Here is a 71,936-nt window from a genome sequence, read left to right as displayed (position 1 = left end):
TCCCTACTGGGGACTATGAGAGGTGTCAGACTGTCCGTTACTACACACAGATACCTGTTAGCCTGGAGCTCAGGGCCCCACACAATGCCTTCCAGTGGTTCTGTGAGTTCTGTGAAGTCCTGGCCCTCCATCCTTTGGTTAAAAAAAAAAAAAGTTCACTTGAGATCCTTGTGTCAGGGGCCTGTGGTGAGCCCAGGGGCTTTCAGGGACCAGCTCTGATGTCACCTCTGAAGAATGAAAATGAAGCATTGAACTTCACATATGCATGGAGTACCATGATTGGTCAATGGCAGTCTATGCCCTTTGTCTACTATACTGATTAATAAGCCAAAGCATCTGCGATAGAAACCCATTTCTAATGTTCCTTATGGGATTGGAGGTGTGTCTCACGTGGTAGAGGGCTTGCCTAGGAAGTGCCAAGGCTATGAGTTCAAACTCAACTATTGCCAGAAAAATCAAATAAGAACTCTAACATTTGCTATGTGGATTAGCAAGCTTCTGGGTGTTGGGTGGGCACAAAAATAGAGGAAGAGGTCCAGTACCATGTCTGGGGTGGGGTCTTTTGAGTTTAGTTGTGACTCACCAGCTCAGAGGGGGCAGATGAACCAAGGTGCCTGGTACCTCCTGTTAATGTCCACTGGCACCCCTCCCTTGTTTAGATCGCTTGGTGTTCTGGACATATTGTAAGTTATAAAGATGATGAAAACATTGTAAGTAGTACTGCTTTTGCTGAAAAGCACTGACTCCTTACTTGTGCCCCTGACTTAACTAAAAGCAAGGGAAAAGCTTGGCATCCCTGTCTCCATTTTGTACCTATTGCCCTTTGCCCTGAGCCATTCTCTCCTGCACGAAACTTGGAATCAAGGAAGAACAGGAATAATTGATAACACCTTCATGACAAGGGACTGAAACTTCCCCCAAGGAACAGCAGAGACTTGCAGGACAGACCACCACTCCAAATGAGGACAACCACCTTTACTGATGAGGCTGCACCCTGGAGCAGTAGCAATCGTGTCTTGGGAACTAGATTGCTCCTCTCACGTGATGACAGCAATAACATCTTTTCTGGAACCTTCGGAATGGTCAACCAGAACACACCTGTGACTGGGACTGTTTAACTATGCATGCCTTTGTCCCCTGCCACTAGTTCCTTTTGTCCACTTACCCCTATTACTCATGTCTGTACCCTGAAGATGGCTGAAGATGGACTAAGTGGTTACTCTGCCTCTTCCCAAGCAGGTCCCTAGCCGGGTAATAACCTCCTTTCTCTGCCTTCGTGCCTCTTTATTTGCTGTGTAGGGGTGAGTGGCTGGGCCCGGCATGTGAATTCCAGGAGTTTGGGCCCAGGATCCAAAACTCTGGTTTCAACATTTGTACAATTAGAAGGCAATCTGAAAAAACAGAAAAAGTTCTGAACCTGGAATAGTAATAATAATAGATACCACTTACTGACTCTTTGCCTGAGGCGATGAATTAAGTTCTTTTTTGGGGGGGGGGTAGGGGTGAATGGAGTCACACTGTGTAGCCCAGGTTGGCCTTGAACTCAATATCCTCCTGCCTTTGTCAACGGAGTGCTGGAATTACAGATATTTGCCACCACTCCCAGTCTAAATTCTTTACATAAAATTTCACTTAATTGCCATGACAAGCCTGTGAGTTAATCAGCAACATCTTCATGTTATGCCTGAGAAAATGGAGTCTCGGAGTGACATGCTTAAAGGCACCTGGCTGTGTGTGGGCAAGAGCTGACTTTGAACTTGGCCCTCGGTGATTCCACAGCCTATGTTGTAACCGCTCAAGCAAATGTTGCTTGACTTCATGATTTGGGCTTGACCCTTGACCTTGGACCAATTCTAATTTTTCTATGCCTCAGTTTCCGCATCTATAAAATAAAGGAGGGTGCTAATGATGAGTCATTGCGTTTGTGGGAGTCTCACAGGCTGGGAAAAAGCCCTATGTCCAGTGTCACTGTTTGCATGACCCGAACCTCTTCTGGGTCCCTCATTTGAGAGCCCACATGTCGTCTCTGGTGACAGGAGCCATGGCTGGAGATGTTTCGTGCTAGGTCAAGTACATCCAGGACTCTGTCTTCCCTGGGCTGGTCTGTAGCCCGGGCTTGAGTAAGTACAGCATTCCAGAGCCTGTGGCATTTTCTTGAAGTTTGTTGCACAAACCATAGTCCTTCTCTGTCTCAGGAATGACCTCAGGGTGTCCCCCAGAGACAAGTTTGCATCTGCGGACAGGTGTGCAGCTGTGGTCTCCTTACTGGCTGGTTCCAGACCCCTGTGGGAAAATGTGTGTGTGAGGTCCTGAGCAGGCTAGTGGATGGGGAAAGAGGGATTCAAATCTTTGTGCATTCATTTACTCATTCATTCAACACACGAGAGCCAGCATCGGCAACAGGTGGGGAGGGTTTGATGATGACGAAGCAGGTCCAACCCCAACTCACGGAGCTGATGGCCTGTCAGGGGAGAAAGACAAACGCTTCACAACAAGCTAATGCAATGAAGCGAGCCAAGAACACAGCGAGTACATGGGAAACTGACTTTACACAATATCTGGGAAGTCAGGAAAGCTTCCTGGAGGAAGGGACATTTAATCTGAAAGAATTTCCCAGATGAGGGGGTAGGGAGCTGCAAGATTTGTTTGTGGTTGCTTCTGGGCGAGTTTCAGATTTTGGAAATTATTTACACCCTCACCGTGAGGGGGTGTCACGTGCAGTGGATGGCTGCTGCATTTGCTGCATGTGCACCATTGTCCAGCCACCTGCTTCTTGGTCAAGAGGCAGAACGAGGAGCACCTGTTTTCCAGTGGCTTGGCCCTGCCAGGTTTGGGGCAGCTCTAACTCTAACACTTGAAACTATAGCAACCAAAGCGCTGTGTTCCTGGAGCCCACGGACCTGAAAGTGGCTTCCTCAGTGCTGCCTGGCAGTGGTGGCTCCCAGGGGGACTGGGTCTGCATTGTGGTTCCAGGCACTATGCCCAGGGGCCTGATCATAGCCTATTGCTCTAGCCCTTTCAACATTTTCTGTAAATTCTCAATTCCCTGGATTAAATCTTTCTGCTTAAAATAGTTGGACTGGTGTCTGTTTTCTGCTAACTTACCCTTAACCGTACACCCATGAGTCACTTAACGATGGGATATGTTCTGACAAAGTATGTTAGGCGATTGTGTCATTGTGTGAACATCAGAGAGTGTGCTCACCCAAACCCAAACAGCCACAGCACTAGGAGAGATAACCTTTTTGGTGTGTGTACTAGGATTTGAACTCATGGCCTGGTGTGTGCTCTACCACTAAGCCACACCCCCAGCCTACATGATCTAATCTACAGGACCACTATTGCATACTGGGTCTGTAACTGACCAAAATGTCGTATATGATACATTCCTATGCCACTAAAGTGCAGATGAGTTCACTACGTAGTCAGCGAATCCCAAGCACCTCGGATGTGCCTGGCACAAGTTTTAGGCCCTGGGAATACAGCTACGAATGATGAAGGTCATCTCACCTTTGTGATATTGTCATGGAGGACATTCTTGATCAGAGCTATGCAATAGAAATGCAATGCAAGCTACGTATGAAGTTTAACACGTTTTAGTATCCATATTCAAAAAAACAAAGTGAAATTAATCTTAATATATTCTATTTAACAATGTATCCAAAATATTATCATTTCACCATGTGCTTTATATAATTATGAATGAGATGATTTATATACTTTTTTATCTCAAGTTTGGGAATTTCAGTGTTTCGACTTTACATATAGCCTGTCCTGATTCAAGAATTTTTACTGAAATGCTTTATTAGTATCACATTTCATGAAACTTATGGTTGAGAAAGGTGACTCACATACCTAAGATGTACCAAATGAAGAAAAGGAACAAGAATAATTTGTTGTTGTTTTGTGGTGGTAGTGGGTTTTGAACCCAGAGCATCATGCTTTCAAGGCAGGCACTCTACAACTTGAGACACTCTGCCAGCCCTTTTGGTGTTAGGTATTTTTGACAAGGCTGCAAACTTTTTGACAAGGCTGGCTTCAAACCACGATCCTCCTGATCTCTGCCTCCTGAGTAACTAAGATTACAGGCATGAGCCACCGGCACCCAGCAAGAATAACTTTTCTTTAATATTTACATCACATGTACAAAACTTGTTCATCTTTCTAGAGGAGTTAATTCACCTTTGGAACGAAGGTGTGTCAGTTTCAGTGCTAGCTCTGTCTATGTTAAGTGACTTCATTAATGCTTGGGTCAATTCAGGAGCTTAATGTAAATTGGAAAAGCAACTTAAGCTGGTGGAATAGCTCGAGTGGTAGAGCTCTTCCCTAGAAAGTGTGAGGCCCTGAGTTCAAGCCCAAGCACTGCAGAAAAAAAAAAAAACTCGAAAAAAAAAGCAACTTAAAATTTGCCAAAGACAATGAAGTATCTATCCTTCATTAACCCGTTAATTAACTCCTGCTAATTACAAATAAAATAATTTGCATATTGATTCCTGTTAGAAAAAGTGTGAAGTCATTATAATTTGTGTTTAAAATGTTTGTTTTAATATAAGTTCTGAAACCTGTATAGCTATCGCATAAATAAGTTTTTCCTCACTTTGGAGTTTTGAATTCAGCCCATTCATATGTAGTCTGAAGGTAGCATGGGTGTATAAGTTTATACTGTCATTTTTCTGTCTTTGATTATTAAATATTTGGCAAGCATTACCTTTGTTTCAATAAAAAATCTTGATTTGGGGTTAAAAATAGAGTAAGTGTTTGTAAAACTGTTCTGTGGCTCAAAGAATAAAAAAAACAATTAAACCCATTGCCTTTATTTCTCCAACAGTTCCTGGAGATGATCCATTGTATCTGAATGTGTAAATGAGTAGTTTTAGAAACTATATCCACAATGCTTTTCGTAGAGTCTGCTGCAGAAAACGATACATAATTATCTTCAAAACGTATTATACATTGGAATAAATAACAGAGAAAATATCAGCCCTTACTTGACAGTTTTCAAAAGTCCCAATGTTTTGGTAGTATTGAGGTTTGAACTCAGGGTCTTGTGCTTTGACAGGCAGTCACTCTACCACTTTAGCCATGCCCCCAGCCCCATAAAGTCCAAATTTTTGACCTAGCATAGTAGAACTAACATTTGTGGTGGAAGGAACTAACTTTTTCTTATCTGGTTGGAATACTTCTTTGATGGCTATAAAAGGTTAAGAAAAGTCTAGGTCATGTGTTAGATTGTTTCCAGGCCACTAACTGACACTTCTTAAACTGGAAGTCTTTTGAGACAAAATGTACCCAAAGTATTAATTGGGCAGTGCCTGTTAGATTGCTTGGCTCTCCAAACCTAAGGAAAAATACTCGTGATTTCTCAAGCTTATTGATTAGTCTTTGCTTTTGTTAGAAAAGTCTTTGTATTTTTTGGACAATCATTTGCTGGCTGAATTGAAGGGTTTTCACTTTTTGTAAAATATATTTTTGGTCATTTCCTCACAATTTTATAACAATGCTTCCATTACTGAAAAAATACCCCTTCTCCCTTTCTTTTGACCATTCTTTATCTAAAAGTGTTTTTCTTTTGTGCAAGAATTGCAGCTCTTTCGTGTTTTGGGTTTTCTACCTATCCCCATACCTCCCGTATGTGCTCTCCCCTTGTCATGCGATCCAAGTCCAACCACATTGCTGTATTTGCCCTAGATGAGGAACTAATACAAAAACCTTAAAGCGACAGAGGTCAACATGAGAAGGGGATCAGGAACCAGTGTAAAGATCAGTTAGAGATGAATCACCTTGGGTTGTATCACATTTGTACATGGAAGCAACGCTAGGAATCTCTCTGTATAGCTATCCTTAACTCAACGAGCAAAATTAGAGATAAGGGCAGAACAGGTTCTGCCTGGAAGTGAGAGAGGAGGGGGGAGAAGTGACCCAAACAATGTACGCACATGTGAATAAATGAATTAAAAAAAAGAAAAAGCTAATCGCAGAATGTACGCGCATGTGAATAAATGAATTAAAAAAAAGAAAAAGAAACTGGCCAAATTTATAAGTGCAGATTCTGTTTAAATTATTTAAAAATTCAATCTACAGATTCAATGCAACCCCTATAAAAATTCCATTGTCATTCTTCACAGAATAGAAAATGCAATCCAAAAGTTCATATGGACGAATTAAAGACCCCAAATAATCATGAGCAAAAAGAGCAACGCTGGAGGTATCACAACACCAGACTTCAAATTATACTACAGAGCCATAGTTACAAAAACAGTATGGTACTGGCACAAAAACAGACACACAGACCAATGGAATAGAATAGAAGACCCCGAAATAAACCCACACAGCTACAGCCATGAGTGTTTTGGCCAAGGTGTTCAAAACATAGATTGGGGGAAAAGACAGCTTCTTTGACAAATGGTGTTGAGAAAAGTGGCTGTCCACATGTAAAAGACTGAAACTAGACCCCTATCTGTCACCCTGTACAAAAATCAACCCCAAATGGACCAAAGATCTAAATGTAAGAAATAAAGCTTTGAAACTACTACAGGAAAACAGGGAAAGCACCTGAGGATACAGGCATAGCCAATTACTTTCTGAACAGGACTCCAATTGCTCAGGAGATAAGAGCAGGAATTGACAAATGGGACTGCAAACAATTAAAAAGTTCTTCTCATCAAAGGAATTACCAGAATCTGAGATAACCCAAAGAATGGGAGAAAAACTTTACAAGCTGTTCATTGGACTAAGGATTAATATCCAGAATATACAAAGAGCTCAAAAAAATTAAACACCAAAATAATCCAATCAATGGATGAATTGAAAAGACAGTTCTCAAAAGAAGTACAAATGACTAAGAAATACATGAAGAAATGCAAATCAAAATGTGCTAAGATTCCATCTCAGCTGGTCAGAATGACTGTCGCCAAGAAAATAAGCAGCAACAAGTGCTGGCGTGAATGTGGGGGGAATGTAAGTTAGTGCAGCACCCATGGAAATCAGTGTGGAGTTCCTCAAGAAACTTAAAACAGAACTGCCATATGACCCTGCTACATCACTCCTGGGCATGCATCTAAAGGAATGTAAGGGAATGCACACTAGAGATACTTGCATGCCCATGTTAATAGCAGAACTCTCTCTCTCTCTCTCTCTCTCCCTCTCTTTGCAGCACTGGTGTTTGAACTCAGGGCCTCATGCTTGCTAAGGAGGCATTCTACCACTTGAGCCACTCTGCCAGCCCTGTTACAATAGCCAAGCTCCAGTATCAGTCTAGGTGATCAAAACTGATGACTAGACAAAGACAATGTGAAAAAAAGAGGAATAAAATGATACTGTTTTCAGGGAAATGGATGGAACCGAATAAGCCAAGAAGAGAGAAGCTAAGCTCAGAAAGTTGAATACGTTTCTGCTCATATACTAAATCTAGATCTAAAAAACCACAATGTGACTATAGAAGGGGCAGTTTTGGGAGGTAGGGGACTAGGGTGAGGGGAAAGATGGGAAGGCTGAGGATGATGGGTGAATAGGACCAAAGTTATATCATATATACATATATACAAGAAAACAGTATTGTGAAATCCAGTAAAAACTGTCAAAAAGGAGGGGGGAGTGGGTGAAGTGGTAGAGCGCCTGTCTAGCAAGTGTGAGCAGCTGAGTTCAAATCCCAGTGCTGCTCCCCCACTCCAAAAAAAGGAGGGGGGAGGAGGGAAGGCAGAGTGAATTTGATCAAAGTACATTATATATATATAAGTAAATATCAAAGTGAAACTCCCATGTACAATTAATTTATGCTAACATTAAATTTAATTTTTAACCAACTTTTTAAAATTTGTTTTTGAATATCGAAAGAAGCTTTTAATCAAATCTACTAGACATATTCTGACAATGTCTCAGAATAAAACATTATCTACTTTATCATCTTAAAATATGTATTTATTTATTTACTTATATGTGTACACACACATATATTCGTGTATTTATTTTTACAGTGCTGGTGTTGAGCTCAGGGCCTGCACAAACAAGAATGTTATCAGGACAGTAAGGTCTCAGGCGAGTTTTTTTTTGCTTTTTGCAGCACTGGTGGTGGAACCCAGGGTCTTGAGCATAGTAGACAAGTGCTCTACCACTGAGCAAATAGCTTTCCAGAGGGCTCGAACCAATTTATACCGATTGCTTTACATCCTCAGGGATAAATGCATTGAATCTGTCATTTCCCCTATTTGGCAAAGCAGGAAACTGAGGCACAAGAGTGCTAAAACCCACTTGAGATGACACAGCTGGTGAGAAGTGGCCCTTCAGTTGATCCTTCTATATTGCTGTAAAGTTAGTGCTGCAGACACCGTGGTGCACACAAGGCTGCTTGTAAACGGTGTAGACCATGTGGGTTCAGAAAATTCAGAGCAAGTAAGATCAATGTTAGGCTCCTCCTCAGAGATGGAACTTGGCCTTGGTTTTAAGACTGCGTAGCACACCGCGAATGGTGGGAAGAGGCTGAGAACATTCTGCACGGAAGGAAGACTTGGCTACAGGCAGGGGAAGAAGTGTGTGGTGTGAAGCTCCCTCTCTCACTTGAGAACTACTGGTCTTGTGTTCCCATCTTAGTGACTTCGAACTAGTGTTCTAAGTGACATCCTTGGGCCCCTTGATTGCGGGCATGGTTCTAGCATCCATTCCTTGTTCAACGTAGAAACTTCCTTTTGCAGAGAAAGCTGAGGCTTAGCTGAGCCCCATCCTCTACCTCCTCCTTTACTTTTGGCTGCAGTCAAGATTTGGTTCCTGTCAAGCACTAAATTCCTGGTTGGAGAAGGAAGCCTTCTGTTGTACCTTCTCCTGGTGGGGTAGGGGGAGAGATGTCATCCTTAGAAGATCCTATCACCAGGACCCCTCCCTCATGACCACATATGAACCTAAGACCCTGTCTTGGAATGCCACACACTGGGGTTTAGGGCTGCATCGTGTGGATTATGGAGGAAGTAAACATGCAGTCCATAGTCCTCACTGTCTGCTCTGTTTCTTATTCATGTTTATTTATTTATTTTTATTTTGGCAGGTGCTAAAGTTTGAACCCAGGGCCTCACGCTTGCTAGGCAGGCACTCTATCACTTGAGCCACTATACCAGCCCTTTTTCTGTGACATGTTTTCTGAGATAGGGTCTCAAAGAACTATTTGCCTGGGCTGGCTTTGAACCGAGATCCTCTTTATCTCTGCCTCCTAAGTAATTAGGATTACAGGTGTGAGCTACCAGCGCCTGGCACATTTACTCTCTTTTCAGTTCAGGAAAGCAAATCTAGTCTTTTCCAATCCCCCTAAGAGCAGGGCAGGCAGGGGCTCAGTAATAGAGACTCAGTGGCTACCCAAGTGGCCCATGGGTTGATGAAGTCACTGCTGCTTTCAGCACACCCAGAAGGTCTGAGTTCTTCCTCACAAGTCTGCTATTGCAAGCTCGTGGCTTCTAAGATCCCTGCAATGAGACACTTAGCTGCCATTGAGAGTCCTGAAATGCATCATCTCGGTACAATAAAATGTTCCTATCCTTCATCACTGTTTGTCCTAGTTCAGGATAGTTGGGACAACTCAGGAAATTAATGCTGGTTAACTGTAATTAACCAGGAAATTAGCTGGTTAGCTACACACAGGAAATCGTGTATAGCTGAAATGTGTTAAACCCCGCGTTCAATTTCACCTCAACTCCTAGTTCCTCAGCTCTGCTGTGTGCACCTGTTACCATCTCCCTCATTCATAGCCCTGAACTTCCATTTGTTTACTGGTGGGACCGGGATTTGAACTCAGGGCTTCACTTGCAAAGCAGATACTCTATCACTTGAGCCACACTCCCTGCCTGAGAGTTTTAAAACAGTATCTAGTTTGTTCATTGTTGTATCCCCAGCTCACTGCCATCCTAGTCCATTTTCTGTTGCTCAGGTTAAAAAAACAAGTCTAGGGAATTTATCCAGAATTTGGCTCATGGTTCTGGAGGCCAGGGGGCCCAAGAGTGGGGTGGGAGTATCTTCTTGGTATCTGGTAAGGGAGGGCCTCGGGCTGCAGCAGAACAAGGCAGAGGGCGTCATGCGGCCAGAGAGGACAATTGTGTGGATTGGCAGAGAGGCTCAAGTGGTGGAGTGCCTGCTTAGTGAGCAGGAGGCCCTGAGTTCAAACCCCAGTACCGCCAAAAAAAAAAAAAAAAAAGAAAGAAAGACAATGCTGCTAGCTTCCATCTTTGCTCCTCTTCCTATAAAGCCACTGATGCCACCATGGGGATCCCATCTTCATGACCTCACCTAATCCTAATTTCCTCCCCAAAACCCACCTCCAAATACCAATAAGTGAGTTTGGGCATTAAGTTTCCAACACGTGAGCTTGCCCTTAATAAATATTTGTTGGATGACTGAACGAATTGATGAATGATTTAACGGCTAGGCAGAGCTGCAGTGAATTGTTAACCTGCGTACCCTCGTCTTAGTTGTTGAATTGTTGTGCAATGTCTTAGGATCTATGAACACATTTCTGAATCCTGGCTTGTATGAAAAGGACCATCCGGCCCTCATCAAGGTGGAGAGCTGGACTGTAGTTAAGCCACTTCCTACTGTGGGGTCAGCAGCTCAAGGGATATTTTCAGTGGACTCCTGTGTCGTTTTTCCCAGAGCCCCCTCCTTTGGACTAGTGTCTCTCAATTTATTTTCCAGCATTATCTCTGTAAGCAGCCTTACTATTTCCCCAAATATCCACCCTCTTATGAAATGCATCTGCTTTATGCATGCAAAGATAGGAAGGCTTTGCCCCGTGGGGTGACGTCACTCCCTTGAGAACCTGTCTTAGTGTCCTCGGTGACTTAAAGAGAAGCACGGGAAGGCATGATGAGAAGGGATGAGGGGGCGGGGATGTGACAGGTGACAGAACCAGATTCAAAACTGTTTGGGATCATTCAGTTCTAACCAACGGGTTCTAAATGTGAACTCTCACACCCAGTTCAAAAAAACACCTGCTGGGTTAATGCTGGGGGGAGCCCATGTGACAGGCCCCGGTGACTACACAGGAGAACTTTTTCTTGGAAGAGGTGGATTCCTGTGCTTCCTGCTGGATGTGCTGTATATTGAGAAACCAGTTCTGTTCTGGAAATGTCTTTTAAAGAGGGCCCCCAGGGAGTCTGAGGGTACCCAGTGGGAAGGAACTAAGACTGATCCTTCTAGAACGGGGAAGGGGAGACTCAGGGGAGATTGATGACTGCGTCCCACTGCTCCAAGTGCTAAAGTTTGAGCAGCAAGCTGACTTCTTCAGCACAATTCCATAGGGCATATTATGGGTAGGATTATGTTCCCAAATAAGATATGCCGTCTTAACCCCACTAGTGTAAAGAAAAGGCCCTTATTTGGAAATAGGGTCTTTGTAAATAATTAAGTTATTAGGGTGGATCCTAATCCAGTATGGCTGGTGTATAAGAACAAAAGGGGAGAGTTTATTTTGTTTTCTTGAAATAGGGTTTCATGTGTAACCTGGGCTAGCCCAAGCTCACTATCCTCCAGCCTCAGCCTCCCGAGTGCTGGCATCAAACACCATGCCTAGCCACATCTTTCTTTCCACTGAACTGACTACTACATTTTCAAAGTTCTGAAATGGCCAACAGACCACAGAAAGACGTTTCTTTAGGCCCCTGCTTGAAACTAACAGTTTCAGCAAATAGCTGGCCTTGATTCAGGGCCAATTTATTTATTTTTTGGTGGTACTGGGGCTTGAATGCAGGGCCTCACACTTGCTAGGTAGGTGCTCTACCACTTGAGCCCCTCCACCAGTCCAAAAGGGGAGTCTGAAAACCTGAGCAGAGGGGACTCAGGGGCAGAGCTACAGGGAAATGCTTGAGGACACCAGGAGCCAGGACAGAGGTGTGGCACAGGTTCCCTCAGCCTCTGAAGGAACCTGCACTGTCAAGGCCTTGACCTTCGACTTTCAGCCTCCAGGACCAAGAGATGATACCTTTCTGGTGTTTAAGCCACCCAGTTTGTGTCGTTCTGCTATAGCAACCCTAACAAGGTAATCAGTAAGTTTCTATGAATCAAGAGGCAGGAATTTCAGGGACATAGCTTCCTGGGAAGAGGTGACACATGGGGTGTGGGTGGGGGAGGAGACTTCATGGCCGCCATCTGCTCACCAGGTATGCTCGCCCATTCATTGTCAGCACAGGCCCTGAGGTCAGGTATCACTGGCAGGTTCATTTTCACAAGGTGAAGAGCAGCTCAAAAAGGGAAAGCCACTTGCCCAATGTCACAACATCACATCCCTAGCAAATGTCGGAGTTACGTTTCAAAGGTATGTATACTGGTTCTGACCCAACGGACTGTTTACTCACCTTTCTGCATCAAGCAAACCAGGCTCCTGATGCCTGTCTCATCATTCTGAGGATTTGACTTTGTGCTGCAGTGACCTGCTCTGGACTTTTACCCAGCACTACATCTGGGACACTGCAGTTAATACTGTGACTTGGGGCTCAGGCTGCCTGACGGTGGCATCTCACAAGCTGTGTACTGCAGATAAGTTGCTTTGTCTCTGTGCCTCCTTCGAAGTGTACGAGAATTACCATTGTGTCGTCCGCCCCTTTCATTCCTGGGTGGATTAAATAATCCTTGCAGGCATTTGAAGTAGCATCGGGCATGCAACGAGCACTTAGCACTATTCCTGCTTTTAAGCAGGTCCTGCACACTTCGGTTGTTTCCTGACTTGGGCTCAGTTCTCAGGGCTCCATTTTCCACAGTAATAATAATGTGGAAACACTGGAGGATGGAAAAAGCACAAAAAATTGTGATCAGAAGGGACAGGCACTTTAAGTGCAGGATCTCCTAAGAAAGAAAAAGCTCAGGTTTATTTTCTCCCTGTGGAGTGTTTCTTGGGCTTTCAAGAGGTCCCTACAGTATAATTTGCCATTCCAGCTGTGGTAAACCCTTAAAGGACTATTGACTGATAGTGGCTAGTTTCAGAAGACACAAATAAAGACAATATTCCCCAGGATGACAGAACCCTTTGTGCCTTTTTATTTGTGTTATTACTCGGGCTCAGAGATGGGCAGGGCTGAGTCAGGAGGTAATATTTAATGTGACAGAAGGGCCTGGAAGTACCTGAACAATTGGGGTGAGGATTATTCCAAATGGTCTGGGTGCAAGGACAAGAGGGGGTCACAGAAGTGCTTTTCAGAGGCTCTGGAGGCAGTCTGCATTACACTGTTACAATTGTCAGAGCCACATGTGACCCTGGAGTCAGGAACACCTGAGTTCCTCTGAAAGATGAGCTGTAGAATCTGCACCCTGTTTTATCATCTGATAAATGGAAGTCCCATGATTCTCTCTTATCGACTTAACCTTCCTCTCTAAGGGAGGGTGACTTTGTGTGTGTGGGGAGGGGTAGTGGGGGGTCAGCGGCAAGTTTGTGGCAGAGGACTTTTCCCTGGAGGTTGAGTACGCTAGGCAGCCTCCCTGCCCACAGGTGCCATCTTCAAGCTGTGTGCTTTGGAGACCTAGGTGGGCACTGAAATAGGGAAGATGGAGGCACACCCACTGTTATTTGGGGCAAATGGCAATCCTTTCTGACTCCATTGTCCTAGTTACAAGATGGGTGAGTTGGTGAGATATATATATATAGATAGATAGATAGATAGATAGATAGATAGATAGATGATAGATATGTATTGCTCAGCCATAAGGAAGAATGACTCCATGTAGTTTGAAGGTAAATGGATACAAAACTGGAGGACATCATGTTGAGTGAAGTTAGCCAGGATCAGAAACGCAAAAGCTGCATGTTTTCTCTCATATGTGGAAGACAGATCCAAAGACAAACATATACACAAAAACGAGCATGCTCATACCCAAACTCGGATCTAGAACATGTTTGTAGCAGTGGACCTACACTGTGGAACTTGAGAGAGGAGGGAAAAGGAAAGGGGATGACAGTCAACAGAATCGAAATACATCACATCTGTAGAGAACACCACAATATGTGCTGAAAGCTGCTGAATAATGGGGGTGGGAGGGAAGGGGTAAGAGAAAGTAACAGAGGGGGTTGAACTGAGCAAAGCACAGTGGGGATACATGGAGAAACCCCTTTGAACATTGACTTGGAATTAATAATGAAAGACAGGACTGTAAAGTAGGTATAGTGTGTGTGGGGTGCCTGTGTGAGGAGTGAGAAGAAGAGATGAAGGTGAAGGAATAGGGTTGATGGATTTCATATACATAAAGGAAACAGAATGCTGAACGCTCATGTAATTGCTTTAGTGGGATGGAGGGGGTGGCAGTGGGGGCATGGGGGGGCTATCTGAGCAATGTATAATGTAAGGCTATTCAGAATTGTCACAGCAAATCTGCTGTACAATGAATATATGCTAATAAAAACAGAGGGAAAAAAAGATGGGTGAGTTGGGTGACATCGATGGGGGCATAGAACCCTTTATTCAAAAAAGAACCTGGTGCATAAGCCCAGGATGGAAGGCAGCAGGAGCAGGGCTTCCTCTCTTGACTGTGGAGGGCACCTAAGCCATGCCCCCTCACTGTTCTCTTTTCTCCCCACATCTTCCCCATGCTTTCCAGGAACCTGCAGAGCACAGCTGAAAAACATTTGGCATCTGATGGCCTCCTAGGAGCCTTCCAGTTGGAAAAACTGTGTCTTAGGAGCCTTGGGAAGGCCTCATCTTTATGCTTTTCTGTCTTCTACAATCCTGGAATTTCACCACTAGCAGTTGAACTTTCTGTGTTACCTCTTCCAGCAGCTTCCTCAAGCATAGTACTAACACTTTAGTGTGAATCAGTACATTTTTAAGCCCTATTTTGGCTTTGAGGGTACCTGTTCTCGAGCACCCCCTCTGTGACACATGCCTTGTTAGACCTGTGAACACAGTGATCAATGACAGCCACCCACCCTCCACCACAGCCCAGAAAGAGACCAGTTATGTGCCTGTGTGCTAGGGCTACAAGTGTGATTAGGAAGAGGTCAGTGCAGTGACCCTGGAAGGGGGAGGCTCTCTCAATAAGGGATGGTGTCAGGAAAGAAGGGACACCTGGCTGAGCCGTAAGGCACTAAACAATTAGCCAGATAAAAAAGAGGAAGAGGAAAAGCAGTTGTAGGTCCAGAGACCATCTTACATAACTACTCGGAAATCAAACGCTCAAGAGGTTCTTAACTGGGTTCAGGGACAAAAATTCAGAAATTAAAAGTCCAATCTCCCTTGCTGGGGGTAGGAGAAGGATGAGAGAAGAGATGATGAAGATGACTTATTTATTTTTTTTTTGGTAACTATCACATCATTAAAAAATAAAGCCTTATATAGGGGCTGGGTATGATATGGCATGCATGTAAATCTCAGCTACCTGGAAGGCAGAAGTAGCTGGATTGAGGACCAAGGTTGGCAGGGAGAAAAGTGGGACCCTAACAAAACAAAACAGAACAGAACAAAAAAAACATTAACTAAAAAAAGCAAAAAGACTAAGTATGGCTCAAGTGGTAGAGCACCTGCCAAGCAAGCATGAAGCCCTGAGTTCAATCCCCAGTACTGAAAAAAAGAAGTTTTATACACATACACAAAGGTTGATCACCTCTTCCAAACCCTTTAACGACTCCACGAAGCCCCTTAAGAACAAGGATGTCTTTCAGGGTCTCAGGCAGGTGTCCAGAGCTCCAGGGCCCATCCTTCAACACCACGTGCTTCTGCTCTCTCGAGAGGATGGAAAGCGAAGAGAAGAGGCTGGATCCAGGAAGACGAAAAGCATCTTGGGTCCTCTTGGGCTCTGCCTGGCTGTCCCTTGAGCTCTGGCCGAAGCTCCAGGAGCTGGGTCCCTGGGATTATCTCTCGGCCACACTGAAGCCCTGCTGTCCCCTGCAGCCCAAGACTGACTCAGGTTGGCTTCCAGGTTTGGCTGGGAAATGTGGCTGACACTGAGACGTCGTGGTGGTGTGGGGCTCCAGTGGAGGCCGTGATCATCACACAGGGGGCGTGATCATCACATAGGGGCATGATCACAGACCCTGGGGAGCACTTCTGGGCTCTGAGCAGCAGGCTGCATTCCTGATCTTTCTTGTCTGTTTCACGGGGTCCCTTGAGTCTGCCGGGCTCTGCCTGTCTTCGTACTGGCCCAAACAAGGGCTCTGTGATTGTAAGGCACCTCCATGTTTGGCTACCTGTCACCCTCACAGTCACCCCCAGACTAACTCAGAGGAGAATGGGCTTCACTGTGCACCGATGTGCTGCAGATTTATTTGTGTGAGAGGGCATCACCTATTCAGACAATGAGGGGGGCAGTCAAGATAATTTATTTCCAGGGACAAAGGCCACACATTAGGACTTCGATATGTGTCCCGCCAAGGCCGAAATAAACTCAGTGACTTTAGAGATAAGGTATTATCTCTGAATTTGCATTTCCTTAATGGGACAGGTGACCTCCCTTGGCACCACCAGCCACAGTGCACCCCTCGAACTCCTGGGAGAGCTCCCCCCTTTGGCTCGTTTGCAATCAGTTATGTTTATTGCCCTCAGTGTAGTTTCACATTGGACAAGCTCCGTGACGAGCCTGCCATGTCTGAAGGGGTAGGAGTGTGGGACACTGAGGACATGGTTTGGACCTTCACCCATGTGTCTTTTCACAGGGTCAGGTAACTGAGACACAGAAGTGGAGTCACTCCCGTGCTATCTGGTGCCAATCACTTAACGACTTAATAGCCAGTTTGATTACTTCTTGTCAGGAGGGAAAAGGGACTGATACAGGCACAGGAGGCAGGGTCATGGGGTGCAATACTGATTTCCCAGTCTCCCCGCCATGTGACCCGTTTGCCTTATCTAAAAAATGGGAATCATAAAATCCCCTCTGGTTTTACAGGCATTAAATGAGTTAGCACACAGAAAATACTTAACAACAGTGTTCAATAAACACAGGCCATTGTTCTATGGTCACACGTTATCCAATCTGCAGATTCTCTTCCTACTCGGTACCATCTGCAAGTAACCAAATAGTTTTGGAAGCAAACAGGAAATTTTACTCAATGGTGTTGGATGGAGAAGGGGAGTTCCAGCTCTAAAAAACACTTTCTTGTATGGGGCATAGTGGTACATGTCTGTAATTCCAGCAAGCAGGTAGAAGCAGGGGGATCTTGAGTTTGAAGCCAGCCTGGGCTACCTATCAAGACCCTGTCTCAAAAATAAATAAACCTGTAAACAAAATAAAAGCACCTTCTCCCTGGGCAGGTCTGGGGTTTGGGTTTTCCTAGGCCTGGGTTCTGAGGGGGTGTGGTATGCAAGGTGTCAACAGAGTTTCTCCTGGAGAAAGGAAAGTCCCAGGAATCACGGTGTCACCCCTTTCCTTCCTTAATTTGGGCATGGTCAGATCTAGCATGGCACCTGTGGGTGTGTTTACCATTATAATGAGCTCAAGGTCATCCAGACTGTGGACTTGACATTGGGTCAGATTGCGCAGGTCTGGGTCCTTCTGTGATTGAGAATCTGTGACAACTCAGTAGCCAGCAGCTGGGAACACTTGGTTGTCAGCATCTAGGCTTTAACTTGTGCAAGCAAACAGCAGAGCTGACAGGACACAGGCTATCAGGAATTTCGGGGTTCAAAGTGGTGACAGGTGGCTGAGCGAGGACTGCTACCTGGATATAAAATTTAATTCAGTGAAGGTCCTGTCCTCCAGGCTCATGGTCTAATTATCACTGGACACTTTCTCCTCCCAGCTTTTATCATAGCTCAGGTCGCCCCTCGAAGATGGAACAGACTTTGCGGGGTGCCAAGCCTCCCTACTTCCTACAGAGGGAGCTCCCTTCAGAGTAACAGTTTAAGGAAATTTTCAAGACTTTGTTTTTAAAATTGAAGCATCATCTGCATAAATGGTCAAGTGTACCCAAATGTTTACATTTGGGTTTTCCACCACCATCACCCCGTAAGTCTCCCTGGCCTCGTCCCAGGCAGGAGCCCTTTCAAACTCAACCCAGGTAACTCCTTTCCGACTTCTAACCCTCAAGAATCAGGCTTTTCTATTCTGAGCTTCCTACAAATGGAATCATGGCCATGGGGTGCTGGTGAATGTTTGACAATTGGCTCTCCTTTTTTTTTTTTTAAGCCCTGAGTTGGGGCAGGATTTGGTGTGGCATGCCTGTAATTCTAGCACTCAGAGGCTGAGTCAGGAGGATTGAAAGTTTGAGGCTAGCCTGGACTACATAGTGAGACCCTGTTTAAAAAAGAAAAACCCTGACTTGCCCTTGGTCAATTTCCCGAGCAGTCACCACCACTCATGTGAAACTGTCAAGGTGTGGCCATTGAACATGGGCTGGAAATCTGTGCATTTGAACACAATCCTATAGTAACCCCCAAATAGATGCCATAGGTGTAAATAATTATCAACTGCACAGATAATAATGAACATGAATTAAAATAATTAGAAAGGAAAGAGTTTTGAGTATACTGCCTTTGTTTTATGTATAATTTTTTTTAGTTGTAGATTGATATAATTTAACCTTTTTTGTTTTTTGAGATAAGGTCCTGCTATGTAACCTGGAACTTGCAATTCTCCTTTCTTAGCCTCTTGAGTGATGGGATTATAGATGTGTGCCACCACACCAGGCTAGCCTTTAATTTTTAAGAAAGCCTATTCTTAGCAATTGGATTGCAAAACTCCTAAAAACCTAACAGTCCATTCTCAGAAGCTCACAACAGCTGTCTTCAGAACACTAGTGAATAACGTGTGCCATGAACCACTCTTCTGTGGGCTTCTTTCACTCAACACCCTGCCTGTGGGCAGTTGTTTCTTCTTTGTTATGGCTGTGTAGTATTCCACTGTGTGGCTATACTACAATTTATTCATCCTCCTGTAGACCACTGGGATGCTCCCTGGTTTGACTTGCTAATTAGCTTTCATTGCAGAGCTGCTACGATAATTTCATGTACACAAGTTTTTGTGGATGGATGAGCTCATTTCTCTTGGATTTACATGTAGGAGTAAGTTTGCCAGGTCTTTGATATGCAAATGTTTGTCATTAGGAAATAATGCTAAATGATTTTGCCAGGTGGTGGGACCCCTTTTCTCTTCCATCTGCAAAGTTCCAGTGCTGCATTACTCCAGCTCCCGGCTGACACTGGGGACTGTCAATCTAAAAATTTTAGCCTTTCTGGTGAATGTGTAGTGGTTACCTCAGAAGGACTTTTTTTTTGGTTTTTGTCAGGGTCTCACTATGTAACCCAGGCTGGCCTAGAACTTGCTATGTAGCTCAGACTGGCTTTGAATTTGAGCTCCTCCTGCCCCAGCTTCCTCAGAGCTGCTGGCACTATTTGTGTGTGCCACTGTGCCTGGCTTCTCAGAACAATTTCATTTGCGTTTTCCTGAAAGTGACGATGCTGAGCAGTCATCACGCCTGCACTGCCAGTTTTCCTTGGTAGCAGAGCCATGAATTCTTTTTTAGAGGTTGTCACTGGTTTGTTGGCGACCTTGTTCAGTTTTGCCTGGCACTGGCTGCTATTTTGGGACTCAGGTTCCCTCCAAGAAAAGTGAGCATCGAACAACTGTTAACTCATTTCCTGTCACCAAAGGGGCTGTTTGTGACTAGCATGATGATCCTAAGGTCAGGCTAGGGTGGCTCCTGGCTCCCTTTAAGATATATCTCTGAAAGGAACCTGGAAGACAGAGCACTCACAGGAGGCATTTGAGGTTCAGACTCTACTTTTCCTCTTTCAGCCACAGGAACTTGGTAGTCACTCAACAAGCCTCGGCTATCTCATGTTGGATGGGGTAAGCATGGAGAAGAGCTTGGCAGATGCTCACTGGGTGGATCCCAAGGGCACTTCTGTGAGTGTCATGGGAGGAGGCTCTGATGTCCCTGGGGATTCTGGTGCAGACTTTAGGGGCTTCCCTTGGATTGGGGAGCTAGCACCCCCCATCCTTCCCTGGGTTCTGTGTAATGAGCCTTCTGCCCTTAATCTCAGCTGTGACCATGGAAAATAGGAAGGTAGGAAGACAGCTGCTAAGGTCTGAACTTGTGTTGAACTGTAACTGCCATTGTGACAGACAGGGGAGCTCTAAGAAGCTCTTCCTCGTGAATGGATTCATGCTGTTACCATGGAGTGAGTTCATGGAGTGGTTTCTTATGAAAGGACAAGTTTGTCCCCCTCTGTCCCTCCCTGTCTGTCCCTTGGCCTTTCTGAAGTGGGAAGACACAGCAAGCAGGTCCCACAATCTTGGCTTCCTGGTAAAATTATCTTGCTAAAAGTGAGTCTGGCTGTGGTAGTCCATCAAAGCAGCATGACATGGTGTCCCCTGAAAGCCTCAAGCCTGTAGCCAGGCGCATTAAGAGGTGTGATTGCATGATGGGACCATGCCCAAAGAGTCAGGGTCCTCGGACTCGGTAAGACAAAGTGGCCTGAGGTTTCTAATATACCACACCCTATGGGAAGATGGGTCTTCTGGTGGCTTTCTATAACCTCTCAATAACAATGGGAAGTCTGAGACATTTTTTTAATTCTAAAAACCATTAGTGCTCACTGGAGGAATTTGGAAACACAGTACAAAGAGGAGAAAAATACTGGGGGCAGGGAGGAGAAATGACCCAAACAATGTATGCACATGTGAATAAATGAATAAAAAAAAAAGAGGAGAAAAATACCTCATGCCCCATTTTCCAAAGTCAATCATCGATAGTGTCCAGGGACCCATTTCCACCATCACATTCAGCTCTCCACCCTCACTCCTTAATATCATGCTCATTTTTTTTTATGGTATTGGGGTTTGAACTCAGGGCCTCATGCTTGTTAGGCAGGTGGTCCATGGCTTGAGCCACTCTGCCAGCCCAATGTCTTGTTCTTTAATGGTGGCATTGCATCTCTATTCTGTGCACATAGGAGCATTTATTTAACTTCAAAACTGGTGTTCTTAGTTTTCTTCTGTTTTATGGTTATGTTGAGGCTTACAAATCTTACACAGTGTACTGTGCCACAGGAGGAAGGGGCCAGAACTTGCCTACTTATCACTTTTTGAGTCCTAAATTTCCAACCACTAACAGGACTGTCTGTCTAGCAGTTGTTTATGTGCAAAAAAAAGTGACTCTGAAAGTAAATGGGGACGTTTCTAATGGGCCTGGAGGTTTCTAAACCATGTCGTGTGTTCAGTTACCGTTCCTTTATCATGTCCTTGGTTATCACCATCCATTCATTATTCCAGTTTTTTGTTGTTGTTGTTGAGACTAGGTCCTGGGTGCAAATGATCCTCCCACCTTAGCCTCCTGGGTAACTGGGATTACAGGCATTGGCTGTCATGCCAGCTGTATCTGGGTTTTTTTTTTTTTTTTCTTTGTGGTACTGGGACTTGGACTCAGGTCCTACACCTTGAGCTCCACCAGCCCTTTTTTGTGATGGATTTTTTTCAAGATAGGGTCTTGTGAACTATTTGCCCAGGCCGGTTTGGAAACACGATCTTGATCTCTGCCTCCTGAGTAGCCAGGATTACTGGCGTGAGCCACTGGTTCGTGGCTTATATCTGGGTTCTTGACTTAGGTCTTTCACTTATCAACTAAGGGGCCTTATGCTAGCGACTTCTTTTCTTTGGGCCTCTGTTCTTCCACCTACAAAATGGGTAATAACACCTCTAAAACTATGAGGACGTCACCTCACATCTCACACAGCACATAGAGCACCTTTGTTCACCTTCTGCTGGTCGTGCGCCGTGGCAGGCAGTGGTGGATTACCACTCAGTGGTCTGTAAATGGGTTTGCTGATGCATGGAGGAAGTCAGAGAATGCATCTGTTGGGAAGAAGGGAGGGAGGCCCAGCAGATCACTGAGAGCCAGAGGAACTGGCCTCGTTCTTTGTGTGTGGTCCACAGTGTCCCTTGCCAGTCTTTTGTCCAGCAGAGTTCAGAGTGCCATGAAAGTGTTTCTGACTCCTTGCCACGTCCTGGTATGCGTGGGGTGGCAGTGACAGTGAAGCCTTCATCTTGTCTGCAACTTCCCCATCTCAACCAGAGTTTCCACTCTGTCTTGTTGCTGCCTCCTGATTCTACCTGAGACTTTTCTCTGGATCTAAGACCTTTGAGGTCCCCAGCACTAATGATGTCACCTCAGTGACTTCTATGGACCACTAGGCAGCTAGTCAGGAGCACTTACGTTGCATAGCAGCAGGACGTGGACTGGGGGGAGGGCGGTCATTTCTTCGCTGCTGACCCGACAGTCATCAGTGTGTTAGAGATGGTGGGTGAGGCAGTGTCAACGCAGCTCCCCTCTGTCACACAGACTTCCCAGAAAGGCTACTGCTATCTTCTGTGTGGAAAAATGACAGAACCCAGACTCCAGCTCTTCCAGGGAGGAATCATAGGTTTTCTCTCCTCCTCCCCCTCCTATTTCTGGTGCTGTATTTGCAGAAGGATTTCTTGGGTTCCCCCAGGAGCAATACTCATTTGTCCAGGACACCATAGTAAGTGGGCACTGGTTGTGCACAGAGCCTTTGACAACTGTAGGCTCCAGGGGGACAGGTCCCACCTGATCTCTATCTTCACTGCTTTCTTCACAGTAACTTTGCTCTCCTTATCCACTGGCACTTGACCTTGACTCCCAGCACTGCCCTGAGCCTGCTCCTGTAAATGTACACTGGGCCACTCCTCTATTCTCCTCCTACTCGACTCTCCCTAGCTTGTGGTGCCTTGGCCGCTCCCTGCCTCTGGAAAGTTCCATTCCTCTGGCTTCCTGGCCTGCAGTCTTCCTCCTCTTGGTTTCTGACGTATCTTTATCACTCTCCTTGTGACGTTCTCTGCCCTTCTTTAAATCAGCTGGTTTCAAACTTTTAAATTGTTTTTGCAGTGAAATTGTTCTTTAAACAAGAACAAACATATATTGTGTGCTCGAAACCCAATATAAAAACAAAAAGCCCACAGCTTGTATGGTTGAAGTAGTGGGTGGGGTGGTGGTTGTTGGGGCTGGCACTGCCCCTTCCTCTGTGTCTTCCCCTTCAATTCCCAGAGTTCAGAGCACAGTGTGCAAAACACAGACCTGAATGTCAAGGTTCCATAGGGCTCTTTGTACCCGCTCCACTCGCTCATCCCCGACAGTCTCATCCTCTCCCTCTTCCCCGCCCCCTCCCCACACACACCAACTCCAGATGTGATGCTTACAGAGGAGCAAAAACAATGACCCTTTCTGCCCCTTCTTTCATTCAATTCAGAAATGAGACCTAGGAGACAGAGAGCAAGAAAGTAAGCTTCATGAGTATCGGAGCTTACTAACTAGGGAAGGTAGCTTTTAATCTCAGTCACATGGGCTTGTCCCCCTTTCTAGAGTTGACACATCCACCAGTCCTGGGCAGAACTGGACCCTGGAGAGCATTTCTGCTCAGATCGGAGGGCAGTCTGGAATATGTGTATCCTCCACCTTGCTTACTCCAGAAGAGAAGGGGCAAAGATCTCCCCAACTTAATAATTGAAAGTTCGCTGAATTAGTGTTTTTGTCACTTTTGTGTCTGTGTGATCCAAACAGCTGAGAGAGCAACTTAGAGGAAAGATTTCCTTTGGCCCATGGTTTCAGTCCATCATACGGGGAAGGCATGGCAAAGTTCCTCCCAGGACTATCTTTGTATCTTCCAAAGGAGGGAGGTCATATCTTTCATTTGTTAATGTCAGAAAATTGATTGTTAAATTATTCATTGAGTCACAGTGGGTCATTTTGAAAGCAATCTTCTAGCGAGCAAAGCTTTATCAAAGTTGACATGATTCCTGCTATCTGAACAGATTAGCTTTATAATTTAACGCTTAATCTATCCTCGAAATACAATGAGGAAGATGTTGCTACTACTTGCACATCAAGAGACTCAAAGGCCTCTGGGTCATTTTTATTCTCTCATTACCTTATCAAGTTCATAAAACTTGAAAGTAATAAAAAGAGACACATGAAACAATGCCCATTTGGGTTTCCAGTTTTTATCCCATAATTACCAGCAACTCAGCCGTTTCCCTTGACTTCTCCTTGACTTCAAGCTGAAATATGGCAGCTCTGTGTTGAGTCAGACACTGGGAGGGACCTCAGAGGTTGTTCTTGCCCATAAGGTAGACCAACTGAAAAGTCACGAGGGGTCTGGCCTCAGCTCCTGAGTTTGTGGCCTTAGAGGCCCCTTCCCTGAATCTCCTTTTCTACAGTGGTAAAACAAGGGTGAAAGTGTGCATTTGCAGGCTTCTGGGGAAACCCAAGTAAGTAAGAGCTGAATGGCCGCTGAAACCAAGGAGATGCCCAGCGAGGGTTGGCTCTGTCTCCAGGGAGAGAGCACTCATTGTGCTTTCTGCCCTGCTAGCCTTATGCTTACCACACACTGACACCACCGTGGGACATCTCATTTCTCCTCATTACCTCCCTGCATTAGAATTGGGTCTCCCTCAGAAAGCCTCTAAGGGGGTTGACTGTATTTAGTCCAGCAGGATTAGGGAGATTGGGTGTTTAATTAAAACCATGAGTGTGCATCAAAGGGTGGTAGAATGGAGAGAAAGTTTTTCACTGAGATTCCCAGTGACTTTGGGAGACAGCTGCTAATCCCATTTCCAAAGGCAACATGCCTCCATAATTCACCAGCTGCAGAGCACTCTGTTAGCATTTTTGGTCGCCTAGGACTCACCAGTAAATTACCTTGTCCCGGGGGCCAGGATGACAGCTCCTCCCTGTGGATTATCGGCGACACACAGGGAGATGTCTGTCTGCACACTGCTGAATCTCCTATGACATTGCCTGATGCCTAGTAGGTGACCCAAGCATGACTGCAATGAGCAGATGGCTGTCTCACACTCAGTCATAGAGTCAGCACAGCACTGAAATTGACTTGCTACCTAGAAGTCCCCAAAGCCTTCAACAGGGCAGAGCATTTCCACGTGTTAACCAGAGGAGGGCTGGTGTATCTACCACATTTTGGTGGCCACCTACCCATGGAACCCAGTTCACTTTTGCCCTGGAGCATTTCATCGCTCACCCTTGATTAGAGAGTTAGAGGAGAATTCAGGAAAACTTGTGCCAGGGAGAAAGTCAATTAAAGCCCAAATGGAGGAAGGGAATGACCTGCAGTAATTCTGTGGTCTGAGGGCAAAAACTCTCCCTTCCTGAAGCCAGTGTTTGTTTTTCTAACCTTGACGGTTTGGTAATGGGGTTTTCTTGTTGCTGTTAATGCTGAAATTCCTGGTGAAATACATGACTTTTACAGCGCTTATGCTAGTAAGTGAGAAAGCGCCCTCTCGTTGTGCTGATTTCCCCAGATTTATGCCTTGAGAGGCATTGGGTGGAATCGGAATAGTTGGGAAATCAGCTATATAGTGTCTGGAACAGCCCCACCATTACTACCACCTCTAACTGACTGTGGCTGTTACCAGTTGACATATTATAGGAAAGTCTCAGTTAATTGGACATCAACCTTCTAAGAACTTCAAGTAATCTGACAAAACACAACACACCTAACCAAATTCCCCACGGCCTGTACTACCGAATGTTTGTTGACATTTGGTTTGCATATGTGTACATTACTCTCCGTAATACTACCTAGTTTCTGAATTAAAAATGGGAAGTGCTGGCCTGGGGGTGCTTAGATCCCTAGAGCGGGGAGGTGGGGGGGAGGGGCGGGAGTAGGAAGAGAGATTGAGAGAGAGAGAGAGAGAGAGAGAAATGCGAACCCGAGGCAGGCTAGACTTAGAAAAAGTTCAGGACTTTTAAAAACCATACAGCCTGATTTAGAGCACCCCTTCCCCATCCTGACCCCTCCCTCTGAGCACTGTTCAATGGCAGATCCTTTGTTAGGTTAGAGTGGTAATTTCCTCCCACGTGGACGTGGGGTACCTGAGAATCAGGGTTGGCGCATGCAGGAGTCCACCCAGGCCGTAATCGCCTTCCCGGAAGCAGCTTTTCAAAAGCACCTGGAAAGAGGCAGACTCTGCTTCTTGCTTCCTCCTGGCCCCACCATGGCCTTTTGTCACTTTTCCCTCTAACCTTTGCTTGCTTGCTTATTTGCAGTACTGGGGTTTGAACTCAGGGCCTACACCTTGAGCCACTCCACCAGTCCTTTTCTGTGAAGGGTTTTTCAAGATGGGGTCCTGTGAATGATTTGCCTGGGCTGACTTCGAACCATGATCCTCCTAATCTCTGCCTCCTGAGTAGCTAGGATTACAGGCCTGAGCCACCAGCGCCCGGCTTTTTCCCTAACCTTTAATAAAGTTTTACTAACACCCTTGCTGTGTCTCCATATCCTGCCTGGCTGTATCCTCCTGGAATATGAGAATCGGAGATTAAACTCCCTGACTGCTGCAGGAATGTCTGGCACTGCATTGTCTTGGATTAGCTTCCTGTAGCCGTGCAACTCTTGAAGTGACAAGCCACGTGGGCGGACTGCATGTTTTCTTTTATATTTTAGGAACTGTGTTTTATATTTAATGTTAATGTCGATGTGAATTTAATTAATTATTGGCATCCAGCTCTATGTCATGCTTTGAGTCAATAATACATTTTTATTATGAAAAAATTTAAACACTCAGAAAAGCACGGAGAGCATTGTAAACAGTCAACGGGAATGAACACACTGCAAACTTTTTGTTGGATTTGCTTTCACTTGGTGGCTAATTATTAGCATGCACGAATAAAGGATCACATCTAATCAATATCCCTATTATTTTCTCAAACAGTACAAGGAAATTAAAGCTGTTTGACTCATAAAACTCTGCTTTGTCTTTGCACCTCTGTTTCAGTTCCTCCTTTCAGAAAAGACTCTGGGATGGCCATCAGCAGTGTCAATGCTGTCCAGATTCTCTGACTTTGCCCTCAGTTTCTTGGCTTGCCCTTTGCTTTGCCTCTCTGCCTTCCTTCTGGGTTTGGTTTCTTCCTTGTTGAAATGTCATCTTTGGCATTTCTTTCTGTAGGGGAATGTTAGCAGTAAAATTCATAGACTTTCGTGTCAAAAATCAATGGACAGCACTATTTGACATGCTAATCAGAAAACAGAACTAATTAAATGGTAGATTGAGGAACCATCTAGAAAGCTGGGGGGAGAGACGATGGGGACGATGTAAATAATGTACAATACCAGTCTAATCAGAATTGTCACTACGAATCCCCCCCCATAATGAATATATCCTAGTAAAAATTTTATAATAATAAAATAGAAAAAAATTGCATAAAATACATTTTTCTACTCGCTACATGATGACTTGGCCTGGCCTCATCACCAGCTATGCCTCCTGTGTGGCCCCAGTAAGCAGATTCTGCACATTATGTCTCTCCGTTCCTTTTGTGCTCTGCACTCTTGTCTCTGAACTGCCTTCTACAGGTAGGGTCTCATGAACTATTTGCCTGGGCTGGCTTCGAACCTTGATCCTCCTGATCTCTGCCTCCTGAGTAGCTGGGATTACAGGCATGAGCCACCGGTGCCCGGCTGACTGATATATTTTTAAGGTCTCTTTAACATTGCTTCATTTCTGGAAGCCTTGGTTCTGAGTTTCATTGCATTTATTAATTTTCTCATATAGCAGCTATTTATTTCACGAGCTTAGTAATGATATCATGACTTCAATGTGGGGATGGAGGTGGGGCTGGTGTCGTGTGGAATGCATGCACTTGCTTCTGGTACCCCATAGATTCCAGACCAGTTTTCTGGTAGTTTCTCCAAATGGGTTCCCGTGCATCTGGCAGGCGCTTGGTGCAGGTGGAAGGTCTGTGGCCTTTGCAGTGGCTCTTTCACTTTTCATGACCCGGGGAGATGGTCAACTCCTTGTTGCATACCTGGCCCCTGGAGGGCCTTCTGTGCCTGTTTCACAGCTCCAGCTTCACGCTGAGGAGCGGGGTGCTTAGCTCCAGCCCCCACCTTGCACAGGTTGAGCCCCTGGGCGTCTGTTGGGTCACCTGTCTGCAGTGCTTGCCTGGCTCCAATACCTCATGGACTGTTTCCTTTTGGCTTCTGCTCCCACTCTGGAACCCGGGGATATTTTATCCTTGTTTTTAAGTTTCACCATGAACTTACTAATTGAGGGCAGGCGTTAAATTGTAGCCAGCATTTCTCTGTCATGGGAGTGAAAGGGACTTCCAGTCTGAAAAATTAATTAGAAATCCAGCAATAACAATACTGATGCTTGTACCCTCCAGGCAGGACCACGGTGGGGATGCAAGCAGGGAGATGAGAGAGGGATTCGCTGATAGCAGCTAGGGTCCTGCTGTGCCCTCTGTTAGGATGAAATAGTCTCAAACCGCATTCCTCCTGCAGGGCACAGGGACCTGGTGGCACTGGCCTTTGGCTCATCTCTGCTACTGAGTTTATGCATGGAGGGACTTAGTTCCAGTTAAGAGTGCCTGGGGGGATGTGGCTCAGAGGTAGAGTGCTGGCTTGACATGCTTGACACCCCAGTTCCATCCCCAAGCACTCCAAAAAAGGAAGAAAAGAGGGAGGAAGGGAGGGAGGGAGGGAGGGAAGGAAGGAAGGAAGGCGGGAGGGAAAGGAGGAAAGAAGGAAATGCCCCGTGTCTTGAGCCTGGGGCTCCTCTCCACATGTGTTACCCCATGTGAGAAAACTGCCTAAACAAAACCCAAGCACATGAGCTGCCCTGCTCAGGCACCGTGCTGTGTGATAGACACCAAAGGCATTGTTGAACCCAGAACGGAGAATCTCTTGTCATTTCAGCAGCCTGGGAGCCAACCACCTCCCTGTGGACTGTCCCTGCCATCTGCTCACTCACATCTTCCCTCTGTGACTCCCCACCACTCCTCACTGCATGGGGGAGCCTGGACTCTCCTGTTCTGAGTGCGGGTTGAGTTCACACTTGCTCTGTTAGTGCTCAGCAGGGCTTCGATAAGCCTCGCTCTCCTTACCAGGAAGTTGCTATTTTAAATAGCAAGCTTTTCATTCCTCATATGTAAAGTGCAGTGACCAGCACATAAACAGTCAGCAGGTGTGTTTGCTACCAACCACTCATTCAGTTTCTAAGTCAGATTTAATGGCTGACCAAGCAGAATTTATTGAAAAGGGGGGCCAGGAGTGGTGGCTTACATCTGTAATCCCAGATATGCAAAGAGGCAGAGATCAGGAGGGTGTGACTATTGAGACCCCCATCTCAACCAATAATCTGCACATGATGGTGTACAACTGCAATCCCAGCTACAAAGAAGTGTAGGTAGGAGGATTGTAGTCTGAGGCCAGCCCTGGGCAAAAACACAAGACTGCATCTGAAAAATAACTAAAACAAAACCAAAAAAAGAAGAGAAAGGAGGTGGAGGAACAGGAGAGGGAGGAGGAAGAGGAGGAGGAGGGGGAAGTTGTGGTTGGGGCCATGGCTCAAGTGGTAGAGGACCTGCCTAGCAAGTACAAGGTCCTGGGTTCAAACCTCAGCACCATCAAAAATAAATAAATAAAGAAAGAAACAGGGAAGCTGAACGCCAAATACGGATCATTCCAGAGTGCAATTAAAATTATTTTTGAAGCTGGGCATGGCGGTATGTGCTTATAATCTCAGCACTTAGAAAATTGAGAGTTCAGAGCCAGTCTGACATAGTGAAACTCCATCTCAAAACATTATTTTTGGGGCTGGTGGAGTGGCTCAATTGGTAGAAGGCCTGCCTAACAAGTGTGAGGCCCTGAGTTCAAACCCAGTGACATCAAAAAAAAAAAAATCCTGTTTGAATTACCTACATATCTGTCCATTTGCTGACACATATAGATGAAGAAACTACAAGAAACAAAAACCACAAATCAATGTTGGTAAGGACGTGGAGGAAAAAGACCACTCATGTCCTGTTGGCGGGGATGTAAATGAATACAACCACTGTAATGTACAGTATGGAGGTTCCTCAAAATATTAAAATAGTTCTACCATGTGATCTGATACCCACCTCCTGGGTACATAGCCACAGGAAGTGAAATCAGCATACAGAAGAGACATCCACACACCCGTGTCCATTCCAGCACTGTTCACAATAGCTAAGATATGGAATCAACTCAGGTATCCATCAATGGTTGAATGGATAAAGAAAATGTGACATGTATACACAATGGAATATTATTCAGCCACAAAGAAGGATAAAATCTTGTCAGTTGCAGCAAAATGAATGGAATTGGAAGACATTGTCTTTCTGTGTGTGTGTGTGTGTGTGTGTGTGTGTGTGTGTGTGTGTGAAATAAACCAGACACAGAAAGACAAGTACCATGTGCTCTTTCTCAAATGTGGAAGCCAAAAAATATGGGCAAAAAGAATAGTGATTGCGAGAGGTTAAAAAGGGGCGGGAGGTGGATGGATAAGTGGAGGCTGGATCTGATTAGCATATGCTGTGTACAGGTGTTGAAATGTGACACTGAGCCCATTGGAAGTCCAATTTGCATATTAATAAAAATAACATTTAAATTAAAAATATTTTTAAAAGAAAATACAGATAACTGAGTACAAGAAAGGTATGATAATATAGACTAAAGAAAGAGGAAATAAACCCCACAAAAGCATCTTTAAAAGAGGCTGTCAGCCGGGCGCCAGTGGCTCATGCCTGTAATCCTAGCTACTCAGGAGGCAGAGATCAGGAGGATCGAGGTTCAAAGCCAGCTCTGGGCAAACAGTTTGTGAGACCCTATCTTGAAAAACCTATCATAAAAAAAGGGCTGGTGGGGTGGCTTAAGTGGTAGAGCACCCACTTAGCAAGCGTGAGGCCCTGAGAACAAACCCAGTACTGCCAATTAATAAATAATAAATAAATAAGAGAGGCTGTCAACCACCTTCATAATCAGGGAAATAAAAAATCAACCCACAAGCTGAACACTGGTGGCTTATGCCTGTAATCCTAGCTACTTAGAAGGCTGAGATGGGGAGGATCATGGTTCCAGGCCAAAAGTTTGCCAGACCCCATTTTAACAGAAAAGAGCTAGGGTGGTAGGACACAGCCCGCTATCACAGTGATGGTGAGAAGCATGAACTCGGATTGCAGTCCTGGCCAGCCTGGGCAAAGCACAAGACTATCTCAAAATGACCAGAGCATACAGGGCTGGAGGAGTGGCTCAGGTGTAGAGCACCTGCCTCACAGGCATGACGGCCTGAGTTCAAACCCCAATACTGAAAAAACAAAACCCCTAAAAAGCCCACAGGGAGACACCATTTTGGTCCTACCAGAATGGCAAAATGACAATTTGATAAAACCAAGCACTGGCAAGGAGAGATACCAGGATATGCCTGAAACTTGAGACTGCTCGAGCCAGCATGGAACAACACAGTCCCCAAAAGGGCTGACCCCAAACAATGGGGCAGATGAATAACTTTTATATTGTTTGTACAGGGGCCTTCCATAAGACTGCAGAAATGACATGAATTAAGCTACGTACACAAGCTGGATAAGTCCTACGCACATACACTGGAATATGAGTGACTTAACAAGTCATAAAAGGACAATAAAGAAGGAGTCATTTATAGAAAGCAAAGCAGGCAGAGCTAACCATATTTACAGTTATACTTCACAATTCTCTAGTCCTTTCCCCTATATCCTTGGAGTCAAGGATTTTTGTTTTGTTTTGTTTTGTTTTTTTAAGACAGGTTCTTGCCACATAACTCAGGTTGGTCTGGAACTCACTTTGTAGCCCCAGTCTGGTCTCAAAATCAAGATCCTCTTGCCTCAGCTCCCTGAGTGCTGGGATTACAGAAGTGCACTATCATGCCTGGCTTTCAGCTTACTTTTCAAGCCATCCAGGAGACACCCTCCTGTGCTGCCCTCTGGTGTTACAATAAAAGGCTTCTCTCGAGTGTCATTTCTTGGCTACTTTTAATCTTGATCTTTACTGGTACGGGCTGAGCTGGTAACGCAGAGACTATGGGAGAAGCAGCAGCACAGTGACAGTAGTGTGAAGCCAGCAGCGGCGACAGCAGCTAAAGAGTTCAGCAGAGGGAGCAGAGGCGACAGAGACTGAGGGCTAAAAGAGCTGAAGATGAGAAACGGTGGCCCCCATCACTGCAGGAGTTCCAGGGAGCCGTACCACCAACCACGGTCAAGGGCTGAGGGCCCTGCCACCAGGACTGACAGCTGTCACACGTGTGGCTGGGGGGTGAGGGTCCCAGCAGGTGCCACCTGCTGCTGTGTCTGCTGCCTCCACCCGCTGCTGCTGGAAGCTGAAGATTACAGTGGCTGCCAAGGGCACGGGCACTGGTGGTGAAGCCAGGGCAAGCAGCCTCCAGCCCAGTGCCTCCAGCCACGAGCCTCTGGCTCCTGACATCTGGCAGGTTCAGAACTGCAGGCCTCTGGGTCTGCCAGTCCAGCCACTAGGCCTCAGGCACTCAAAGGGCCCCACCAGTGATTGGTAGCAGCTTCATTCAACAAGTACTAAGCACCACTGTATACCAGGCCTGGGGCTCAGTGCTGATGGCAAAACAGAAGAAAATTCTGCTTCCATCCCGGAGCTAACAGTTTTGGGGGCTGGGGCGGGAGGTGGGGAGGAGACACAGTAGGGCAGAGAGGATTAAGTACTGGGGGGGGGGAATAAAGGAAAGGTTGCAGTTTCAAATGGCGCTGTCAGGAAAGAGGCCTTTGTGATGATGACAGCATGAAAGCAAAGATGGGAGGGAGCTAGGTATGCCAGTATCTGGGGGAAAAGCTTTCCAGCCAGGGGGAATAGCAGCTACTAAGGCCCCGAGGCACACCTTTAGCAGTCATTTCAGAAACTGATGAATACCTACTCCAAAAATCTCTAAATTTTCTCCCGCTGTTAAATGGTTCCTGCAGCACATAAAAGATCATTTTGTTTTTACAACTGAAGGGACACTGCCTGTAGTGAGCATGACAGTGGTCACGAGGCAAAGGAATATTTGGGGTCATATTTTATTTGTTTCATGTCTGTCAGTTCCTTTGGCCTGGCACAAGTTCCCGCGCTGAGCGCAGACGTGAGAATCTGGTTGAGTTTCAACTTCTCCAACCGGAGGTAAAAGAATATCCACCTCGAAGCACCCTGGTGAGGACTGGGCAAAAATACAAGACTTTAGCTTGCACGTTGGTTAAGTTATTCATATCATGTACATATATGTGGGTATATTATGCATTTCATGTGTGTGTGAAGACAGAAGTTTCTAACAGCTCCCAGGAAGACAAGCAAATTGCTGGGCATCAGTGGCTCACGCCTGTAATCCTCGCTACTAAGGAGGCAGAGATCAGGAGCATCATGGTTCGAAGCCAGCCCAGGCACATAATTCCCAAGACCCTATCTCGAAAAAACCCATCACACAAAAAGGGCTGTGGAGTGGAGGATGGCGGAGTGACTCAAGTGACAGAGTGCCTGCCTAGCAGGGTGAGGCCCTGAGTTCAAGCCCCAGTACTGCCAAAAAAAAGGCAGAACAGACAAATCATTTAAGAATTCTGCTGTTCAAATCAAGCATGGTGGTGCTCCCTTTTCTCTGCTTGTTAGTTGTGAACCACTCCACCACAATGGCTGACGTCTCTGAAAGTATCCTTGAAGGCTGACAACTCTTTCTAGCTGGAGGCAGGAACGGGACCCCAGTCAGAACCATGTGGAACTGAATTCTGACAACCCGAATAAGCCTGCAGTGGATTCTTTCTGGAGCCTCCAGTAAGTAGCAGAGACCAGCCAACACCTTGATCTTGGCTTTATCAATATGTCAGCAGAATATCTGGATGAGGCATCCTGGACTTTTGACCTACACTGCTATGAAATAATAGATTTGCTTTGTTTTAACCAAGAAGAAGAAGGAGGAGAGGGAAGAAAAGGAGGAGGAGGGGAGAAGGAAGGGAGGGCAGAGGGAAGGGGAGGGGAGAGGAGAGGAGAGGAGTGGAGTTGAGTATGGTGCAATGACTCCCCCAAGTCATCAGGATGCCTGGTCCTCCCTCCACCATCTCAGTCATCAGCTCGTGGCTTTCACCGTCGCGCCGTGGCTCCATGGTGGCAGCAGCCTTGTTTCACCTTCAAGCGGAAGTTCAAGGAGGGAGGAAGGCACTTGTGACTTGGCGACACGTTCATGGCTTCGAGTGTTTTACAGTGTCATTGCAGACGCCAGTCCGTGGGCGAGGCTCAGGGAAGCCCTTGCCTGGCATGCACTAGGCCGTGTTTCATCCTCAGCACTGAAAAAAAAACATTTAAAGATTAAAAAAGAAATAAAATAAAACCCCTGTCTTTCACTAGACATTCCAAAAGTGGTTGATCCATTTGCGCCTTGGGGTGTGTATATGCATGCATAAACACACACGTAGATAGATGTGGACCGTGTACCATATATGTACATATTTTATTAATAATGCATATTTAATAATACATTATTACATTCATTATTATACACTTGGCTCTTTGTACCCATGGATTCACCTGGTCAAGAATCAAAAGTATTTGAAATAATTTCTAGAAAGTTCTAAAAAGGCAAATGTGGAATTTTCCTTGTGTCTTGACTCCATGCAAATGAAGTGACATAGGGATCCTCTAGAGATAAGCAATCTAGAGATGATTTGAAAGATTTGGGAAGACGTGCAGAGGTTATATGCAAATCCTACACCATTGTAATTGCCCTTCTTTTTTGATGACACTGGGGTTTGAACTCAGGGCCTCGTGCTTGCTAGGCAGGCACTCTACCATTGGAGCCATGCCTCCAGCCTACACCGTTTTATATAAGGGGTTGAGCACCTGTGGGTTTGGTGTCTGCCAGGGCTTCTGAAAGGAGATGGCTTTACATCTGTTCACCATGCCACAGTGAAAGTCCCTGAGACGCTGGCTTTGTGCATAAGCCAGGTGACTTCCTTTGGAGCAACTCTGAATAGAACACATATGTGCTTCTAAGATTTTTGTTTGGGCAGTACTGGGACTTGAACTCAGGGCTTGCACTTGCTTGGCAAGTGCTCACACATCCAGCCCCTTTTTGTTTTTGTTTTTGTTTTTGAGACAGGGTCTCACCATGTAGCTCAGGCTGGCCTCAATTTCTTGATCTTTCTGCTTCAACCTCCCAAGTGCTGGGATTACAGCTGTATACCACCATGCCCCATTTCTAAGATGCTTGTTTTTTTTTTTTTTGCCAAATTGCTCTTGAGATGCTAGTCCTTCTCCTGGAGTGGAGTGTAAGTAACCCACCACGATTACCCACCCCCACCGCCATGCTGGCCGTGAGCAGCGCTGTTTATTCAATTGGCTTAACTCATTTATTTTATAAATGAAAAGTAATACTTTATGGTTTTAATTTGTTAGGTTAAACACTTTTTACATCTTTGTGTTCAATTTTTGTTGTTTTTGTTGTACTGGGGTTTAAGCCCAGGACTCAGCTCTTGCTAGGCAGGTGTTCTACCAGCCCCTATGTTCAAAAGTGTTGGTATAGTTATAAAAGGTTTATAAGGTAACTTCAAAATCCAGGTGTAGTGGTGCATACCTGTTACCTGTAATCTCAGCGTGAGGAAGATAGAAGCAGGAAGATCACAAGTTCCAGGTCAGCCTGAGCTACATAGTTGAGACCCTATTACAAAAAACAAAATAAGATGGGGACCAGTGGCCAGATCTGTAATCCTAGCTACTCAGGAAGCAAGATCAGGAGGATATTGGCTCAAAGTCAGCCCTGGACAAATAGTTCAAGAGACCCTATCTTGAAAAGACCCAACAAAAAAGGGCTGGCAGAGTGGCCCAAGTGGTAGCACTTGCCTAACAAGCATGAGACTGTGAGTTCAAACCCTAGACCTCAAAAAAAAAAAACAAGTAAGTAAACAAAAACTTGAACGACCTTTATCCTTCCAGCTGCAGTAAATCATACTCAATAATTAGCAGATAATGTTGGCTGCAAAATAATTTATCCGTGCTGCAGTCCTTAGCATCTAACACTCTGTGTGCAGTCCTATCTATGGTTAACACCCACATCATTTTAATCTATTAGATTAGGTTAATATCAATGATAAAAAGAAAATAATGACAGCATACTAAAGTTATAGTGTTTTATGACAGTTTGGTCCTTGAGAGATCAAAGAACAATGATAATGTAATTTAGTGAATCATCTTTACAAACATGTCAATTACACCTTTGTATGGATACACACACATATTTATTTACACTAAAAGCTTATTCTTGTGTTTCTGAAATCCACTTTAACTGGGAGACCTTGCTTGGCCCTAGTTACTGGTCCAAGCCCTCCCTTGCGCTTAGGCTCCAAGAAGGTGCCATGGCTTAAGAGTTCTGCTACTGTCCCTGGGGCCGAGCTGGCACATCCCTGTTACCCCTGCCTCTTCATTCCATCTGCAGAGATTCCATCCAGAAGGAAGAGTTTCAGGGACACAGTCTTAGGCTCAGACACCATGCCTTCTTTTAGCTGGCTTCATGATGGATGGCAAGTTGCTTACACTGGGTGACACTGCTTCTTCGCTGGTAACACAGGAACTGGATACACCCAAGTGTCAAGGTTGGGAAGTTTGCCTGAGATGAGGCAAGGCCAGGTCTGGCAGACTGTGGAATCTCCAGGCAGCAGGGTTTATGGAGGTAATTTCTTTGGTATTCAGTTCAGTGTTTACAGGAGCAATCCCAAAGCTGGGGACAAAAACCTGAGATTGGGAGTTCTAGTTTGGACTGGCACAGGATTAGAGCCCTTTAAAGGGAGTCACTTCTGGTTTCCTCTGTATGTTTCCCTCTGGTGGTGGTGGGGATTAACTGGATCTACCAGCACAGCTGCATGTCAGGGCAGCAGTCTGGGACCCCGAGCCCACCCTGGTTCCCAACAGACCCAAGCAGAAGTAACAGTTAAGACATCACATGCTTTTCTCCAGGAGCAAACAGAACCCTTGACCAAGGTGTTCACAGACCTGAAGGAGCTCCAGCTCCTCATGACTGGAGCCTCAGTCAGGAGGCAGAGATTGGTCAACACTTCCCAGGCAGGTGAGGCCAGCGAGGCCATCTGCCCCCCTCCTGTCTCCAGATGCTCAAGGGGCTTTGGCAGTTTTCTGGAGAAAGATCTTGCTAACAGTGAGGCAGGGAGAAATCTTAAAGAAGCAGAGCACAGTTAGGGCTTCTGACAAGCAGGGCTGCTGTCATTAGGACAGGTGGTGTCTCCTCCCTTGGTTCCTCACTGAAGCCATTATCATCTGTCTGACTGGTAGGTGTGGTCCGGGAGGAGCGCCCTCTGGCTTGTCTCTAGATTAGAGTGTGAGAAAGACAAGCAGATATTAAAAGGACTGGTTGTTTTTGTTTTGTTTTGTATTGGCACTGGGGTTTGAACTCGGGGGCCTCCTGATTGCTAGGCAGGCACTACACCACTTGAGCCATGCCCCCAGCCCCTTTCGTTTTTAGGTTATTTACTTATTTATTTTTACCCAGGTCACCCTCCTACTTATGCCTCCTTTGAAGCACTTTCCATCTCGTCTGGGTTATTGATTGAGATAGGGTCTCTCTAGGTGGAGTGGCTCAAGAGGCAAAGCACTTTCCTAGAAAGTGTGAAGCCCTGAGTTCAAACCCCAGTACCGTCTCCACTCCCCATGCAAAAAAAGAAAAGAGAGTCTTGCTAACTTTTTCTTGGAGTTGGCCTTGAACTGAGATCCTCCAGATCTCTACCTCATGAGCAGCTGGGATTACAGGTATGAGCCACCATGTTTGGCCCTTTTATCATTATTTTAGGTGCACTTCTGCTCCTCCTTAGGTTTTTAAAAAAATGTTTACTGTAATACCGTTTGGTGTGTTTGCTGGCAACACCCTCATAATCCTGATGTTTCCTGTATCTAGCGACCACGTGATGTGATCGTGGCCCAGGCTGCATCACACATATGCCACACAGCCGAGGAGTGCCGTGCGCACCACCATCTGGGTTTACGATGTTAGCGCCACAATGAAATCACCTAATGAGGCATTCCTCAGACACAGCCTCATCCTTAAATGACACATGGCTGTATATGTCTTCTTTCTCATATGCATTCATTTTTATAAATGCACACCGACGGACTTAAAAATGCTCATCCTTGTCACCTTACAATCATCTCATGTGACAATAGCTGAGTTTATTGAGTGTTGTGGACCAGGAACTCTCTGTAGCATTAATAGATACGAACTTCTTCAGTCTTTTTATTTTGGTGGTGACTGGGATTGAACTCAGGGCCTCCTACTTGCTAGGAAGGCGCTCTTCCACTTGAGCTGCACCCCCAGCTCTGAGCTGATTGAAATTTCATTGGGAAGAAAGGAGGAGGAGACTGGTGTGGACGTGTAGGATTGCTGCGTGAGGATTAGCTGGTTGACGTGGGTAGAGCATTTAGAACTGTGTCTGCTGCTACTGTCTTCATGGTCTCCAATTTACAGATGGCCAAGTGGAGACAGGCCAATGGAGGCTGACTTGCTTAAAGACCAGGATGATGGAATCAAACCCAGACACCCGAGTGTGAAGCTCTTTCTCTCCCGTGATGCCGTTCACCTCCCATCTTTTGGAAACACTACCTAGAGACAAGGTCCCATCCTGCCATAGGAGGTCCTGGCTCTTCGTCACCTAGTTGCGCAGGGGTGAGGCATGATAACAGCTTCTCTGTCAGTGAAGGAGAGGTGAGGTGTTTGGAGAGGTGCGGGAGCCCCCCTGATAAGTTGCTCCATGAAGCCTGGTGAGGGACATTGGGGAGGATGCTGCATCTTTGTTCCTAGTGAACCAGTCTCAGAGGAAGGAGAACCTATGTCACCACCATCCATGCAGTGCAACCAGCTGCTCCAGCTTCAAATTGAGGCATTGACAATGAGAGATGCACTAGAATATTCTACATGCCTGGCTCCCAGGGAGGCGTGATGGGCCTCTAAATCCAACCTGGTCCAAGGGTGCAACACCTAATCCTCTGAAAGAGGTTGTAAATGAAATTTTTGATCTTCAAATGATCTTCTGACCACCCAGAGGCCCCTGTTCGTATACGGGTTGAACATCCCTAATTTGGAAACAAAAAATGGGCAGGGCTCCAAAATCTGAGACTTTCTGAGCACCGACATGATGACAAATTCCCATTCTTGACCTCATGTGATGGGTCACAGCTAGAATGGAGGGCACTAAAAATACTTCATAAGATTATCTTAGGGTCGGCACCTGTAATCCTAGCTACTCAGGCGGCAGAGACCAAGAGGATCACAGTTCAAAGCCAGCTCCAGCAAATAGTTTTTGAGACCCTATCTCTAAAATACCCAACATAATAAAGGGCTGGCAGAGTGGGTCAAGAGGTAGAGCACCTCCCTAGCAAGCACAAGGCCCTGAGTTCAAATCCCAGTACCACCAAAAAGAAAAAGACCATCTTAAGCCTACGTGTATAAAGTTTATATGAATCATAAATGAGTTTCATGTCTAGACTTAGTCCCAGCCTCCGAAGATCTCATTATACAGCATATGGAAATATGCCCCAGTCTGAAAAATAAAAATCCCAAGTCCCAAAGACTTCTGGGCCCAAGCATTTCAGATAAGGGTTGCTCAACCTGTCCCAACATGCTGGTTTGGTAAGTAAAACAGTCCCATCTCTTCCTTATACAGACTCCTCGAGGATCTCAATGTGTTCTGGGGCTCAGTTGGAGTCAAATAGACCTGGAAGTGCCTCTCTGCCTGCCTCGGGTGTCGGGATTTGGCTTACCATTAATTTAGATTTGCAGGTAACTCTAGACAATGGGTAGTCTGTGCTGCATGTATTTTTCAAATATTCAGAAAATGCTTTTGTTTCTAGAGAACCCTGCTTCCCTCTCCTGCTTTGCGGAAAGAGTATTAGTCACAAAACTTCACTTAGAATATGGTTCATTCTCTATTTTTATTAATTTTTGTAGTGCTGGGATGCAGCCCAGGACGTCGAGCAGGCTAGGTAAGTGCTCTACCACTGAGCTGCACCACCAGCCCTAGGATCCGTTCCTTTCTTCCTCCCTTCCTTCCTCCTTCTTTCCTCCCTTCCTCCCTCCCTCCTTCCTTCCTTTCCTCCTCCTCCTCTTTTTTTCCTCCTCCTGCCTCAGCCTCTGGAGTTCTGGGCCTCCACGCACTCCAGAACACGTTGGTAGTAGAATTTCACCCCGCTGATTGATGGGATCTTCTCACTACCAAATCCAAGCAGAATGGTGTTGTCAGAGACCTCTGCTCCCCTTTGTCACCTTCTTCCAGAACAACCCTGAGGACTCCTGCACCTTGCACCTTCCAAACTCCGGTAAGAGTTTGGTTCTTACCAGAGCCTGCCCTGAGGGTTGTCCCCTTTCCCAGACAAGGAGGTGAGGCCACCTCACCTAGTGAACAGAGAGGAGAGCCCGAGAGGGCCAAGCCCTTGCTTTCATCTTGAGAGTTTGTGAAGGGCCCTATGTGAGCTCATGAGAAGCCCATGGGGCCTGGGCTCAGAGGATGTCACCTGCTGCTTGCCCTTGGGCATGTCTCCAAGTCTCCCTAGTCTTCAGCGTCCCTACTGATGAAAGCCAGGTGTCAAATGGCAATCCCCAAGGTCCCTTAGCCCTAAAATGTTATGATTCTGTGCAATCTTCATGCTGTGATTGGGACTACACCCATTAATCGCCAATGCCAAGTGCACCCATGTGCCTGGTAGCTCCTTGTAAATGTTTATTGAGTGCATATGAGGAAAGAGGCAGAGCAGGTCTCTTCCACAGTGGTAATGAGCACTTCCCTACAATGGAGCCTACCGTTTGCGTCAGGTTGAGAGAGGCCCTTTGGAAGGGCCTGGAGCTAGGGTATGAGGGCAGGATGGCCAAGGGGAGATTGGTGGGACAGAGTTCCCAGCAAGGAGACCTCCTGGGAGGCTCTGCTCTCACTGCCTGGGTGGGTGCTCATCTCCCCATGCTCAAAAACCCACCCTCTTGCTGCTGGACTGTGCAGTATTCCTGGACTGCCACATGTGAGAAGACAGCTTTCCCCCAGCGTTGGTGCCTCTGAACTTACTCCCTGAAATGTTCTCTCCTTCCTCCTTCTGCCTTCTCCATTGCATTTGTACTTTCTTGCCTTTCTTCCCTGCTGGGGACCAGTGGACAAACCTCTGGGTGCAAGGAACCCTTTCAAGAAGCCAAGAAGAAAACACCATTCTTTTTTGCTTTTTAAGTCAGTCTACTGAGATGTAGTTTGCACATGGTAATACAGGGTCTTCCTCTGTAGCTCAGGCTGTCTTTGAACTTGTGATCCTCCTGCCTCAGCCACCCACCATGTTGAGTTCTTACTTTTTTTTTTTTTCAGTGCTGGGGATGGAATTTACTGAATTACCTCCTGACCCCCTAGCTGTGTCTTTTTGAAAGTAGGTATATTTACTTTTAAATAATGAGGCAGCTGTGATTTTTGTGTGTTTTTCCTTCTCTTTTTAATCATACTTTCACTGACTCTACTACAAATGTCTGGAGAGAAGCTGCTATTTTAAAATTATTTGCATTCCATACTTCTCATTCCAAGAACGGTCTAGGACAGCGGTAAAGTCACACAATCAGTAAAGCCACTGTGAGGACTTCCAAGAGGAGGAGGCACTTGTTCACTCCGCCGCCTCAGAAAAATGTTTAAATCTTCCCATAAATGGCAAGAAGGGACTATGGTCACCTCCTCCTCTCCACCTAGATTTTACCAGCTGTTAACATTTGTGCCACACTTGCACCCTCTGTGCTGCAGACAGGCACAGAGTTTTGGTTTGTTTCTGCTGAGCCACTGGACGATTACTTATGGACATCAGGACAGTGTCACCCTGCTTTCTTCAACACACAAATGACAACAGAGGTCTTTTCCCTTGTGCCCACACCGATTGTCACACCTGGTCACTCTATCATGGACACAGTGCTACTATCTACCGTCTTGTCTCTAACTGGGAAAATTGTTCTTCTCCAGCTGTCCCACTGATGGCTTTTATGGCCGTTCAGGCTCCCATGCAGGGTGAGGTGTTACATTTTATTGTCTGTCTCTTACAGCCTTCTTTCCTCTTAAACGGGCCCCTTCCACCCTCAGGCTGTGTGTGTCTTTGATGACTAACATTCTCCAGTGTCCAGGCCAGTTGCTTTGCACAATGTCCCCTGGGTTTGTCTTGTGGACAGGCGCCGGGTAAACACTTCCTGAAGAGAGAACCACGGGACAGAGGCTCTGTCCTCAGCATGTAGCTTCAGCAAGGCCTTCAGGACCTTAGGAAGTTTCCACTGACAAGAGGAAAACAAGGCCCCACTTTGCATTTCCTTTGTTGTGAGGCTCTTTGAGTAGATCTCTTCAGCAAGGTGTTATCAGGAGGGATTGATTAAGAATTATGGTGCAAGATGAAGGGAGAACTCTATGAAGTAGGTTGGGTGACTGAATAATTGTTAATGATGGTTGGTGCTGGAGCTCTAAGAAGGAGTGTGTTTTGGAGACATCAGTAAATAGGTTTAAAAAACCCCTATTCTTCAGGTTTTGGTTAAATGCTTCTCCTCCTCCTCCTTCTCTCTCCTTCCTCCCCCTCTTCATTATTATTTGAAGTGCTGGGATACAACTCTGGATCTCAAAGGGACTCTATCCTAATTTGCCATGTAACTTGGTGGGAAATAGGACTTGATGTATAAAACTTGACACAATTGTGCACACGGGGAGCTGTCTTACAGCCCCAAGTCTCCACGTTCCCGCCTCACTGTGACCCAACACCTCCTGTCTGAAAGGAATGTCACTCCCTGCCATCTTCTCCATCTCTCTCACCCCACACATTGGCTCTTTCACCTTTCTAATTCTTAGCTCTTATCACCTCCGACCTCCTAGCTATTGATTTGTATGCTGACTCTTGGGGGTGCCCTCCTTACGCAATGAGCCCCATGGGGACAGGGATGTCTGTCTGTCATATCTGCTGCTGTATCCCCCACACCCAGTCCCAGTACAGACACAAGCATGTATGATGTCCATGCATCTTTACTGAGCAAGTGAAGGGACAGGTGAATGTCTCTTTCTCCCACAAGCCAACTGTGACCCCAAGCTATAGGGAAGGGTTCCCTTGTCTTCTATTCTCGTGACCAAACAGCACCTCTGCTGCTACCATCTGCCCTACAGGGCTCCTTCCACCTGGTACCAGTCCTCACTGTCAGTGGTGGTAGCAGAGGGACCCTGCCTTCCAGGGAGACCAATGGGCCGCTGTTCCCACAGGCAGAGGTCCTGACACCTTTATCCTCATGGAGTAGAAATGGTGGGGCCCTGGGGGCCACATTTTCTCTTATCTCCCATCCCATTGGGCCCTCAAGGACAAGTGTCCGCTTGTCTTTTAATACAACAAACAAATCAAGACAGTGATTTCTGAACAACCCAAGAGTGTCCTCACATTGGATCTGCAGACCGCTCCGGCCTCTGTCTGCTTCAGGACAAGCCCTGTGCTGTCTCTGGGCAGGGAACCTTCAGCATACCTGAGAACAAAAGTCAGCAGGAGCCACCAGTATTCCTCACCCTCCTGGACCATGACCGTAAACAGGGAATGGGCGGCCATCATAAAATTTTCCAAGAACCACTTGCTTCCTTTGGGCAAGTTTCTTAACCCAGTTAGTGGAGGGTTTCTCTTCCCTCTGTATGGGGAGTATTTACTGTGTGTGCTTCTTACAATGAGTGGAGGTAGGATAAGTAAATGTGGGGCAGAGAGGTGCTTAATATTAAGGACAGTGATATATCACGGTGCTTGCCTTTTGTTAAGCAGCTTTGGTTCTGTAGACCATGCTTAGCCTGCTGCTACCACACCTCACCTAAGCATCACAGCAGCCCTGCTCCATAGGTGCCACTGGTAGCGCTCTTCTGCAGCTGTTACAGTGACTCTTAAAGGAATATGCTTCAAACTAAGCCACACAGAAAGCAGGAAGGAGCCAGGCCAATGGCTGACTGCCCAACCCAGGACTAGGTTCTAAAAATTTTTCTTATTTTGAACTCAGGACCTTGCACTTGCTAAGCAGGTGCTCTGTCACTTGAGCCATGACCCCAGGCTTGAAATTCTGAATTGCTTTTCTTTAGTCCTCTTCAAGTAAGTGACATACCTCCATGAATATGCATGCATATCTTGCATTGCAGATGCATGTATGCAAATTTATTCATATGTATTCATATGTGTGTGCACCTGTTTATGTATATGTGTAACATATATAATACACACACACACACACATACACACACACACATATATGTATATGGTGGTACTGGGGTTTGAACTCAAGGCTTCATGCTTGGTAAACAGGCATTCTATCTCTTAAGCCACTCCACCAGCCCTTTTTAGTGTTAGGTATTTTTGAGATAGGGTCTCACGAACTCTTTGCCTAGGATAGCTTTGAACCATGATCCTCCTGATCTCTGCCTCCTGAGTAGCTGGGATTACAGGCATGAGCCACTGGCGCCCAGCTATATTTATATATTCTTTTCTGGGAAAGATGGCCAGAAGAACTGGTGAGAACTGTTGTCATCTCTTTCCATTCTGGGAACCTGGGCAGGTGACTTTCTCCTTTGGGTCTTAGTTTCCATCTGTAGGGTGCCAAGAATTGACTTGACTCCCTGCCCAGCCCAGGCCACACTCCGATTGCTCTGGCCACTTCACCTCTTCTGGGAAGTCCTCTTGGCAGCACTGAGGCAGGCTTTGGCAACAGCACCCAAGGCATCATGGCATCCAGCAGACTCTAAGCCTAGCAGATGTTGCAGTGAGTGGAATGGCCCTGGTTTTGGAGAGGAAAGAGAAAACAGGCTAGGGACTGGGTGGGACTTACAGGACGAGTCTATTCTCAGTTCGTGTGGGTAAGTCTAGACTCTCCTGCTTCAGCCTCCTGTGACCATATTCCTGTGTCACCTTGGGCAAGTCTCTAAGAGACCTTATTCAGTGATGCTCTGTCATGTGTGAGCAGAGCGCCATGCATCCCTTCACAGGTTGTGGAACCCAGAAGACTGTGTATGTAGAAATTCCTTAAGACTACAAAGTAACAAATACACACAAATCATTCTGAATTCTGGCAAAGTCCAGAGCACCATATAGGGACTTCCACATCCTTTACAACTCTGATTTGATCTCAGCAGATAAAAAATAGCACTGATGCTGCAGGAACATGGGCATCTTTATTCTTGCTTGAACTAGCCACAGGGCCTTTGCATGGCTATCTACATACTCTTCTCCCAGATATCAGCATGACTTGGCCTCTTATTTCATTCAGGTTCTGCTTAAAGTTCTGTTCATCAGGAAGGCCTTCTCTGACCATGCTACTTAAAATACAGCTGGTGCCCTTCCCACCCTGGCTTTGTTTTCCTACATGGCCTTTAGCCCTACTTCCCACGTTGTACACCACTCATTTCTCCTTTGATGCTCTCACCAGTGTGGAAACTCTTTGTGAGCAGGGCTGTGTTGGGTCTCTGCTTGTCCCCAGGGCTGGCATGGACTGATCTGTCTCTTGGTATTTGTCACACAAATGCTAGAAGAGACAAAGGGCCTGACTCAATCCCTCAAAGGCACCAGCGCAACCAGGAAGGCCAGCTTCCCAGCTCAGCTCCCAGCTCCTCCCCACTGCAGTGCCTCTGTCCAGGTCTCTGGAACAAGAAGGAGGTTCTGGGTTTGGATAGCCAGTGCTCTGAGTGCTCACCTTGCATTGGGGCTGTGTGGCCCTGAGACATCTCTGATCTCCCACAGTCCTCCAAGCCACTTGAGTTCAGTGTCCCCTTGGAAACTAGTGATTTTCTTCCCTCCCACTGACCACTCATGGTTATCAATTAATGCAAGATGTATTAACTTTCCATGGTGACCACAGCACTGTGCTGACGGCAGTGGGTAGTTTAGAGAACTGTGAAGTGACTCTTGAACCTCAAGAGTAGCGTAGAGGGCATGTGGCTAAGGGATGAAGGGGAGGGGACAGAAAGTGTGGGTTCCAACTCTGCTTTTACCACTGACTGGCTGTGTGACTTGTACAAGTCACTTAAACTCACTATACCTTAGTTTCTTTATCTGAAACACGGGACTATTGACAGTACCTGATGCACGGGTTGCCATGAGTTCATGCATTTATTTTTTTACGTTGTTGTTGTTGTTTTTGAGACAGGGTCTCCCCATGTAGCCCAGGCTGATTTGGAACTGAGGACTCTCCCGCTTCAGCCTCCTGATTGCTGGGATGACAGCAATAGGCCACCACACCCAGCCTGGTAAAGTAAGTTCATCACAGTTGCCATGCCCAGCCCTGGCAACTGCCAGATGAGCTTTGGTTATTGGTGAATTGTATCACGAGGAGGCTGATGCATCAGTGGATAAAAAGTGAGCTAGCACGTGGGCCGGACAACTCACACACGTGTAGAAGGTACATCTGGAATAATAGAACCTGTGCTAGGAAGGCCCACGTGGACCTGAATCTTTGCTTATCAGAGTGTTCAAGAAGATTCAAGCAGACACCAGTTCCATTCCTTATCAGTGCCTGCTGCTGTGCAGAATTCCTGCTGGGAGCAAAGACTGTTCCATGGAGTTGGGAAATGGCCAAGAGGTCAGGACCACCCCCAGCTAATCAGAAAGACTCCTGACAGTGCGAAGGATTGAGTTGCCTTAAAAAAATATGACAGGAAATTCACTATAGGAACGCAGAGGGAAAAGCTGAGGATAGCTTTAGTCAAGGAATGTGTTGACCCTAGTACTCTGGGACTCATCTTACAACCAATGCCACAGAATCCTAGGGACCCAGCCTCTCAGGGGGCCTGAGAGTGTGGGGCTTCTGCCCACACCCTTGTTTCTACACCATCCCCCACCAGCCACCCCTTCTCTTCTGGAATGGTGCTAGGATGGCCAAGTTCACTGTTGCACAGGAGGCAGGCTACTTTGCTTTTGTTCTGTTCAGTTCTCCCTAACAGCCCTATTTGCTTCCTCCCAACCTCAGGCAGACATAGCCCCCCACTTCTCTCTAATTTTGCTGGGACTGGACTGTCCCAGTCCCAGTAGAGGGAGTGTTTTATAACAGGCCCGTGTTTGGGAAAATCAATACTAATGGCAGTTTAAGTATTTTTTAAAAACAAGAAATCCACAAGTCAGATGCTGGTGGTTCAAACCTGTAATCTTAGCTACTCCAGGAGGAGGAGATCAGGAGGATCAAGGTTCAAGGCCAGCCCAAGAAAATACTTCTTGAGACCCTACCTCAAAAATATCCAACACAAAAAAGGCTGGCAGAGTGGCTCAAGTGGTAAAGCACCTGTTTAGCAAGCATGAGGTGCTGAGTTCAAGCTCCAGTATCACCAAAAAAAAAAAAAGGAGAATTTCTTTTTCTTTCTTTCTTTTTTTTGCAGTGCCAGAGATGAAACTTGCTTAGCAAGTGCCCTACTACTGAGTACATCTTCAGCCCTTGGTTTTTTGATTCAGGATCTCCCTAGATAGCCCAGGCTGACCTGAAACTCTATGTAGCCCAAGCTGGCCTCAAACTCACAGTCCTCCTCCCTCTGCTCCTGAGTGCTGGGATCACGAATATGTGCTACATCATCAAGCATTTAACCAGGCTGTGGGAAGTGCTAAGTCCAGCAGAGGCCTACAAATTGGTTTTCTTTCTCAACTCCTGTTACGTGGTTTAGAAGCACACTCATGAGAGGTGACTGTAAAATAAACGATTGAGACTTTTTATGGAGCTGCAGAGGAGGTGAGGGCAAAGGTGGCTTCCAGCAAATGGCACTGCAGAGCCAGGGCTAGGATGCAAAGTCTGAGAAGGTCCTCACTCTAGGGACCCTGTCACCCCAGCCCCTGCCTTGTCTCCAGTCTGGCACTTTGCGATTTGGTGCATTAAAATGAGTCATGTGGCCTTCAAAGTCACCACCCTTTCATGCAATGTCTTGATTTCTCACATTTGAGCACTCATTCTTGAGAATTACCTCCATAGCCTGAAGGGGAATTTTAATTTCTGTGTATCTTTGGGGATGGCAAATTTGAATATTTATTATTTGTTTATTTTTCTGGTACTGGGGGGTTGAACCCAGGGCCCCCAGCTTGCTAGGCAAGCACTCTACCCATTGAGCTACACCCCAGGCTTAATTTTTAGAAACACGTACCGAATTTGTAATCAGGTGCTGGGACTAAGAGGATTAGAGGAGCCGTGTTCCCATATTCCGGTCAAAAGTAGATTTTCCTGTGTGTGCCTTGTAACTTGGACTTGGAGTCAGCCCTGGAAGAGGCATTGCAGAACGTGTTTTGAGATGCACAATACTTTCCAGCTGGAAACATATTCTCGGAATGTCGTCCCCCTGAAGTAACACTCCTTCTACTATGAGAGGTTTTGAGTGTTTACTCTAAAAGTCACCCTGATTACTTTGCTGTTCAACTTTGTATTATTGAGTTACAGTAAATGGAAACTGTTTAACTTATCTTCAGCCCCTTTTCTTACAGACTGGAAGGTCTGGAGAGATTACCTAAGAACATGTTGCAAAATGCAGACATATTTGTTGTATGATTCCAAGAGTTGACCCGTAGGAGAAATCAAAGGGAACGAAGACATCTTAAGTACTCTTTGAACTTCATTTCTCTCCAGATTCCGTTCAAATATTTGGTCTTGAGGAAATCCAATGTAAAGAGTGCTTCTTGGTGAGTCGTCTCAAGCAAAGCATTGGCTGAAATACTCTGAAGGATTCTTCTCCCAACACTTCCACTGCTAATCAGAAATGCTCTTAGCAGGGAAATGAAGTAAGACTGGCAGTCCTCGCTGGACAACTGGTAAACCACAGTCCCGAGAATCGGACCTGTTGACTTCTCTTGAGATTGGGATGGTTCTGCCAAAGACTGAAGAGCAGAATTCCTGCGTTCCACTCCTCACAAGCATCACATCCCCCGGGTCCTGCACACTTGCGTCACCTACTCCAAAGCCCTCCCCTTCCTGCATCCCAGAAAACTCAGACTCATAGATCAATAGCTATGATTGAGTCTAAGCTGCTTCAGGCCCAAGTTCTGCTGGCCACTTCCTGATGTGAGAGTCCCCAGTGGGAAATTGCCTCCAGCTGTGCTTCTCCACCCCTTGGGTTTCCAGGAAACCATCGTGTAGCAGATTTCAAAGAATCGCAGGCTTCGGACCCCTCTTATTAGTCTGAAAATTGGAGCCTTGAGTACATTTTCACATTCCCTGACAATTAATCTTCTGATAGCAGCGATATTGTTGATTGCTTTATGGTTTTGTAACTAGGTTTGGTGGCTTAGAATTGGTTCTTGGTCAAGATCAAAGAATCGTGGGCCTTGGGGATTCTAAGAGAAGGAATTATCCTTGAAGGGAGGGAGTGGTAGAGGGAAGGTCCAAAGGTTTCTGTCTGACAGGGAAAGGGAAGGGGAACAAACACCCTCTGAGTACTTACTACAGGATGGACAGGACACATGACACTCTCCCAAGTGATTTTCCGTGTATTTCTATTTGATCCACTGCCCTAAGAGGTTAAGGTTCTTTGCTCTTTTCAGGGGATGAGAATATGAAGACTCAGAGAAGTTAAGAAAGTGCACAAAGTCAGAACCAGCAGGTGGCACAGACACAGCTTTAAGTCAGAGTCTCACTGAAGCTGGGACTTGAGGGAGGGGTGGGGAGGGAAGAGATGGTGGCAGAAGTGGACGGAGGGTGGAAATGAAGAACTTGTGTGGATGTGATGCTTTGTGAGGGGAGCCAAGAGAAGAAGCAGGAAAGCCCCAAGTAACTCTCCTACACTCGACAGATTGCAATTCAAGCTAGGTTTTATTCAGTATTTCAGCTGCATGAGGATAAAGTTGTGGAAACAAAGAGCTATTTAATATATAGGCCATTGTAAAGCCCACTTACTAGGTTTGTGTATTAGGTTTCCCAGCAGGGCTGAGATAAAGGTTACACAGGAAGGACTTACTTCTCCTTTAACCTTTGACCTCTTGGTAGCAAATTAGCAGAATCCCTATCTCAGCTTCTTCACTTCCTAGCTAGGTGACATTGAGCAGCAGGTTTCTTGACCTCTCTGGGTCTTCATTTCCTCATCTTAAAAGAGGATAATAATAATAAAATAGTACCTAAGAGGCACACCATGAGTATTTATTTACTGGGCATAAATTGAATTCTGTGGCCTATGGCCTAGGGTGGCCTGTGGGTTCTCTTCCCCTCACTGATGTACAATTTGAATTTGAGGCAATTTGAATACAGACTCAGTTCACTGCACTCTTACTGCCGTGACAGGAAAGAAGGGGAGATGTGCTTGCTCCCCTGAAGCCACGGTGAGGAGAAGCCAGGTCCCAAAACCACACATATCCCTCATGCGTGAAGTCCACATCTGTGTCTCCCAGACCGGCATCTTCAGACCCTAGACCATGTCTCATCTTAATCTGGTGGCTCAAGGGACCTTGGCCTGGCCTGGTCTTTGCTGCTCGTGTAACATCCCCTATTCCCAGCACCCTTCTGCCTCCCTCTAGAGTAACTCTGACTATCCTTCAGGCATCAGTTTAGGGGCCACTTCCTCCAGGAAGCCCCCATGACTTCCTCTAAACAGGAAGTTGCTTTGTCTGCTCTGGGTTTCCCTCTGTTCCCAGCTCCCTCTCTGGGCCAAGATTGGCACATCACAGTTAACTTTCTTGTTTAGCTCTTTCTCCTCCCGAACTGTAAGCCTGGGCCAGAGACCCTTCTCTGTCTCACTCACTCTTGGAGTCCCCATGCCTACGGTGCTGGGATCACGGGGTGGGGGGCAGTGGATGTTTGTTGAATAAATGAACAAGGGAAGAGCAAGGGCAGGGTGGCCTCCAGCTCAAGCACTAGAGGCTAGAACAGCCAGGAACTTCGAGGAGAAGGACAGACCAGAGGGCCCCCTGATTGCCTCTGTCCATGACATCCCCACTGTGGCACTCATTCTTCTCTGCCTTCCAGCACGGGGTTGTACTTAAGCAGATAGAACTGGGAGAACAATGCTCTGTGCTACCAGAACAGTTTGCCCTGTGGGGATCCCAGCCACCACTGAGGGTTTGAGTTGGGTGGCACCTGGAGATCCCTCAGAAAAAAGATGGTAGTCTCAGGGCTCTATGAGGGCTGATAAAGAGGCTGAAAAGCTCATAGGAAACTAAGAATAGGAGAAAGGCAGAGCAGACTCACTGAAAGCAGAGCAGTAAGGCATCTGTATCCAAGATAGCACCAGAAAGGTAGGCATGGTGTTGCATTCCTATAATCCCAGCACTCAGGAGGCTGAGGAAGGAGGATAAGCAATGGGAAGTCTGTGACATGGTCCTCTGTCCCACATCATGACATCATGACATGATATTGATCACCCTCCTGGAGCCAGGGTGGTCAAGATGAAAAAGACATAATTTGAAATCTCACGAAGGGCTTTGACATCCATGCGATGATTTACATGAGATAGTTTTGACTCCCTGGGAAACAAAGTATGGTACAAATTTAGGCTCTGTCACTGGATGGCCCTTCTGCCAATAAATCACCCCAGCTAAGGAAAACCTCACTTGGCTGTGTGGGTTTGGAGTGGAATATCCTGACCCAGTGTGGACTTGGTTTAACCGTGTTGCAGACACCTACCTTAAACCACTTTCATCACAGGGCCGACACCCTGTGGCTAGGGTGCCTGCCACTGTCACATTTCCCTTTCTTTCTTATTTTTATTTATTTTTTTTTTGTGAGTCAGGCACTCACTCTGGCCCAGGCTGGCCTCAAACTTATGATCTTGTTGCCTCAGCCTCCCAAGTTCTGGGATTACAGGCATGAACTACTACATCCTCCCTTCGAGACGTTTTCAAATGGCTTCTACCTCAGCTCTAGGTCCCATAGCTTGCTTTTTTCTTGTAAATCAAAATAACATGAGTTGCTTATGCCCAGTGCCGTGACTGTACGAGGGTCACTGCCATGACAGTTGAGCATAAATAATCATTGTGGTGTCACTGGTCCATTGATTAAAGAAAAAGGAACCTCCATTCTTTTCTTCCAGCAACTAAGTCTCTTCAAAAGAGCTTGCAGACACTTGCTCCTGCACTTTTGGGGCCAATCTGATCAGGCCACCCTGAGCTCTCCAACGAAGGACTCTTGTTAAGGTCATCAGAGTCCGCCATGTTCCTGAAGTCAATGGTCCATTCATTCTCTTTTCTTCGTCCAGCTCAAAACTTTCAGCAGCATTGAGCTCTCTTATCACTCTTCCTTGCAACACCGCCAGCTTGGCTCCAGGACATCATGCCTACCGTCCACATTGCACAAGCCCCAGCCACCCTTCCCATCATCCAACAGGGTTTGGCAAGCTGCAGCCTGCAGGCCAAATCCAGTCTGCACCTGGTTTTCTAGATAAACCTTTATTGGAACACCGCCGTGTCCATCTGCTTCCATGGTGTCTGTGGCTGCTTTTATGTGATGATGGCAGAGTGGAGTGGTGACAACACCGCCTGCCTCACAAAGCTGAAATATTTACCATGTGGCCCTTCATGGAAAAGCTTGCAAATGCCATGGGGAACTGGTTTTCCCTCTTGCCCTGCTAGCCACTCCTTCCTAGTCCTCATCTTTACCCAGCTGCACTTGAACTCTTCCCTTCTCTGTCTGTACCCAGTCCTGGGCTGAGCACAACCAAACCCATCAGTCTCAAAGCTTCTCCTTGATGAACCCAGGTGCTTGAATCCACCTGTTGACTCAATATCTCCACTTGGGTTTCATGTGCTTGAAACCTCACTTCTGATCTCTCTCTGCAAACTGGTTTTCTGGTGATCTCATCTCTTAGAGGCACCTTGTCCTTCTAGTTGCTCAGCCCAAATATAGATGCTTAACTTATGATGGGGCTGCATCCCTACCCACCCATTGTTAGCTGAAACTAGCTCAAGTTGAAAATGCAAGCTGAGTGAGATGGTGCACATCTGTAATACCAGCAGGGAGGGAGGCTGAGGCAGGAGGATCTAAGTTTGAGGCCAGCCTGGGCTACATAACAAGACCCTGTCTTAAACAAATGAAGTTGAAAACCTGTTTAGTGCACTTAACCCACCAAACATCCCAGCCTAGACTGCCTTAACCGTGCTCAGAATGCTTATCTTTACCGACAGTTGGGCAGTCATCCATGATCAAATCTATTTCACAATGAAGTGTAAGTTATTGAATACTGACTGCAAGTGAAAACGCAGTGGTTGTATGGGAAGCTGTGCACCATTGTAAAGTTGAAAAGCTCTCTGTTGGACCCTTGTTAGTGGGGGACTGTTTGATATTAGGGTTTTCTCTCTCTTACCCACAGCTAATCCACCAGCAAAGGTTGTTGGTCCTACATTCAAAATATACCCCTGATTCACTCACATCTCAGTGTCTCCTCCCCATTCCACACTCATCCCCTCTGGTCTGGATTATTTCAGGAGCCTCCAAGTTGTGTCGTCCCCTTTCTGTCCTCACCTCTTCCACCCTCTCTTCCTTGTAGCAGATGAAGCAAATCTTTCAAAATACAAGACAGTCACATCTTTCCATTGGTTTTCCAGATCACTCAGGGTGGAATCCAGATCTGTTCTGCTTCCTCCTATTTGAATACTTCTCGATTTAACCTTCTCCTTCACCCCTCCCCCTGAACTCGTGGTTCCAGCTGGACCAGTGGCCTTATTCCTTGACAACCACAATCAGATTCCTGCCTCAGGACCTTTGTTCTTACTCTTCTGCCAGGAGCCCTCTTCCCCCAGTTGTCTGCCTGACTCACTGCCTCAAGTCCCCCTCTCCTGAGCCCCTGCCCTGCCCTGCCTAAATAAAACAGTAAAATAGCAGCTTCCTTGCACCCCCATCGCTATCTATTAAGCTCCATGATTGTTTGTGTGTGTGGATTGTCTGATGTCACCTTTGCCTTCTTTGTGTGGCTATGCACTCCAGGAAGGTGATCTCTGTTTGATGCACTTATATTCTCATTACCTCAAACAGAGCTTGGCCCAGAGTGGTGAGTCCTATTTCACTGTCCAGAGCCTGGAGTATTAGCCAGGAGGAGATACCTCTCGACCAAGGTCAAGTTAGGGTGGGAGTGAGCAGACCTAGAATTTGGACTGGGTTTTATCTGACTCCAAATCTAGTGTTCACGGACAGCTCTGTGCTGTCCTTTCTTTCTAAGAGTAGCTCTGAAGTTTGTTCTGCCAAGGACAGGTGTTTCCGGGGTGCGGAAGTGTCTCGGGACTGTTGGTCACTCATTGTGGGTCAATATTTTCTTGTCATTTTTGCTCCAACTATTGTGGGGGCATTACGTGTGTGTGTGTGTGTGTGTGTGTGTGTGTGTGTGTGTGTGTGTTCTCTAAGCCTGCCAGTGAACTAAGTAGAAGTTTCTTTGATTTATCCCATAACAAAATTCCCAATGATCTACATCATCATTAACTGTCCCCCTCCCTGTGAACCACACTCTCTCCCTGCTGGTTTGGGATTTGGTCATCTTTTGTGGGTGGCCATATGGCCCTGAGTTATAGCTGCCTGTGCCCTCTGGCCCTCTGGAGTGTAGTTAAGGAGCTGTGAACTAAGCTTCAGAGCAGGAAAAAGGCAGAGGAGTTTCTAGTTAGAGAGAGCTTAGTAAATTCCAACCATTTCTTTGTAGAGAATAATTGCTAGTTGACTTTATTTCCCTGAAGGCCTCCCAGCCTTCCTTTGATTTCCAGAACTTTAGCCTTCTCCTCTCGGTCCTCCATGATCACGCGCAAGTTCTCCTCTGTGGTGTGGCCTGAGAGGTGGCAGAGGGAGAGGCTGCTCGTGCCAGGGCCAAAGAGATCAATTGGGAGGGGCCCTGGTCCTTGAATGCCATCTCCACTTGTGATTCCTGCTGCCTCTGTGCTAAGTCCTGCCAGGCTCCTTTCATCTGGAAAGCTCTTCTTTCCTCTAGACTCGAGTCTGAGGCTCATCATCTGCTTAGTGCTGACCTTTGTGGTCAGGCCCGCTGTCTGCCTCCCCTGCTCCTCATTCATCCCACTCAGGAGGTGTCTTGCAGCATGACTACCTCGTGGGACAGCCGCCCGCAGAGGCGCATTGCCCTCCTGGCCTTGTGCCCCAGGACACACCAGTGCCCTGAGCAAACAGGACTGACAAAGTCAAACTTTGCTCTGGGGAGTTTAATCCCTCGTTTGGTTTTTAATCCTCTTACAAAGTGTTTGACTGCTTTCCATGATCATGTGGGAAGCAGGCTGTCAGTGGGTTAAACCCTGCCACACTCCCTGACCTAACCCAGGTCAGCCGCTTTCTTGTGGCTGATTGCCCTCAATTTCGGAAACAGAGCGGGCTATTTCTAGGGAGCAGATTGTTATGCAACTTTACAGTCTTGTGGATGCCTCCTTCCTGTCCTTTGCCTCCATCCCTGGCCACAGTGTTCCTTTGGGCCATTTCTCAGATGCTGGCTATTTGTGTGACTGGGTGCTCGCCAGCTGGTCCAATGTCAGAGCCACATGTCTGCGGTGACTATGGGCAAGTTGCTCTCCAAACACCTGGGTGGCAGAGAGGTGGGGAGTCACCCCTGTCCATGGAGATGTAAGGTTGAAATGAGACCAGCACTGCTCATCCCACAGCCTGGGTCCTGGCATCCTTGTTGCTGACATGGTTGATAGCGTGGATGAAATCACTGAAGTTCTGTCCAGAAAATTAAGAAGCAGACAGAAGCTGTCTCTCACAGTGCTATTTTCCATAGAGCTATCCCATGAGGATAGCTTTGAACATTGGAATGGAGCCCATGATGCTGCCTGCTGGGGAAAGGTCTAGGTCCAGACTGGAGCTACTTACTTCTTATGTATTTTATAAGGTGTTTGATATACCATCACCATGTTCCCAATCACACATCTCCTTTCCCTTCTTCATACTTGGAGACCAGAACCTGTAATTTTTTCTTCTTTTTTTGTGGTGCTGATGAAATGGTCTTTTTGTTTATTTGATTGATTGGGGTTTTTTTGTTTGTTTGTTTTTTATTTTGGGGGGGTGGGACTGGGATTTGAACTCAGAGCTTCAAGTATGCAAAGCAGGCGCTCTTTTTTGCAGTACTAGGGGATGAATTCAGGGCCTCATACTTGCTAAGCACATGCTCTACCACTTGAGCCACTCTGCCAGCCCTTCGTGTGTGCGTGTGTGTGTGTGTGTGTGTGTGTGTTGGGTTTTTTTTTCTGAGATAGGGTCTCATGAACTATTTGCCTGAGCTGGCTTCAAACTGTGATCCTCCTGATCTCTGCCTCCCAAGTAGCTAGGGCGCCATTGGCACCCAGCTCTGATTGGTTGGTTTTTAAGAAAAAGGTCTCACTGTGTTACCCAGGCTGGCCTCCTGTTGCTGGGCTCAAGTGATCCTCCTCAGTAGCTGGACTACAGCCATGCACCACCATGCTCAGGTGCAATTGTGTTTTGATGAGTGAGTTTGTCTAGAAGTCCTGTCTCCACCTTGTGCTGTCAGTTTTGATTAGTTTAGAACACAGGAATCATGATGTATGGGTCACTCAACCATGCTAAGAATACTACATACAGGATCATGGTGGTGTTCATTTGAGGTGGTACTCTGAGTGCTCCCATTAAGGGCTCAGAGCCGTTAAGCGATTTACCCAATGCCACCCAGCTGGTGATGCGCCCCAGCTGGATCCCGACCAAAGCCCAGGCTCTTAGAAGACTACATTCCTCTGCTTCCTGCTCATTCTCCAGAAAGCCCTCGGGCTCATACCTGTATTAAATTGGATCACATTCTACCTTTCGCTTACAGCCAGGACTGACTTGTGCAACAAATTACATGATGCATTTTTTTTCTTTTGATAGAACACCTCCAAGAAATTTCTCTCAGATCTTCTGTTCTGCACACTTTCTCTGCAATGAATTTCCCATCTGGCCCATCTAACGTGCCTCTTTTTGGAGGCAGGGCCTCCATCTAGGCTGGCTGGGGTGGACAGAGCACAGTGGAGCACCCAGTGCCTTACACACATAAGCACTTGTTTAACACCCACGGCAACCCTAGGAGGCAGGTACTAGTATTGCCCACATTTTGTTGTTCAATAAACAGCACAGAGACGTGAAACAACTTGCCCAAGGCCACACAGCTAAGACAGGACACAAATGTCTCTGAAGTTTGCATTCCTTACCAGTATACTCTTTTGACATTAGGGAGAAAGAGAGCCCTTCTCATTACCCACGCCCCTCCAAGCCCCACAAACGGTGGGAAGAACCATAATATAGTTCAAGGCAATCTCACTGATCTTGCCCAGACATTAAAACCCTTCAGTGCACCCACCTTCCTCCATTGTCCACCTGGGGGCCGACCAGAATCCCTTCATGAAAACAGAGTTGGGGGGTACATCTAAAAGGGGTCAGCAGTTATTGGCTACCTGACTCCTTCAATGTTTGCAGAAAGAATTTTAGGGGACTAGGAGAGCAACCACTCCACTTTACAGGTGAAGGAAGGACAGTTAGAGACGCGGGGAGGGGGCTTGGTGGAGAGGGTCTGCAAAAGGTCCAAGAGTGGGGTATTACCCAAAGGAGAAGAAGGGGAGGCATGGAAGCCTTCTTTTCCAACGGCTTCCTGTAGTGATCTGTAATGTAGAAATCCAGTGTTCACAGGAGTCCTTTGGGTTGAAAGGGTGAGCTGAGTGCCACAGCCTGACCCTTCTCCTTCCTTCCCCTTTGCCCCATCTGGACATCTGGAGCCCCAGGGGCTCCACAGGACGCTGGCTGCAAAACAGAGCAGCAGTATCACCTGATTGATAGCTAATTTGATCTTGGGCTTAAGGAGTTCTTGGAATTTGGGTGGGAAGCGCGTGGTTCCTTCCTGACTTCAAGGCTGGACTTTATCTGTCCTGTTGGTAATGAACACACACACACACACACACACACACACACACACACACACAAATTCATGGCCTAATCCTCCACCCTTCCCCCAGCTCCCCTTCCTTCCTGATGTCACTTGGGAGGCTGTCAATGACCCCTTGTCTTCGGTGCCTAATCCTTCTTCCTTCTCTCGGTGTCCACCCCAGCTCTGGCCGGCTCAGGCTCCTCTTTGGTCACTCAGGTCCCACGTGGCCAGGGAGTGTGCAGCAGTGAGGAGAGGGCGGAGTCCCCAGGAGGCAGGGCTGGCCCCCAGGGTCACCTGCACCCTGCCCTTCCCAGGCCTTTTCATCTGCAACTCTGTAAACAAGCTTCCTCATTAAAGTCCATTTCACAGATGGGGACACTTTAATTGGAATGACATCGCACAGCCAGTGCCCTTTCATCTGTGGGTCACACAGGACTCTGCTCACTAATTAGAAGTGCCAGAGGAGCAGTGCCTTGCTCTTGCCATGTTACAGTCATGAGAGGAAAGGTGGAGATTAGGACTTCCGGAAGGTGCAGTCCAGATCTCACTCTGGGAGTCAAGAGGGGCTGAGTGTGCACCTTGGAAACTGGGAGAGGGGGTCCTGGGGAAGGGGCTGAGGAAGAGAAAAGCTGACAAATATTATGCAGAATATTATTATCAGAGCAAGAATCTCGAGAACCAAGTGTCCTACAGCTCATTCTGTCTTGGTGAACGACAGGAGGGGTGACAGTGCAATTGTCAAGCACTTTCCAGCATAAAAGGATCAGGGTTTGGTCAACCACCAGTCTCGCGGGCAGCAATGGAAAGGAAGACAGCTGTCAATCCATCACAAAGTGACAGTTAAAAAGATACACAGACATGGATTGGAAAGAAGCCGCGCTGGTCTGTGAGTTTCAAGCCAGGTTTCCCAGGGGTCTGGAACACAGGTGAACAGCCTACTGGAACCTAGTAGGCCTTTGAAACACTCACACTTGGTGCCCCTCAGATTCAGATTGGATTGCCTGAGTGTGGGGTCAGTGCGGCCTCTCCTGGGCTCCTGGAGGGCAGCACAGCTGGGAATCACTGCTCTGAAACCTGGGGACTCGAGGTACTGTCCAAAATCACAGCACTGAAGTCATCTGAAACCCGTCAGGTATGCAGATTCTCAGGCCGGGCCAAAGGCCCACTGAATCCAACTTTGCTTTAGTGTGTCTCAGACTTTACTGTGCCCATGACCCCATAGCTATAGGTGACCAAGCCGGACTTGCCAGTCTAGCCCTCCTGGCATGAGATACCAGACCTCCTGGATTAGGGTCACGAGCCTCCATGACATGGCCACTAGCTAATCGAATGACAGTTTACCTCATTTGCCAAGGGGGGAAGGTGTTTAGCATGTGACCTGAGAGAGGAAGTTGACTACAGACAAGGGGTTTCCCATGTTGGCTTCACGAAGGATCCTTCTAGAGTTTTAAAACATTGAAGCCTGAGTCCCAGACCCAGGGATTCTGTTCAAACCCTTCTGGATGTGTTCTATGCTTTGAAACCTCCTAGAAGCTCATTCCAATGAGAAGCTGGGGCTAGAAGCCTCTTTCTGTCTTCTGGACTGAATGACAGTCTTGTCCCTAAGTGGAGACGGGCTCTGAGTACACACATATGTCCTCCCAGGCCTGGGAATTGGTCCATTATCCCTGTGCAGCTGGGATGACTGATCTGAAAACATGTTCTTTCACAATCCCAAACTGGTACACATCTGTAATGCCAGCACTTGGGAGGCTGAGGCAGGGAGGACCACGAGTTTGAGTCCAGCCTGGGCTATACAGCAAGACCCTACATCAAGAAAACAAAGCAACAGCAACAACAGAAGAATCCCAGCTCTCACAAGGGGTGCCAGATAACAGAAAAGAAAAAGAAAACCCCAAAACAAAAAAGAGGATGCCCAATTAAATTTGAATTTCAGATAAAGAGTAAATAGCGTTTCAGCAAAAGAATGTCCCATTGCAACCAGTGGGGCATATGCAACTAAAAACTTACTTCAAATTTAACTGGGTATTCTGTAGTGCTATCTGTCAATCCAAATTTGTGTTCCCAGCCTTCTCCAGTGAGGGTGTCCGAGGAGATGTAGGACATCTGGCTTTGTCAGGCGAAGCTACCCAGACAGGCTGGATTTCAGGTGCCTTTGTTAAAAGTGCTCCAGATGGACAGACACTGTGTCTCCTTGTCTGCCTGGCTGCAGAGTCTATTTTCCATGAATACACCTCACGTGAAGTAGCAAACCGGTTTCTCCTCTCCCTGGCACCAGTGTGCACCGATGACGTAGCCCAGCTACAAACTCTCAGCCCAGAATTTGAACATGGAAACATCTTTTATCCCTGAAACCAGGTAGCACGAACCAAGAAGCTATATATAAAATTCAGTAGAAATGCTGTAGGTAGCTGTTCTGAGAAGGGTGGGGGTGGCTGATCTCAACTTAGCTGGCATCCACACCACAGGCACACAGCGAGGCCATCTGATAAAATTGGGGATTGCTGAGGGAAGGCAGGTGACTGCAATCTAAAATGCCAGGGTATAAATTAGTACAAGTTGTCTGTTCATTCATTCTTCTAGCATTCAAAACAATTTCTTGTCCGCCTACATGTGCCAGCCACTGGGTGGGCAAAGATGTTCCCATGCACTCATGGCAGAAGACCGAAGGCTGTTGTAATGTCATGTGCTGAGTGTTTGACCAGGGTGAGCACTGGCAGCCACGGGACCCGTGAAGGGACCTTACCCAGAGGTGAGGGTCAGGAAGGCATCTCTCGAGGAAGACGTGAAGCATGAATGGGAACCAGTGGGGTGATAAGGAAGAGGAATGGAGCACTTGGGGCAAAGGAAACAGTATAGGCAGAGCTGGGGGAAGGGAGAGAACATGGCACCCTTGGGAAAATGAAGGTTGGGTGCGAATGGGGAGCCAGTTCCGGAGCAGTGAGGACATTGGTAAGCCTGCAGCTGGGAGCAAAGGAAAGTCTCACGGGAGGGTAGCTAGCAGAAGGGCGTGATCATATTTGTTAGGGCTACGTATGAAGGCTGGATTGGAAGGACAAGGCTGGAGTCGGGGAGATCAAGTTGAGGATTGTAGAGGTGGTGACAAGGCATGGAGAGAAGCATGTTGCTGAAGAGGCATCATGGACCTGGGCAGACTATAGGATGGAAGGAGTGAGGAAGTGTTGGGTGTAGGTGGCTCCCAGGACAGGAGACTCATCTGTGGTATCAATGATCAGGACAGGGGCTCTATCTCCAGAAGATCTCACCTGAAGATCTCAGCTCCTTCCTGACTTGACCCTGGACAGATAACAGCTTTTCCAGCTAGATGTGGCTACAGCTGGGGGAGGGGAGTGTGGACTGAGGTTCACTGACTGGAGTCCTGCAAATGCACAGACAAAAGGCAGGTGAACAGGAGAAAAGGCACAGACATTTTATATGATATTAGTATTTTAACTTGGGGGAGTTGTTTTGTTGAGGTGGGATCTCAGGCTGGCAGAGTGGCTCAAGTGGTAAGAGCATCTGCTTCGCAAGCATGAGGCCCTGAGTTCAAACCTCACAACTGCCAAAAAAATATGCTGAGATCTGATTTTAGATGGGTGCTGGTGGCTTACGCCTGTAACCCAAGCTACTCAGGAGGCAGAGATCAGGAGGATTGAGGTTTGAAGCTAGTCTGGGCAAATAGTTTAAAAGACCCTATCTAGAAAACACCCCAAAATAAAAAGGGTTGCTGGAGTGGCTCAAGGTGTAGGCCCTGAGTTCAAACCCTAGAACTGCAAAAACAACCCAGGTGCCCTACAACTGATGAATGGATCAAGAAACTGTGGTATATATACACAATGGAGTATTACTCAGCCACAAGGAATAATGACATGTGATTTGAAGGTAAATGGATATAACTGGAGGACATCATGTTGAGTGAAGTTAGCCAGGATCAGAAACAAAAAAGCTGCATGTTTTCTCTCATATGTGGAAGACAGATCCAAAGATAAACATATACACAAAAACAAGCATGATCATATACAAACTCAGAAGTAGAACATGTTTGTAACAGTGGAACTATGCTATGGAACTCAGGGAAAGAGGGAAAGGAAAAGAGAACGGTAGAGCATCAGTCATATCGCACAGCATAGGATGTGAAGGTAGGTAGAGGACATAAGGATGTGTACTGAAAACTGTTGAAAACCAGGAGGAGGGAGGTAAAGGTGTAAGGGAGAGTAATGGAAGGGGTTGAATAGACCAAAGTAAAGCACACCCACAGTGGGCATACATTCAGATATCCCTTTGAATGTCAACTTAAATATTAATTATGAAAACTAGGACTGTAAAATAGGGACAGTATTAGCTGTGAGGGGGGAGGGCAAATGAAGGAGATTAAGGTGACGGTATATGGTAGATGGACTTTGTTATACCTATACGAAACAGGACTAGGAAACCTCTTGTAATTGCTTTAAGTGGGGTGGGGAGGGGGCTGAGGGAGAGAGACGATGGGAGCAATGTAACTAGTGTACAGTATAAGTTGGAATTGCCACCCCCACCATAATGAATACATCCGAATAAAAAATTGCAAAACAAACAAACAAAAAATGTCATGGCCTAGCCTTGGGACCCAGTAAGTCTGGTTCTGAGGACAATGATTATGGTCGGTCACAGCATGGCACCCCAACCTCTTCTCTTCCCTTTCTTCCTTCCTTCCTTCCTTCCTTCCTTCCTTCCTTCCTTCCTTCCTTCCTTCCTTCTTTCCTTCCTTCCTTCCCTCCCTCCCTTCTTCCCTTCCCTCCCTCCCTCCCTCCTTCTCCCTCTCCTTCTCCCTCTCTTTTCTCCAATCCTCTAAGTGTCTTCTCATTTAGGAAAAGTGACTTGGCACCCATGCATCTTAGACTATGTTTTCAAAATCACCTAGATCATTGTTCCCCAAACTGTGCCCCCTGGTCTACTGCATCTGCAAAAGCGATACATTAATGGAAGCTATGTTTGGGGAGGGGGGAGGGGTTCCACGCCCACATGTGCTTGGAAAATGCTGGGCTGAGCAAGGCTGGTAGCTGAGGACACGGTAGGTCTCAGGGACTTTCGTCTCTGATGGGTGCTGACTCTGAACAAGAAAAACCAAGCACTGGTTCTCAAAGACATTGAGCCACAGAACCCTTCCCCTTTGTTTTCACAGAGCATCTCTTAGAAGTTGGGTTCCGTGGAAAGTTGTTTGGGGAATACTGATCTACATCTTACTGTTGAAACCGGATTTCAGAAAGGCTGTGGAGAGTGAGGAGGAAGAGAGCAATCAAGAGCTGGAGTTTGGCAACAGAAGCCAGAAGTCTGAAGACCAGTTTAGCAAGAACAGGAGCCTTATCTAACTGAGGAGGCAAATGGAGCCCGGGCTGTGTTTGACCTTCACTGTTGAAAAACAGGGAGCCAGGAGGGAGAAATTTACAGAAGTGACCCAGACCAAAGCTTGTGATAATTCTGTCCTCACATTCGAGAAAATGAGCTGTCCCCTTTAGAGTAGGCAGATGCCCCCGGTCCCCACTGCCTCACTGTAATTCACCCACTACCGTCACCCATGTCACATGGAAGGGTTTGAGTTGGTGACCTCTGAGTATTTTCTCCACCAAGAATCCTAAGTTATCTAGATGTAACTTTCTAGATGCTGCAGTCATGGCTTATACTTGGTAGCCACCACTCATTTTTTTTTGTGACATGTTCTTTTTTTCTGAATATAAAAACTACTTGTGCTGATCGTAGAAAACCTGGAAAGGCAGAAAATTAGGAGCTATGCAAGCAGTAGCATGCAGAGTCACACTTCAGAGACAATGACTTAATCTCGTTGCATTCCTTTCCCTCTTTTTCTTCGCACGCCTAGGTGTCCAGTCTTAAGGCACATTCTGCATTAGACCATACTTGAAAGTTTTTTTCTGTGGTACTTGGGTTTGAACCCTGGACCTCATGCTTGCCAGGCAGGGGCTGTACCTCTTGAGCCACTCCCTGCTCCCTTATTGCTTTAGTTATTTTGAATAGGAGCTCTTGTTTTCCCCAGGGCTGGCCTGAATCAAGATCTTCCTCTTTATGCTGCATGACAGGCACGTACCACCACGTCCATCTATATATTTTTAGGTTTGAGGTATTTTTGGTGATACTGAAGCTTGAACTCAGGGCTTCATTCTTGCTAGGCAATTGCTCTACCACTTGAACCACCAATCTATTTGTTGAGATGAAGTCTCAACATCTTTTCATCCATACTGGCCTTTAGCCACAATTCTCCCAATCTCCACCTTTCAGGTAACTGGGATTACAGGCATGAGTCATCATGCTCTCATACGTGAAGTTTTGTATCTTGTCTTATTCAGGGGACATTCTATCCGATAATATGTTGTGTTCTTCTGTTTTGCAATAGTTGAGTTTCTGTTTTCCTTCTTCGTTCTACTTTATTTATTTATTTAATTTTATTTTGAATTGTTACATATTAATAATGAGGGGATTTCATTTGGATAATTCCATACATGGGTACAGTGTACCTTGAACAAGTTTACCCCCTCCATTATATTCTCACTTCTCTTCCTGTTCTCCCCTGCAATAGTGGAGTTTCTAAGAAAGGTCTTTTTATTAAAAATTACTGGGCAGGGGGGCTGGCGGAGTGACTTAAGCAGTAGGAGTGCCTGCCCAGCAAGCATGAGGCCCTGAGTCAAACCCCAGTGCTGCCAAAAATAAAAATTACTGGATTGGAAGTGTGGTAGAGTGCCTATCTAGCAAGTGCAAAGAGTAGACCCCAACTCAGCTAAAAAAAGAAACAAGAAAGTTCTAAACTCTCAGTAAAAAGTAGTTTTCTATGTCTGTATCAGAGCTGCTTTTTGTACAGTGGTAAGGATGCAACTCTAAAAGTTAAACATTACTGAACAAATCCAGCATTATATGGCTCAAAAACCACTAATACAAAAGAAACTACCACTGACGTGCCTGTAAAGGGCTTGAGTAATGTTAATCCGCTGAATGTGAGGATGGAAAAAGCAACTTTTCTAAACTCCTAGTGATCATTTTGTAAGTGGGTGTTAACCTTTTTTGGCAGCAGTGGGATTTGAACTCAGGGCTTCATGCTTGCTAAGCAGGCACTCTACCACTTGAGCTACCTCACTGGCCTTGCCAGTGGATGTTAAGATGTGTGCAACACACTAAAGGTATGAATAGACATACGATTATCTCATCTACATTTGTGAACATTTATATATTCAAGTTGCTCAAAAGCTTTTTAGACAGGCATGGTAGTGCCTTTGTAATCTCAGCACCTGGAAGGCAGACATAGAAGAATTGAGAGCGACATAGGGAGATGGATGCCAGCCTGGGCTAGACCAAGGGCAAGACTTCGTCCTAAAAAGCCAAAAAGAAAAGAATGGGGCTCATTAGGACAAATTAGAAAACACCTGTGTTAGGGGTACAAATGATAATCAGATTTGACACATATGGAGAATCCTGGTTTCCTATAGGTGAGAGGGCTTTTGGCAGAAATCCAGATAACTCAACAACAAAAAAAACATAACTCAACAAGGTGCAGTAAGGGAGCATCCATTTTCAACACAAAGGTAACCTGAGAGGGGAAACCCAGCACCCTAGAGGTGTAACCCAGAGCTGGGATCTGGGGTACTAGAAAACTCTTCCTTATGCTGAAGCAAAGTCTTCTCTGTTGGCCTGCACCCAGTTGCTGGGTTCTGATCTCTGAGTTTATTTTTTATTTTATTTTTTTTTTGCAGTGCTGTGGCTTGAACTCAGGGCCTACACTTTGAACTACTCCACGAGCCCTTTTTTTGTGATGGGTCTTTTGGAGATAGGGTCTCTTGGAACTGTTTGCTGGGACTGGCTTTGAACCTTAATCCTTCTGAGCTCTGCCTCCTGAGTAGCTAGGATTACAGGCCTGAACTCCCAGTGCCCAACTTGCTTTCTGAGTTTAATCCTTTTCCCAGTGACATCCTGTTAAGTATATCAAGAGTCATTATGTTACCAAACAATCTTTTCTTTTCTAAGCTAAAAATCTCTAATTTTTTTCCCTTTTTTCTTTCTTTTTTTTTTTTTGCAGTACTGGGGTTTTGAACTCAGGGCTAGGCAGGCTCTCTACCACCTAAGCCACACTGCCAGCCCTGTTTGCTTTAGTTACTTTTGAACAGGGTCTTGCTTTTATGCCTGCACACACCATGGTGCTGAGCTTCTTATTGGTCACGATGGGGTCTCACTAACTGCTCCTGCTGGCCTGAACTGTGATCCTCTATCTCTGCCTCCCACATAGCTAGGATTATGGGCATGAGTCACTGCTCCTGACTAATATTTTTAAAAATATTTCTTTTTGTACTTCTCTCTCTCTCTCTTTTTTTTTTTTTTTTTTTGGCAGTACTGGAGTTTGAACTCAGAGCCTTGTCCTTGCTAGGGCGGCACTCTACCACTTTAGCCACTCCACCAGTCTTAAAATATTTCTTTCTTTTTTTTTTTATTTCCTTTATTTGTATGTGCATACAGTGATTGGGTCATTACTCTCCCCTTCCCCCCTAAAATATTTCTGATAGAACATGGCTTCCTGTTGTTTCTGAAAACTCAGAATGATTAAAAAAAAAAAGAGAGGAATGCAGAAAATAAAAAAGGAGTCAAACGAAGACAACTTTGGATCAGAATGAGAGCAAGGAAGGAGCCAGGTGTTGTAGTACAAGTTTGTAATCCCAGCACTTGGGAGGCTGAGGCAAGGAAGATTCGAGGCCAACCTGGACAACATGGCTAGAACTCATCTTAAAACAAAACAAAGCAGAACAGCCGGGCACCTGGTAACTTACTTCTATAATCCTAGTTACTTTGAGTTCAGAGATCAGGAGGATCTTGGTTTAAAGCCAGCCCCGGGCAAATAGTTGGCAAGAACCTATGTTGAAAAAACCCAACATAAAACAGGGCTGGTGGAGTGACTCAAGTGGTAGAGTACCTCTCTAGCAAGTGAGGCCCTGAGTTCAAACTCCAGTATGGCAAAAAAAAAAAAAAAAAAGCAAAACAGCAACAACAAAACCCAACCCAAACCAAACCAAAAAAGAACAAGGAAGGAAAAAGGAATTAAGCTCACAGTAAGAATCTTTCGTGATTTCTTGTCATCTCCAGGAATCCTCAGAGCTATCTAATGAGACAGTGTTGGTCGAGACTTACTATCCTACAAATGCCACAATACCTCACCCAAAAAAGCTTAAGCAAATCCACTAATAAGTAGCTGAACAGCACAAGAGTTGCTCTTAGCCTTCAGTGTCACTTGACCCTGGAATGCCAATCCAGTGTCTTGGCCTCTTCCCACCTCTCAGCAATGCAGTCTTTGCCAATTGTCTTCATCATTCTTGGTTAAAAATTTGGTGACTCCAGTTAACCCAGTCTCATATCCTTCCAAGTTCAAGTTCATCAGGAAAGAATACCAGAAATTCCAATGAAAGTCTAATTATACTCACTAGCCTGACTGCGTCACACGCTGGCCTCTGAACCCATGGTTCGGCCGGAGACTTGGTCAAGCCAGTGTTCCCACATTGCCTCTGTAGCTAAGGGGGGGGGTGGCACATGCCCCCAAAATGTGGGGGAGTCGTGGCTCCCAGGAGGAAATCTGGGTGCCATTGCCCAAAGAAGTAGGGCAATTAACCTTGGGCACTTACATTTTTTTGTAATTCCCCATTTGGAGACAAGAGGACCAAAGCATAGCTGAAGGAAGCTGTGTGCCCAAGGCCACACACTTAGAAGGTGGCAGAGCTGGGCTGTGTGTGAGCGAAAAGTTGTCCTACAGCCATGTCCACAGTTGAAGGAAGTTCTGCTGACTGGAGCCGAGTCACAGCAAAGGCAGTTGCACACTCAGTGATTCAGTAACTTTGAGTGACAGAGTAACTATGTTAAGCCCTGGCAATGATAAACCCTTTCTGGGATGGTTTTGTCTGGTATTCCTGGCAGAGGTGTTGGACTGGTCCCATGCTTGGTCAGGGAGTCCAGCAGCATCTTCCCAGAACTTAGGGGTGGGCTGCTGTGACCGGAAGCATCTCCCTCTTCATCAGGACTTTTGTTTCCTGGTAGTGATCTAGTCTCATCAGTCACAGGCCATTGTCTGAGTGGCCTCACTGGTATGTGTCCAGACTGGGGACACCGGAGTGCAGCCTTGAAATGCTGTGGCTCCAGGGCTGGGTTGTGCATGGTCGGTACGTGTTTTAAGATGGAGACACGAATGCCTTGGTCACCAAGGACCCTGGGCTCTCTTAGCATTCTGCATTTCCTTTGAAATGCCGCCCCATAGGCCTCAGAAAGTTAAACTATGTCCCTCATCAACAAGCAGCAGAAAAAACTCTGATGTAACCACGGGTCTGTTCATATCCAGAACGCATCCAGCTGTTGAAAAGAATAAACTTAGGGCAGGAGAGAGAGCTCACTGGTAGAGTGCTTGCCTAGCATGCACAAGCCCTGGTTTGATTCTTAGCACCGCAAGAAAAAGAATGAGCTTAGGTGACCACGTATCAATATTGACAAATCTCAAAAATGTAACGTTGAGCAAAAAAGTTATAGAAGGATTCGTGCACCATGGTATATTTACTGTAGTGCTACATAAGATGTGAAAATATAAACACATGCATAGACGTTTTGAAATGATTGGTCCTTGGGGTAAGAAGGAGGGAATACAAGTGGCAAAGAGGGAACAGAGAGCCAAGCATGGTGGCACACGCCTGTAAGCCCATCTCTCTAGAAGCGGAGGCAGGAGGATCTTGAGTTTGAGCCAGCAAGATCCTTCCTCAAACAAACAAACAAATAAACAAAAGGCTAGGAGCATGGCTCAAGTAGTAGAGCACTTGCCTAGCAAGTGCAAGGCCCTGAGTTCAAAACTCAATACTGCGAAACAAGTGAACAACAAACCAAAGATCGTGGTATCACACTCTGTGCCCATGGTCAATATAGAAAACTCCTCTCAGGATACACAAAAGAGGACTCAGGATGGACCAAGCACCTGGTAAGGTTGTAGTAGTTTTTAGCTGTTAATTCCAGGTAGAGCAGCGAGAGAGAGAGAAAAGGAGAGAGAGAGAGACAGAGACAGAGAGAGAAATGGCAATGGCTAGCTAGATCATAGCCAGGCTGGTGCCCAGAAGGCAGTGATGTTATCTTTGCGCTATGTCCTACAATTTAGAGGTGGAGCACATGAAAGGAAGAAAAGCCTGCAGCAAATCAGTCTCAGTTTTGGTTTTTCTTTTGTCTTGTTTTGTTTTTCGTCTTTCTGCTTGTTTTGGGTTTGGGGATCAAGGTCTTGCTGTGTAGAAAGTTGGTCTTGAACTTGAGATCCTCCTACCTCAGCTTCCTGAGTGCTGGAATTGCAGGTATGTGCCACCCCACGCTGTTCCCAGATCACTTTTGATTTGTACAGCTCTTTAGGTATCAGACTCCCTGTTCCAAGTAGCCACCGACCCTACTGCCTCAGACAGAGATGGGATCCACTGGAATTCTGTGGGAACTCCCGCTATCATTGGGTATCCAAAGATGCATGCTGGGAAAAAAGGCAGTCTGGTAGGAGCCTTGCAGACGAAGCCTAGAGACCATGGCCAGGATGCTTTGCTTCTGCTTGGATACACAGCCATGGCCCCCAAGAGGGCTTCTCACCTCTTCCTCGCCTGAGGAGGAAGCACCCAAAGGATTGTTCTTAGATGTGCCTAGGCTCCTGTTCCCAGTGGGTGAGAAGTATTGGGTGTTCATTTCGAACTGGATATTTCTGCTTGGAAAAGGTTCTGAGCCTATGGCCTCCTTTCTACTACTTAAGGAAATTTAGCAAGTATTAGAAAATAGTTACAGACATGCTGATTCACCACTGAGACTTTCTTTCACACAAAGAAGGAACTCTTTCAAATACATGTATATCTTATTAAATTCAAGTGACTACGTGTCTTTGAAAAATAGCAAATAGTGCCAGGTGCTGATGGCTCACGCCTATAATCATGGCTACTCAGGAGGCAGAGATCAGGAAGATCGAAGTTCGAAGCCAGCACAGGCAAATAGTTTGTGAGACTCTCTCTGGAAAATACCCAATGCAAATATAGGGCTGGGGACTGGTGGAATGACTCAAGTGGTAGAGTGCCTGCTTAGCTAAGTTCAAACCCCAGCATTTCCAAAAAAAAAGCTGATAGTAGATAGTAACACAGAAAGCACTCATCTTTCTCCAGATAATGTGTGCTTGTGTGAGAGGACAGGGACTTGGTCTTTATCTTGTTCTCAGGGAGCAGGGAAAAGGAAGATCAGAGATCCTACCCTTTGAGATTTCCCAGTGTTCCAGGAAGCATCCACTACATAATTTGTGCAGGACTCAGTGTCAAAGGAAAATGTGAGCCCCTCAGTCAAAATATAATAGAAGTTTTGAGACAGTGATAGCAGAGTAGTTTTATTTTGTATCTTTTTCAAGACAGGGCCTTGCTATGTAGCTGAGGCTGGCCTCAAACTCATGAGCCACTTACCTCAGCATCCCGAGTGCTGGGATTACAGGTGTGGACCACCACGCCCAGTTTATGATAGCACAATAGTAAACCAATCAAGCATGAGAAGTTTCTAAGTGTGGGATACTGTGTTGCACATATGTCCTGAGGGGGACGGGGGACGCTCCCTAAATAGGAGAAAGCTTTGGATGCTGGACAATGGCCACAGTCCCAGAGTCCCCCTTTTTCACTCTGAGAAGTTAGCCAAGCAGGGTAGGGCCATGTGTACTTCTGCAATCCCATCAGTTGGGAGGCCAAGGAAGGAGGATCAGGAGTTTGAGGCCAGCCTGGGCTATGGAGTGAGATCTTGTCCCCAAAATAAATATATAAGTGAGTAGACAGATGACAGCTACATAGAGAGAGGTAGAAAATAAATTAAAAAGAGGCTCACAATCTAGTGAGGGAGATAGTTTTGCAAGCAAACCATTAAAATGCAATGAGACCCTCGCGCAAGGGAGCTGGGGGCGGGGCAAGGGCAGCCCCAAGTTGGTCTGGGAGGCAGGAAAGGACCCTCAATGGACCATCCCAAAATGTTGATGCTGTGTGCTGTGGTGACTTAGGGTTCTGATTTGTGTCAGGCTGCACAGGGTGGAGGTAGACAGCATGGGGCCAGGGAGTCCAGGGATGGATGGGTGTGCTTGCTACCCTGGACAGACACAGCAGGAGCAGCACTACCTGACCTGGGGAAAGGGCTTGGGCTCAGCCTTAGCTCAGACTTGGACCTCAGGCCAGTGGGTGATTGGCTTTGACAGAGGTAAGTGGGTATTGGAGTTAGAAGAAGATTCCAAGGTGACTAATTGGCTCTGACTTTGAGCAGTTAAATGGACACAAAGAGAAAGTCAACTGGAATGAGAAATTATGCTCAAATGCCATTTTTCTTCCCCACAGTACCCATACCTCTCCTTCCTCCCCACCCTGCTCTATCCCAATCACCACACCCAGTCTCCAACAGTTTTAGTAGAAACAGGCAGAGTTAGAAAAGTCAAAAGTAAAGCCGGGTGTGGCATTACACGCCTGTAATCCGAGCTGAGGCAGGAGGATTGTGAATTGAAGGCCAAGCTGCACAATTTATTGAGGCCCTGTCTCAAAAGTGGAGGGGGGGGGACTTGTGCATACTAGCCCCCAGGTGAAATCCCCAATATCACAAAACAAACAACAAAAACCAAAATAAATAAATCAGTCAAAGAAAGATCCAAAGGCAAGTGAATTGGTTGGTTATTCTACCTCTGATGCATGACTTGAATGAAGGAAATGTATGGTTTAAAATACTTTTCAGTTGTCATCAGTGCTAATCACTAGAATACAACTGTATTTTAAAAACAAAAATAATTTCCCTAGATTTTCTCACCAGTTTATTTACTTACACGTTTCATAGATGAGCCTAGATGAGTAGGAGGAGGGAAGGGAAGGAGGAGCCTTCTGCAGTCAAGCTGCGTTTTTAAATTTTAAAAATAACCTTAATGGCTTAATTGCTTCCTAGTCACCTCGTGTACACAAACAAGTCCTTGAAATGATTAGCAGGAGGAAAAAGATGGTGGTGCCCAGAGCATTCTCTACTTAGAAAGCAGACTTTACACTAAATAGCGGCTAATGAGATTCAGGTGGGGAGCTCTGCGTGCATGGCGGCCCCGGCCACTCACCTGGGCAGTGGTTAGCGTTAAAACCACGAGCCCCTTCTCATTTCACGCTTTATAGACCTCTTAGTTCCACTTCGGCAGTAATGGAGGGAAACTATTTAGGAATTCATGTATACCACATCACACCGGGGACTCGGGGGAATTCTTGTCTTTGAAACACACACCAGTGTTCAAGTCACCCAGCACTGGTCCAAAGCAGTGTGTTGTCTTCCTTTCCATGTTGGGACGAGGACTCCAACCCTTTGGGTCTCCATCGCTGAAGCCATATGTCTCTCTTGGCTGGGTTTGGGAGCCAGAGGCCTCGGTCCC

General features: G+C 46.3%; 1 long non-coding RNA gene and 1 other non-coding gene across 2 annotated transcripts; one reads left to right on the top strand and one right to left on the bottom strand.

Annotated features, from left to right (window-relative positions):
• Positions 1-11,547: 11,547 nt before the first annotated feature.
• Positions 11,548-11,684, bottom strand: LOC141411250 (small nucleolar RNA SNORA2/SNORA34 family). The gene has a single exon (XR_012436055.1). It is a non-coding gene; the product is annotated as a small nucleolar RNA SNORA2/SNORA34 family (small nucleolar RNA).
• Positions 11,685-39,378: 27,694 nt separating this feature from the next.
• On the top strand, positions 39,379-49,809 carry LOC141411002 (uncharacterized). Its single transcript, XR_012435855.1, has 4 exons — positions 39,379-39,516; positions 39,685-39,719; positions 45,877-45,981; positions 48,183-49,809. It is a non-coding gene; the product is annotated as an uncharacterized lncRNA (long non-coding RNA).
• The last annotated feature ends 22,127 nt before the right edge of the window (positions 49,810-71,936 follow it).

The sequence above is a fragment of the Castor canadensis genome, chromosome 9 (assembly GCF_047511655.1).
Source record: "Castor canadensis chromosome 9, mCasCan1.hap1v2, whole genome shotgun sequence".
In the NCBI taxonomy this organism is placed as follows: Eukaryota; Metazoa; Chordata; class Mammalia; order Rodentia; family Castoridae; genus Castor; species Castor canadensis.
Note: the sequence above shows the minus strand (reverse complement) of the source record. Positions and strands in the feature narration are given on the sequence as shown.